The sequence below is a fragment of the Neovison vison genome, chromosome 7 (assembly GCF_020171115.1).
Source record: "Neovison vison isolate M4711 chromosome 7, ASM_NN_V1, whole genome shotgun sequence".
NCBI lineage: Eukaryota > Metazoa > Chordata > Mammalia > Carnivora > Mustelidae > Neogale > Neogale vison.
The window spans coordinates 3022483-3087450 of NC_058097.1; the positions used below are offsets into that span (position 1 = coordinate 3022483).

Genomic DNA, 64968 nt, shown 5'->3' on the forward strand with positions numbered 1-64968 from the left:
CCATGAGGTCATGGGAATAGGGTGGGCCCCGCAGCCGACGCCTGGTGCCCTGTGATGGCAGCAAAATTCGGACACAGACCGAGGGGAGACCGAGAGATGGGCCCACCAGCCAAGAAGCAGCCGGCACCGCGGCAGCCACCAGAAGGTGCCAGCCAGGCCAGTGAGGGTCCTTCCTGGGAGCCTCGGGAGCCGTGGGGACGTGCGCCTCCTGCTCCCAGCCACGCGTCTGCAGCCCCCAGCGGGCGCAGCCACAACGGACACCCACGCCAACCTCGAGGAGCGGAGGTCGGAGCGGGATCCGTCCCGCACCGTGAGACGCTCTAGCGAAGCCGCAGGTACCCCAGGGAGAGTCACATGACACGTTTTTACCCCGGGCCAAGGGGAATCGATGGACGTGTCATGTGAGTAGCTCGAGTCAGGATTTCAAAATCGATCATGCGGACGGCTGATCTATCAATCAGTCACTTCTGCTCTGGAGAGGCAGAACCCCTGACCCCGAGCTTCGCAAAGTTAGCTGACACCGACCAAGTCCGCGGCAGCGCGCGAAGGGACAGCCCTCCCTGGCAGCGGGCCCGGCTCTCGGTCATCGGAGGCCGGGGTAGGGCCGAGACTACAAACACCCGGGCTCTGCCGTCGGGTGGGCTTAACCACGTGGCGGGAAGCTTGGCAAAGGGCTGCGCTCGCGTGGGGAAGGGCTCCTACGTGCTGCATATTTGAACGGAAAGAAGAAAGTCTTCACTCCCAAACCACTTGTCCAGAGTGACCAAAATTCTAAAGATAGACTTGGGAATCTCAAGACCACAGGGTAGATTTTCATCACACACATGCCCAAAAAGCACAGGACAGCGCCCCTGGTCCCCGGACAAGCTGGGGATGCGGACAGGGGATGGAGGGCCACGGCCGCTAAGTGAGCAAAGCCAAAGACGCCACGGTGTGAGAAATGCTAAGTCTAAGTCCATGTCTAAGTCTCCGGAAGCAGCTTAGAGTCCCGGTTCCCACACTCGAAGGACTGGGAGATTCTGTACCCCAGGAGGTGGACTCACTCTCCCAACCAGACCCAGGAGAGGGCTAGCTCGGCTAGCTCGGCTAGCTCGGCTCTCTGCGGCAGATGAGAAAATGGGGCTCAAACCGGCCAAATGCCCTCCACGGGGTCCCCCGCCAGCCAGTGGGGAGGTGGGGATGAGAGCCCGGCTCAGCCCTCCTTCCCTGGCACAGCCCTGCCTCCTGAAATCTGGGGAGAAGGATTTGCTCCGGCCAGACCAGGGGGAGAGGCTTTCCTTGAGCTTGGGAGGGTAGGGTGACCAGGTTGAGGGGCGGAGGGCAACTCCCTGGGTGAGAAGAGGGAAGGAAAAGGGATGGTCTCACAAACCAGACCTAGAACCAAGCTGTCCCCAGCTTGCTGCTGCAGCAAAATCAGCGTGCAGGTTTGGGGGCCTGCGTGATGGCCATTCAGACCAGAGGCTCGGCCCTAGCTGTCGTCAGGGCGAACACTGAGAACCTGGAGGCTGTGGGGGGACACCTGAGTCGGGCCGACTTCCAGACAGTGGCTCCTGACGATCCCATAGGCCAAGGGTGCTTCTGGGTCCTGACCTAGGTCCTGGGCTTTATCTGACCCTCTGTGAGGACTCAGGGAGCACCACTGACCACCGAGGGTCCCTGAAGATGCTCGCTCCGAGACAGCAGAGTGGCGCTGCCCACCCTTGCACGGGGAAAGCCAGCCTGCCCTCTCTCCTGGGGGTCCTGCGGGACTGAGCCCGAACTGCGCCCCTGGTTCTGCCTTGACCTGCTTGCGAACATGGGAGGTCATGTCCCCCTTTGTGCCCCCTCTGCGCACATGGGATTGGGCTCACTGTCTCTGTGGTCCATGCTACGAGATGGCGGGGCAGGTGTTCCCGCCCAGGCTGGGAACATCTAGAAATAGCTTTAGACACAGAATATCCCAGGGAGAGTGGCAAGTCAGTCTTGTCCCTGAGACTTAGGACTAGTTCTTGCTTCTAAATTGTCAGCAAAAAAGAATCATCCTGAGACACACTTACAGGGGGCTTTTGGCCTTGACCTCCCTCCAATTCGGCCACCCCTGTGGTCACCCCAGGGTCTGGGAGTGCGCAGTGTGTCTGCAGGTGGCCCCGTGAGATGGCACCGAAGGACTCCTGTGGGACGCACCTCCGCGTTGCCCCACACGGCCACGTCCCTGGCTGGGGCTCCACATCCAATCCTTTGGTTCAGCAAACCCGAGTGCTCCCTCCGAACCAGATGGGGGCCCGGTCAGGGGCCTGGGAGTGCCCGTGAGGAAAGCTGGAGAGGCATCTCCCAGGAACCCCTCCCTGGGGCCCCGTTTCTGTGGCGGCAGAGTCTGGGGGACCAGCCCAGTGTCCTCCCCGTGGGAGCTGAGGAATGCGGAAGGGAAGGAAGGGGGCAGAGTCGGGAAGGGGAGAAGGTGCACGAAGCTCGTTCAAAGAGAAGGTGGAAGCAGGTCGGTATCTGGGCACACGTGGTGTGAGGATTGACGTATTTTGTCCCTTTCCAGCCTTCCTACGATCTCATCGCCGACATCACCGTGGGGGCTCAGAGGGGGTCAGGGGAGGCTCAGGCAGCCCTGGGACCCCCGCCTCACCCTGCCCCACAAAGCCCCCTGAGAGCCCACACGTGCAGGCCAGACGGGCCCGCGCCCATGTCTCCAGCCCGGTGGGGACCGGCGCTGGCACGCAGAGCCCCACTCCCAGCTGCCGAGCCGGCCGCAGGAGAAGGACCGCAGGCCCTGTGGCCGGGCTTCCAGCTGGGGTGGGCAGCAGCGGCCCTGGGAACGCAGGGCCGATGGGGAACTGAAAGATCGCGGGCCGGGCCAGCTGGAGCGGGGGAGCCCGGTTCTCAGGGACTCTGCCTGGGGACGAGGTCAACACCACAGCCAGAGCCCGGCTGGGACCCACACACAGGTCAGGTCAGCTGATCTCCTGCCCCTCCTCCACACCCTCTGAGGCTCACACAAACGCCCCAAGCACAGACGCCGGGACCCCACCGCGGGAGACCCCCCATTCCACTGCCACCTGCGCCACCCCGTGCACAGGCCCGGCCTTGCCGGCCTTGTACTTTGAGGGCTCCCCCCACTGCACCTTAGATGTCCGTTGCCCCCCTCTTGTGAGCACCCGCCCCTCCCCAACGCATGAACCCCTCCCACTCGGTTCTCAGTGGGACACTCGACACCGCGCGGCTGCTTTCTCACAGCTCCGATGTGTTTCTGGACCCGCCCAGCCGCGACATTTCTTACTGGAAAGGGGGGGTGGGAAAGGGTCCTCCTGGTCTGGAACAGAGTTTATGGGCCACGCGTGAGCTCCACGGTCTTCCGAGCTGCCCCCACCGGGTGACCTTAAATTTAATTGTTCCCAAACTCTGTTCACTGGGGAGTCATTCCAGTTTCCGGAAGCCACATGTGAACAGCGCTCAGCGGCCCGAGAGCCTGCCGCTGGCCTCTGGGAGAGAACCCCGGACCCCGGTGTCCAGCCTGATTCATTCGCTGTCACCAGGGCAGGTCGCCCCTGTGGCTCTCTCCCGAGACCAAGCCAGGAGCTGGGGGCCAAGGCCGCACCACTGAGGAGGGCAGGGACTGGACTTGAGGTGTCCGGGGTCCCTGAGTGCTAGGGGTCGCCGTCCCAAGGTGCCTCACCGCTGAGGGCCCTCTCCATTTCCAGTCGCAGAGCCTGCTCAGACCCAAAGCGCTTCGGCCACAGATTCGAGCGCCTTCCCCACCGGTGCCGGAGATGAGGACAGATCCACCAACTCGAGGACATGCCCGGGACGCGGATGCTCCTGCGGGAGTTTCCAACACCCAACGTCAAGAGCTTTCTTCTTGTTTTCCTTTCTCCAAAAGACGGAATTTTTAACAATTCCTTCATTCGAAATTTTACTTCCTTACAAATTCTCAGAACAGCACCGGCCCCTGCTTTCCCGAGTAGCTGGGCTCCAAAGTCAGAGCCAGAAACACTTCGGACGTTGTCACTCCTTGATTCTCAATCGACTTGGAACTCACCTGGTCCCGGGACCAGGAGCCTGTTTTGTGAGCCGCTGGTGCCCCGTGAGCCTCCCCACCTCCTACGACGGCGACCTTGGAAGGAACCTCCAGAGCTGAGAGCGCTATGGGCCTTCGACTCCGCAGAGGCTCCGATGAGGGGATGGGGGAGCCGACGATCCCCGAGTGTCAGAGGGGCCGCTGCGGCCTGGGACGCCGCCTTCCTAACCCTGCCCGGCCCTACAGCACGACAGCTGGGGCTGCCTCCCACAACACGGGGCCGTCCTGGTGTAGCTTCCGAGCTCCGCGCTGCCGTGCCCGGTCTCCCAGGCGCCACGTGTCCGCATCTTTTGTCAAGAGACGCGTCTGAAACTCCCTACAGGACCCTTTGCTGGTGGCTTCCCTGGGATACGGAGTAATTTCTCCCCCACTCGCCCCCTAGGCTCGTGCACAGTGAGGGAGGAAGTGGCCCTCGCCAATCAGGGGTCTCTAGACACAAGTCTCAGCCCTGGAAGGTCGGGGGCACAGGGTGGGCATGTGCTTGTCCACGGTACCTGCAATCTCCCCTTCTAGGTAGGTCTGCACAGGAAGCCGAGGCGTAAACAGTGTCCGGGAAGGCTCAGAGCCAGACAGCCCCCGCTGAGACATCTGAGCCTCCCCTCCTGTCACTCCGGTGGGGGGCCTGCAGCAGCACCGTGGGCGGAACTGACCCCCACGGCCCTGGGCTCCTCCCGAAGAGAACGGCTCGCCTTCCTCCCAGCTCCGCAGAGGCTGAGTCCCTTCCCTGCCCTCTGGAAGCCTGTCCTTCCTCGCTCCGCCAAGGCCCTCAGGACAGCCCGCCGAGCCAGGTCGGTGTGGAAAGCACATCGGACCTTTTGCCTGCGTGTCTCTAGGCCTGCCCAGTCGGCCAGATGGCCAGGCCAGGCCCTGGCAGGACCGCCCAGGTTCCCATCCTGGCCTTGCCTCCTGCCGGCTATGGGCATGGGTCGGCAGGCCGCTGCCCACCTCTGCGTGCTCAGCTTCGGGGTACGGAGGCTTGGAGGGCTGCGCGAGAGGACACCGGGGGGGGGGGACTCTTGGGACAGCACCTGGAGCAGTGACCACACGCAACCCAGGCATGAATGACTGCCACGTGTGGCATTCAGGGCTTGGCCCTGCAGGCAGATTTCTTTTCCCTCCCCCTTCCAAGTGTGCAAGGAATCCCACAGTGCCCCAGAAGACCTTGAGCTCCCGTCCACGGAAATATGCTGAGGCCCGGGAGGTTGACCTCCATCCCAAATGCCTGGGAAAACCCACTGCACTGCTTCACCGAAAACTTATGTTGTCAGAGTGCTTTACCACATGGGGCTGAAATCTGCCCAGAGGTCCATTTGGGGCCCACGGCCAGCCTGGTTCCTAGCTCCTTTCCCATACAGAAGCCTCAGTAGGTTGTAGGTCTCCCTGCAGAGAATGCCTCCTGTTCTCCTGGCCTGGTACAGCCCCTGTTCCTCATGAGCCTGGACTCCAGCGGCGCCCTCGTGGGTCCGCCTCCTGGCAAGGATGGGGCTTATCTCCCGGCAAAAATCAGGAGCACCGCCAGTCTCAATCCCCGAGGCAGCGCAGCTAAACCCTGGCATGCATCCTTCCAGAAGCGTTTTTCAACACAAGAAGCTATTTTTTAAACAAATGAAATGTAAGCCGAAGTGGGCTTCATTCCTTCCTTGCATTCTTCTCAAGGCAAAAAGGGAGGGGCTCTGTCTCCCCCTTTCTTCTTCTTGCTGGCTGGAATGCGGACTTGATGGCTGGAACCGGAGCAGCCATCTTTGCCCTTGAGGGACTGTGCTAGGAATGACAGAACAGCACAGCGGGAGACACGTGAGGATGCCCGCAGCCATGCCAGCCGGGAGCTGCTGCCTCTGGAGTTTTCTTTGTTTACTGATCTGTCGAGTGAAAGAACTGTTTTTCTCATTTATCTCCCTGTTTTCCTTCTTTCTCTCCCTTCTTTCATGTTTTCCTTTCCCTTCCTCCTCTCCTCCTGCCTTCCTGCTTCCTTCCAGACAGCCAGACTTAATTCTAACTGGTCATCAGCCCAACACATTCTCCATTTGCCAGGGAGGCAGAGGCAGCAGGAGAATTAGTTGAGTGGGGTCTCCCACCGCCTGCTCTGTAGGAAAGCACTGTCCGTCCGTCAAGTCTGCTCCTTCCAGACAAGCCGGGTGCTGAAGAGGGGCAGAGACCAGCCCCTGGGGGTGGGGACATTCCCCAGCAGGTCTGGAGGTCAGCCTCTCTGAGCACCTGCGCAGCCCTGGGGCTGGGTGACGGGACCAGCCCGCACGCACTGAGCCCCGTGAGGCTGTGAGTGCACGTGGTTGGGGCCGGGGAGGACGGGGAGGGGAAAGGAGCTGAGACCCGTCTCCAGAGCCAGGTGTTAGACAGCCACCACCCCCAGTCCCGCCTCAGACCTCAGGCCATCCACGAAGCTTCTGTGCGGGAACCTTCCATCTGCCTCCCCAGACCCACCTTCCAACGTCTCCTTCCCACCTGCAGAAGGCCGGCCAGTGGCCCCGCAGGCCAACCTCCACCGCCTCAGGCGACAGCGAGAGGGGAGCCAAGTCAGGAGACTGGAGAGGGGGAGGGCAGGGCCGGGGCCTCTCTCCGCTACCCCTCCCTGTGCAACTGGCTGCCTCCCTTCCCCAAGGATCACCGCTCCTCTAGGGGAGGGAGACCTGACGGAGACAACGCCATCCTTCCTGTCTGGAAATTTCTCCCTTCCCTTCCCCTGCACCTGTGCTCCCACCCCAGGCTCCTGAGCTCCTCTCCGAGGCTCTGTCTCCCACACCGTCCCCCACCCCCCGAATCCTTTGAAATGAGTTTCTGACCAAGGGCCCGGCACACTGGCCTAACTTGAGGCTGCTCCCCGCCGAGGACCACTGGCGTAGGCCCACAGAGGCTCACGTCCTCGTCTGCAAGCGTGGCTGAAATACCTGCCCCCGCATGGGGGTGAGAGCAAAGCTGGGGACGGACACAAAAGGGCCTCATCAGCGCCCGCCTGTCTGCACAGCAGACACAAGGGCTAGGGCCTGAGGACAGGGCTCCTGCTCACTTCCACTCAGCCGGCTCAGCAGCGGGTGTGGCTGCCAAAAGCAGGGCAGGAGGGCCTGGGCCCCGGACAGAAGGGCCTGCAGGTCCCCTCCAGTCAGGCCACCGGACATCAGGCCCACAGACCAGGCTATGACCAGAGCGGCTGGCGAGGCACCGGAGGCCAGGGATGGAGGGCGGCTGGAGGACGCCGGGAGTCGCTCGGAGAAAGGAGGCTGTGGACCCAAGGCATCTTCACCCAGGCTGTGACCTGCAGGGGGACGAGCTTCAGATCTGACCTCCGAGCGCCATGGCTCCTTCAAGCAGGACCGAGACGCCGGGCAGGGGGATGGGGAAGGGCAGCGTAAGCACAAGAAGGTACATTTGGGTTCAAAAGAAGGAAGAAAGTTCTGCCAGGTGAGCTTTCTAGGATACGACGCTTCCCACGAGGGAACGGGGTCCCCACACAAAGGACATCCCTGCAGTGTTGTTGGGGGACTCGGAGGCGGGGGAAGGGACCAACCGCAGAACTGTCACAGAGAGCAAGGAGCGAGGCGTGCGTGGTGGCCGCGCGTGGACAGGCTCCGCCGCAGCACGCTGGGGGACGAGAGCAGCTCACGCAGACGTAGCCGAGGATGAAGACAGCGACAGTCACAGAGTTCGGCGGGCACCGGGGTGGCTCAGTACGGTAAGCGTCTGCCGTCTGCTCAGGTCACGACCTCGGGGTCCTGGGATCCTGGGATCGAGCCCTGCGCTGGGCTCCGTGCTCGGCGAGGAGTCTGCTTCCCCCTCTGCCCCACTCCCCGCCCCCCTCATGCTCCTTCTCTCTTGCTCTGACTCCCGAAGGAAAGAAAGAAAGAAGAAAGGAGGAAGGAAGGCAGGAAAAGGAACCCACAGATCCGACTGGAGTAAGTGAGTGAGTGTAAGAGAAGAGGAGACTGTTCCTAACAGGAGAAGCCAACAGCCGTGCCGGACACTGGAATTAAAAAATCACCATTTGGGGACGCCTGGGTGGCTCAGTGGGTTAGGCCGCTGCCTTCGGCTCAGGTCATGATCTCAGGGTCCTGGGATCGAGTCCCACGTCGAGCTCTCTGCTCAGCAGGGAGCCTGCTTCCCTCTTTCTCTCTCTCTGCCTGCCTCTCTGCCTACTTGTGATCTCTCTCTGTCAAATAAATAAATAAAATATTTAAAAAAAATAATAATAATCACCATTTGGCAATCCTAACAGCAATGATTAACGAAAACAAGAACTGCTCAAGGACACTAAGACTGTGAAAGCGGGGCACGGAGCTGGATTTTACCCAGTCTCAAAGTATTTCTCCCCAAAAGACTTACCAAACACAAACGTGGGGGAGTGCCGTCACAACAGCAAGACCTAGCAGACACCGTCACAATCCCGGGCTCAACGCCAATGCCACCGGCCTGGACAGACTGCCACGCGTGCCCCCACCCAGCGGGCGGCAAGAGCAGTCTGGGATCTTCCAGAATGCATAGCTTTCATCCGCTCGTGAGGAAACGTCAGAAAAATCCAAACTGAGAGCACTTGACAAAAAGCTAGCCTGGAGCACCAAACGTGTCGAGGCTGCGAATGCCAAGGAAAAGCCCGAGAATATCCATGTTGAAGACCGATCAGCGAGCGGCCCTTGCCTGGGCTCGCCGGCAGGAGGACAGGACTGGAACAAGGGGTCCCACCGACTAGGAAACGTGAATGGGGTTTCTGGGTGCGCACGAGTTCACTGAAATACTCTGAAATACTCTCTGTAAGCTTGGAATGGTTTGGAGAACCACAGTAACAAGCAGCACGGAGGAGAAACCATGGGAGCCAAAGGAGGTTCGGCTCGGCGGGGCGGACCGGAACGCCCAGGGCCCCACGCGGAGGGAGGGACGCGGTCCGCTCGGGAGCGCTCCTGCCTGACCCTGAGTCAGGTGCGGCCCCGGGGGGCAGAGGGACACGCGCCATCCAACTCGAGCCCGTGAGACACTCCGTGGGGCGGCAACCCCGTGTCTTTCACAAATAAACGGCAACAGCTCTAGGAAGACGCTCGCGAGATTATCAGCTGTCTGAGCGCGGCCTGGATATTAGGTGACCTCCGGGACCTGTTGTCAGCCGGACAACGGCACTGCCGGGGACTCTCAAAGTCCGCGTCTCTGAGCGCTTAGACACGTTTGTGGACGGAACAAGCTGGTGTCTGGATTTGCTTGAAAATGCCAGGGTCAGAGAACACAAAGGGACACGATGGACGGATGGACACACCAAACGCGGACGAGTGGACACACATGGAGCATCGCTCGCCGCGGCAAAGAACCCGTGACTCTCGCGAAATCTCCTCGAAAACATCGTGAGGGAAAGAAGCCGCTCACGAAAGGTCAATTATTCTCATCCCCCTTATACGAGGCACCGAGTTCCTCACGCTCCTCAGGGCAGGAAGTGGGACGGGGGCTCCCAGGGGCTGGGGGAGGGGGGCGCTGGGGAGCTCCTCTGTCACGGCACCGAGTCTCTGTTTGGGGAGACGGAAACTTCTAGAGCCGGCGGTGGCGATGTTTGCACAACACGGTGAGCGCACTTAACGCCACACACCTGTACACTTACAACTGGTTCAAACCTAACTTGCATCTTTTATCTATTGCACCACAATAAGAAAAAAACATCCGCGTGGTTGAACCACAGGCTGAGAATCTTAGAAGCCGCTCGAGGGGCATCGAGATTTCTCTTGGGCCTCACCCTGCTTTTCTGTGCGCGTTTGGAAGTTTTCCACACGAAGACGCTTTTGTGGAATTATTCCACCCAATTATCCAATTATTAATCCAATTATTACCAATGGGGCGCCCGGGACACTCAGTCGTTGGGCGTCTGCCTTCAGCTCAGGTCGTGGTCCTGGGGTCCTGGGATCGAGCCCCACTTTGGGCTCCTGCTCTGCGGGAAGCCTGCTTCTCCCTCTCCCACTCCCCTTGCTTGTGTTCCCTCTCTCGCTGTCTCTCTCTGTCAAATAAATGAATAAAATCTTAAAAAGAAAAAAAAACAAAACAACAACTTACCAATAAAACAACAGTCCGAGTACCCAGGGCTGAGGAGGCTGGGGATGAGAAGCCCTTGGACAAATGCCCGTGAGATTACGGATGCCTGTATGGTGTTTAAACCATATGCAAGAACATGCATTAGAGAAAAAGTCTGGAAGGAAATTCACGGCAATTACATGAGCGAAGGTGCTCGGGTGGTGGGAAAATGGGTGAATTCTTCCCTTTCTCAACCGTCCTGGGTAGAGCTACCTGCTCAGTGTTTGGAACTGGTCTGCATATATCCAAAGGCAGTCACAGGGGAGAGGGTATTAAAAAGCGGGATGTAAGGAGGGGGTCGGTGATGGGGTGATAAACTTCCCAAAAGTCCCGGGAGGGCTTCTTGGAAGAGGCAGGCTGAGCTGTGGGCTGAGGGCACCCAGGGGGACCCCCCAATCTGTCTAACCCTCTGGCTTAGAGATCGGCGCCCAGCGAGCATGGACCACAGCCCCTGGCCCACGAGCCGGACCCTTGAAGCAGCATGTGGGACCCCAAGGTGCCCTCCGTGCCCAGAGGGGCCTGCCCGCCCCGGGCTGGGGGCGCTTCCTGTGCCAACGCCAGGCAGCTGCGGCGTCCTCGGGCTGTGGTTGCCCGGCCCCAATCTGGGCTCCGGGTTGCTCAACCCGCCACGCTCTTCCTGTTCCCCTTTTCCCCAGCAGGCGCAGTTTCTGCAGCGTGGGCCCAGGCGGCTCTGCGGGCTCGCCGCAGGGAAGCGCCGGCTCCGTGCTCGCCGGACCCCCCCAGAGCTGTTTCCACGTCTCTGATTGTTTTTTCCCTCCCTGAGTTGCTAAACAGCTTGTGAAGAAACCCCTTTCTTTTGCTTTTTTATTTTGGGGAAGGAGTCTAGTGCTGTCTGTTCGCGAAGACGGCTCTGACGGTCCCGCCAAGGGGGTGGGACAAGCCCCGTGTGCCCCAAGGACAAGGTGGGAGCAGTTCCCCTCCTCTGTCTCCCTGAGGAAGAGTGCCCCAGTGTGCACCATAGTAACAAACCCCGGTATTTACTGCTGCTGGGGGGGTGGGGGGAGCTGGACCGTGCCATCCTCCTGGCCGCCCTCGGAATGGGCCAGCTGCGACCCCGGGTGTCTGGATGAGGGAGCAGCCGTCGGCTCAGGGAGGGGACAGAGTTGACCCGGGTCAGGCAGGCGGGAGAGCAACCAGAACCAGGACCCCTCACCCGCGAGGGTCCATCCTGCCTGGCCCCCTGGGGCCCAGGCGCCTCCAAGACTACACAGGAGAAGTCTCCAGGCCGAAGGACTGGTCCTTTGGGAAAGGAAAGAATCTTTCCTGAGTCACCCCTTCTGGAAGGAAATTGCAAGGGGATAGTGCGCACAGGGAAAAACACACGTGTGAAGAGAGTGTCACTTCCAGCGGACAGAGCTGGTGGCCAGGAAGGGGACCAGGTAATGTTTCATTTCTTATGCCAGAGGATAGGTTCCCCGGGTTCGCTGTCTTATCCCTTACAGCGTTTTGTAGGTCTGAAACATTTGATCGTTTTAAGCAAAACAAACAGAACACCCACCTGCGTAGACCTTTTCTCCTCCCACACCAAGTCCATACCCGGAAGATTGCTCGCCCGGCGGCGGGTGCCCTTTGCTTCTGAGACCCCAAGCCCCACTTCTTATACCAAGACACAGCCTCGGGACGTAAGTGCCCTCCAGCCAACGAAAACAAAGCAAGCCCCTTCCCGACCATGGGGTCAGAGCCGTGCAGAAGGCCACACCGCAGTCCCTCAGGCTGCGCTGGGCCCTGCAGACAGGCCATCCCAGGCTGCCCCCCAAACACGCCTGGCCCACCCCGAGGGAGACCACCGACCGTGCTCGTCCAGCGTGGGGGAGGGAGGAGGCCGATGTGTTTTCCAAGCCCGAGGAAAGAATACTTCAGCCTGCCCAGACATCTGAAGCATCCGATTCTGAGACCCACGGGCATCTCAACCGGGTAAATATCTGAAAAATCGTTCTCTGCAAATGGACCAGACACAGAAGTCACTCGCAACGTAACAGCTTGGCCTCCGAGTGCCGCAGTCCCTACTTATACGTTATTATTTCAAAAACCCCATAGAGTGTTTCGTGGCCAGGGACCAACGCTCTGTTTCCACGAGCACAGCCACACTCTGACAGGCGGAGGGCTGTCGTCTACACCTGCACAGCCCACCTCGTGAAACCTGGGCCTTTCATCCACCAGCCAGGGAGGGTAGACGGACCCGCGGCTGGAACACTCCCCTAGGTACAAGGTCCCCGAGTCGACGCCATGCAGGGTCCTAACACCAGGGTCTTTGGCCGCAAGGAACAGTGCCCAGCCCCCGACTAAGCAGAGGAAAAGCAAATGTGGAAACACAGAACCAGGAAACCCCGAGCTGGATCCACGGTGAAGGGGTTGGGAGACTTACATAAAGCTGTCGGTATTCAGTGTGTGTGTGTGTGTGTGTGTGTGTGCGCGCGCGCGCGCACGTGTGCATGCATTGTACGTGTGTATGCAGTGTTTGTGCGTGTACATATCCCTCTATCCTGTGTGTACACGTGTGTGCACGTGCATGTGTGTGCACTCGTGTGTGCCTTGTGTTGTGTGTGCATGCGTGTGCTTCAGCGTGTGTACACACTGTGTGCGTACAAGGGTGCGCGTGAAGCCCGCAGCCTGCGAGGGCCTCGGAGCCCAGGCTTCACGGAGAATCCGTGGTGACACGCCAAGCGGACCCCGGGGGAGGCCTTCCTGGGTCTGCGTCAGACTCCGGACAGAACTCCGCACGGAGGGAGCACAGCCCTTCGTCCTGCAGCCCTCCCCTGGGGCAGCCCCGTCCTGCGGCCGTCCACGCCTACACGCCCGTGTCATGCCCTTCCCACAGGTGGAGGCACCACGAGGACGGTGTGACTGCCTTGTCCAGCACCTGTGCATCGGGGAGAAGGACCTCAGCACCTTGCTCCCGGTCCCTGCGCCGTGGGGCTCCGAGACCTTCCCTGCTGGCACTTGGGGACCGGCGGCTTCCACACCAGCTGCAGGATGGGCCACATGCATTTCTCCCCTCTTGATACACATGGGCTGGCTCCCCGTCTCTTTCTCTTTCTTAAACAATGCCGCGGTGCGCTACTTCGGAAGCTGGGCAGGTCTCCGTGCCCAGCCCCCGTGCCCAACTCTCCCACTATGGCCGAGGACCCCACCGTGAGGCCATGCCCATCTCCCCCCACTGCCGGGAGGCAGGTGGGGAACCCCAAGGTGGCTCCAGGCAGGGCCAGGGAGGACCCAGGCCACACAGGAGAGGAAGGTGCAGGCAGCCCACGCGGCCCCGGGCTTCCATCCGTCTGGGAGGCAGACAGACCCCTCCACAGGGCGCTGTCTCCTCTGATCTCAGAACCAGGAAGGACTCCAGCGTGGCATCCGAGAACGTTCTAGCATTTTTGGCAGATCAGTTTCAGCTTGAGATTCCCAGTATTTCAGTCCATGAAAGAGACCCGTGGAGCCTACAAGGGTGATCGCATGCCCCACTCTGTGTGCTCGTCCCTGCTTCTGGGGAAAGGAGTCTTAGATTTTGTTGGATTCTCCAACAAGGTGCTGACTCCAAGTCTTTGAACCTGTGTGTTTCAGTTTCATTCTTTCTGTTAGGAACGACCAAAAAAAAAAAAGAGTCCAACTTAATCTGGCTGGAGCAAATAAAGGGGGAGAAAGGAATTTATTGGAAAAAGCAAAAACAAAAAAAGGGATTTATTGGCTCATGCAACCAAAAGGTCCACAAGCAGCTGGGCTCAGGTGAGGCTGAATCCAGGGCTCAGGCCAGGCCTGAAGGCCCGACTCTCTCTCCGTCTCAGGCTCACTGTCCTCTGCGGGCTCTGTCGGGCTCTGTCGTCAGGTGGGCTCACTCTGCCCAGCTCCCCCCGCCCCCACCGTGGGTCCAGAGTCACACCCTTGCTGCTCCACAGGCAGCAGAAAGACACACTTCCTCCCGGCTCTCCGGCAGGAGTGCTAGAAACCAAGGCAGGTCACGTGCCCACCCTCGGATGGATCCCTCTGGCAGAGGACACGGATGCTTCGAGGGACTCAGGCCAGGCCCCACACCCAGCGCCAGCTCAAGGGGTGATGAGTCACCAGCAGAAATCCAAGTGGTGCCATGAGGAAGGGGTCATGGCACAGGGCAGAGGCAATAAACGTCCGCACCCTGCACTCTGAAACAGGCTAACTCCTTAGGTTAGCTCAGGTTCAAGTGCTCCAGTAGTGGGCGAGAGCTGGCAAGTCCGCTGCCGTCTGCAGGGATAGCCTGTTGTGGGGTTGGACTGTGTTCCCCAGAGAGGTATACTGAGGCTGTTGGCAGTCCTGACCCTGGGACCTGTGCACGTGACCTCATTTGGAAATATGGTCCTTGGAAATGTCGCACTGGACTGGGTGGGCCAGAAACCCAATGCCAGGGGTTCTTACAAGAGAAAGGAGAAGGAAATGGCACAGACACAGGTCATGTGATGATGGGGTGTGAGATCGGAGTGCCGCAGCCACAAACCCAAGAAGGCCAGGAGCCGCCAGGAGCAGCCAGAGGCAGGCAGGGTCCTCCCCTACATCCTCTGGAGGGAGCATGGCCCTGCCCACATCTTGATTCTGGACTTCTGCCCCCTGGAATGGGGAAATAGTAAATTCCTGTTGCTTTAAGCCCCAGCCTGGACTATTTTAACAGCCACAGGACACTTTTACTCTGTCTGATCCCAACATCAGGCTGTGACCCAACAGTGAATCCAGGATCCCGACACGGTCCTCAGTCCCCCTAGCCCATCTCCCCACAGCCCCAGAACAGTGGCTCTCCCAGACTTGGGAGGATCCCAACCTGGTGTTTTCCGATGGGGCTCTGGGAAGGTTTGAGGAAGTGGTGACCCTAATGGCTGGGAAAGTCCTCTAGGCAGCCTTGTGATTCTGCCTTACAGGTGATCCCAGCCAACTCCTGATCAAAGGGAAACCCCCACAAGACCCCTTCCAGCCCAGCAAGGCTACGCTGTGTCCAGTGTAGGAGCCAACACAGCTACTGGCCAAGAATCCCCAGATATGAAATTGTTGCCTAAATCCTGCTGTCACACCTTCTGGACACAGGTGGCCAACTCCAGCTGGAGCTCTCCCGTACTTGCACACTGGCTTGTCTCCCTGAGCAGTGGAGAAGCTCATTCAAAGGCATCCCTGACCAAGGCAGCCTCAGGGGCTCATGCCCCTCAGGTCCAATCTGATGCCTGTGCCGGGATCTTCAGGCCACCATGATTCAAGGTAGAACACTGAAGCACTACAGTCAGACGGACCTGGGCTTCGATACTGACTCTACCATCTACTTGGCATACAGCCTCTGGAAGTTGCCCAGCCTCTCTCCGTGTCCTCACTGGGGACAGATAAATGTACTTCCTAGCTTGTAGGACTGCAGTAAGCAGTAACTGAGCTCATACACAACACAGAAGCTATCTTGATTATATCATGCCCCAGCACCCATTTAGTAAATACTTACTGAATACCGAATGTGTGTCGGGTGATATCCTAGATCCTGGGGTTACAGGAGGAAACAAAATAGACAAGTGTTTGGGAGTTTATGAAGGTGAAGAAGAAGGTGATGACGGTGATCACGGTGTTGGTGATCATGATGGTGATGACGACGGTGATGTTTATGATGGTGGTGGTCGTGATGATGATGGTGATGATGGCGATGGTGGTGGTGGTGATGATGGTGATGACAATGATGGTGTTGGTGATGGTGACAATGATGGTGTTGGTGATGGTGACAATGATGGTGGTGGTGATGGTGACAATGATGGTGGTGGTGATGGTGACAATGATGGTGTTGGTGATGGTGACAATGATGGTGGTGGTGATGGTGACAATGATGGTGGTGGTGATGGTGACAATGATGGTGGTGGTGATGGTGACAATGATGGTGTTGGTGATGGTGACAATGATGGTGGTGGTGATGGTGACAATGATGGTGGTGGTGATGGTGACAATGATGGTGGTGGTGATGGTGACAATGATGGTGGTGGTGATGGTGACAATGATGGTGGTGGTGATGGTGACAATGATGGTGGTGGTGATGGTGACAATGATGGTGGTGGTGATGGTGACAATGATGGTGTTGGTGATGGTGACAATGATGGTGGTGGTGATGGTGACAATGATGGTGGTGGTGATGGTGACAATGATGGTGGTGGTGATGGTGACAATGATGGTGGTGGTGATGGTGACAACGATGGTGGTGGTGATGGTGACAATGATGGTGGTGGTGATGGTGACAATGATGGTGGTAGTGATGGTAAAGCTGAGATCCCCTCTAGACCGTGAGACCGTCACCAGCTAGAGCAGTATCTCCCATTTCCTGGCTCCCTCAGGGCCTAGCACAGTATCTGGCCCCCACTATGTACTTCAGAGATGTCTATTGTTCGTGGACTTATTCTTCAAGTTGCTTTAAGCAGAGGAAAGAGCCCCTCCAAGGGTAGTTCAAACCCGGCCCCATGCAAATCTCTTTGAAGTTATATGTTTTATCTTTAAAATTCACTTAAGCTTTTCATTCCATGCTATGGTCTATCCTTGTTTGTTTTACTTATAAACAAGAACTTATTTCCAAAACTTTGAGCGAAAATGATGCCCCAAGCAAACCTACCTTGTTTATTCCTGTGGCTTTTGAGATACTAACCACACACACACCCCAGCCCCCTCAGGCCACCCCACATACATCCGGAGGTCCAGAGCCCAGGGCCAGCAGCATAGACCCAAGCAGTCAGACACTCCGGAGGAAATGCCTCTTTCTCCTGGTGTTGCTGGAGTCTGGGGAGCCAGAAAGGCAAGGCCCTTCAAGGCAGCTTGCACCCTGCTCCGTGCCCTAACTCAGCGACTTTATGCAGAGAGCCAAAAGATGTCACAGTAAGAAGGTCCCGACAAGGTCTCTGGAAACTTCACTTCCCCAGTAAAACCCCAGTGTTCCCAGCACACGGGCCACACCAACACCCTCGGTAGACTCTGGGCCAGGAAGCAGCCGTGTCCGTCCCAGGGGCCCCTGCGGATGCCGTCAGCTTGTATTTAGAGAGCTGCCACGCGTGGCCAGAGTCTGCAGATTGGCTCCGGAACCCTCCCCGCCGCCCAGGGGCCGCTGTCCTCCTGCTACTCCCCCTCCAGAGGGTGACAACAAGCAGGAAGAAGCAGGGCGCCCACGCCCAGGCCGCCAGGCCAACCAGAACTTGACTTGGAGCCTGGCTCCCCAATTCGCACGGCCCGGCTCCCTGAGTTTCTGTTTCCCCATTTCTAAAGTGTGTCTTTGACGTGATGTTTTCCAGCTCTGTTACATAACAGACACCCGCAGAGCGTGGAAAGAGAAAGCGGTTCGAGGATAATTCAGTAACGACACGCGTTCAGAAGCAAACTGGAATTCACCGCGCAGGTGGAAATGGGCTGACCTGAGCCCCGAGAACAGGGCCCCATCCCCCCACCACAGGAGTTTGGCATCAATAAGAAAAGAACCAAGGGTGCAGGGGGGCGGGGGGCACCTGGGTGGCTCAGTGGGTTAAAGCCTCTGCCTTCGGCTCAGGTCACGGTCCAAGGGTCCTGGGATCAAGCCCCGCATCGGGCTCCCTGCTCGGGTGGGGAGTCTGCTTCTCCCTCTCTCTCCCCATTGTCCCCCCTCCTAGTGCTCTCTCGATTTATTTATCTGTCAGATAAATAGATAAAATCTTTAAAAAAAAAAAAAAAAAAACATCAAGCTCGTGTCCCCCCTGCCCAGGGCCGCAGGTAGATCCGCTGCTCCTCAAGCCGAGGCAGGTGCGTTCCCCTGGAGAGGGCGACACTGAGGAGCCTGCAAAAGCCAGTCACTGACCCCTGGGGGGTCAGCGTCACTCACGATTTGTGGAAATACTTATTTCCATTTTCAAACAAACACAGCGGGGGAGCAAGCTACAAACTGCACGAATGTTCACCAGACACAAGGCTTTTAAGGGAACATCGCGCCCCGCAGGACCGTTCGGGCCACTGTCCAATAACTCGGATTGCACAAACTCGCCTCCAGCTTCTCCAGAGACCAGCGAGAGGAGGGGAGGACGGTTGCTGGAAACGCAGAGCCAGACTCGGGGGCTCCGGGAAAAGCACGGGGCTTGGCTGCCACCTGGTGTTCACATGGGGTATAACAGCCAGCTCTGAGCCACGCCAGAGGGTGTGTGGTTGGGGGTCTCCTGCCCTTTATCTACGCGGACACCTGGCACTGAAGACCACCCTCCCGTTTCAGCACCTGGGCTCCCCCCTAGTTAACAGGCTCGTTTGGGTGAGGTGGTGCAGCGAGAGCGCCTGTGGGCTTGTTTCCCCTGGAGATCCTGGTTTAGGAACGCTGGGCTGGGGCAGCGGTCTGTGGGTCCAGCCCGTTTCCCAAGCCGCCTGGGAATGAGTGCAGGGGTTTAAACCTGCACCTGGGGCCGATTACAGAAACCCCGAGGGCGAGGCCCACGCCTCAGGGCCTTCAAATGGTTGCCAGGTGACCCTACCCTGCAGCCCTGCAGCTTAATGAACTTCATACAGTTCAGCGTCCTTGGGAGGGAAGCCTGTTCTCAACACGACTGCGGCCGGCCAGCCCTCCGAGTCCTCGGGGTCCTCCAGGCACCCAGGATGTGCAGGACGCCTGCAAGGACATTTCCTCTGCCTCTGACGGGGCTTTGTCTGGACACCCCACGTGTCCTACCACATACTGTCATTGACAGCCCTAGGGACGTAGAGCTTTTGAGCGAAAACTGCAACGGTCCCGGGCCAACCGGGACAAGGGGGTCCCCGCATCCTCACCTGCCTCGGACTGGCAACGACTGGGCCTGGACCTCGATGTATGCATTTTCAAGAGCAGCAGCTGGGGCGTCGGTCGGATTCTTACAGGGGCCTGTGCTCCCCCAAGGAAGATCGTGCCGCCTTCCGCCCACCCTCCTCTGCGGGGCGTGCCCTCCCGGGGCTCCGGATGAAAGCCGGCAGTGCCCCACACAGCTGCCCCTACGGAGGGCGGCGGCCCGGCTGCTGTGACGTCACTGGGCAGTTGGAGAACACGTGGCCCACCTGAGTGCTGACTCTGGTTGGTCTGGGGGCAGGAAGTGGTGGCCTGCTACAGGAACACGAGGAAATCATTTGAAAAGATCCTTCGAGGCGGTCTCGTCCTCGGACTTGGACATGTTTACCCAGGGAGCACTAATGGGCACCTACCGCACGCCGCGGGCTGTGTAGGGCGCTCAAGCAGAGACAACACGGCTGGCACAGGTTGGACGCTGGCACAGCCCCGCCGGGGCTTGAATCCCAGCACGGCCTTCACGGGCTGTGCGACCTTGGCCAAGCCACCGAACCTCTCTGAGCCCCCTTCCTTGGTTTGTAGAACGGAGTAAATAGCTCCCAGCTGTTGTGAGGAAATGCTGCCTAGGGCCAGGCCGAGGTGGTGGCGGCACACTCAACCCCTCACCGGCCTTTGTGGGGTCCGGGGTTTCCGCCATTTGTGGCGTGACTCAGCACCTGAGTCTGAAGGCTGCAGGAAGGACTGGGTGTGCTGGGCGTACTGGGCAGTCACCTGGGGAGACCCGAAGCTCCGAAGGGAAGACAGACACAGTGATGCTGGCATCCCCTTCAGAAGCACCTCCGAGCACCCAGGAGACTCCACAGAAATTCCAGAGTTTCTAAGAGTCGCTATCGAAAAAGTGCTATGTACTTCCTCCTAACCTAGTATCTCTTTGCCTTCAAATACCAACATCAAAGACACATTGTAAGATACACATTCATCTTCATCAACTGCTCTTTCCAGAGGGGGAAAAATATGGACCCTACGTCCCCATGGTGACCCCCGCCCCGGGGACCCGGGATGCCTCAGGCTCCTCAAAGCCCCACACGACAGCCTCCGAGCAGACGGGAGGGCACACGGAAACCTCTCCACACCCCAGGCCTTGCAGCGTGCCGCTGTCCACCTGGACCAGGGCTTCTGGAAGAAATGCCGGGCTGATCTGCGGGCAAGGGAACGGCTCCGAACCCGACTCAGCGGCTGTGACAGAAGGAACAGAAGGAACCACCGAGGCTGGGTTCGAAGAGAAGCACGCTGGGTGACACACGAGACGTACAAAGAAGTCAGCTGCAAGCTGGCCGGAAGCAGACAGGAAACAGGAAACAAACAGGAAGCAGACAGGCGACAGGAGCAGACAGGAGAGAGGGAACAAGCAGCAGATGGGAAGCAGACGGGACAGGAACCGAAAGGACACAGGAAGCAGACAGGAAGCTGACAGCTGACAGGAACAGACAGAAAGCAGGTAGGACACAGGAAGTAGACAGGAAGCAGATAGGGCACGGGAAGCAGACAGGAAGTAGACAGGACACAGGAAGTAGACAGGACACAGGAAGTAGACAGGACACAGGAGGCAGACAGGAAGCTGACAGCTGACAGGAACAGACAGAAAGCAGGTAGGACACAAGAAGCAGACAGGAAGCAGACAGGACACAGGAAGTAGACAGGACACAGGAAGTAGACAGGAAGCAGACAGGACACAGGAAGCAGATAGGACACAGGAAGTAGACAGGAAGCAGACAGGACACAGGAAGCAGACAGGACACAGGAAGTAGACAGGAAGCAGATAGGGCACAAGAAGCAGGTAGGAAGCAGATAGGACACAGGAAGCAGACAGGACACAGGAAGCAGACAGGAAGCAGACAAGGGAGCAACAGGAAACAGGAAGCAGCACACAAGCAGACAGGAAGCAGACAGGACACCGGAAGCAGGTAGGAAGCAGATAGGACACAGGAAGTAGACGGGAAACAGGGCACAGGAAGCCGACAAGACACACGAAGTAGATAGGACACAGGAAGTAGACAGGAAGCAGACAGGACACAGGAAGCAGACAAGGAAGCAACAGGAAACAGGAAGCAGCACACAAGAAGCAGACAGGAAGCAGACAGGACACAGGAAGCAGGCGGGAGGCAGACCGCTCACAGAGCCACAGCCGATGCCCGTGACTTCCGCCTCCCACTTGCCACCACTGGGAAGGGGTAACTCCGTAGAAATACCTCCTCGTCTCATTTTTTGATACTGTCAGCGTGGTTTCTGGCTTTGCTCTCTAGTTACTGTTTTTATATGGGGATTCACAGAAATTCAAAAAATATGTTGCCATAGGCTTCATCTTCCTGGAACCCCTTCCCCTTGCTTCCAACCGCTTGTCCCCAGACTTGGTCGTCATGGTGGTCAGTCCCATTCGGCCGGCCAGTCTGGGCAGACTTGCCCTCACGGTTTCCGGTTCCTTTGCCCCTCCACCTTACAGCACACCCCTTCCTCTGGAGTTCAAGTCCCTTCCCGGACTACGCCCGTCAACACTTATCTCAACAAAGGCCAGTTAGCGATACGTGCCCGTAACCTTCGCCTGCGAAGATCCGTTTCCCTGCTCTTGTCATAGTTTCACGGACGACCTCATTCCAGGGGAAACTGTCATCCCACTGCCCTCTGGCTTCCAGAACTGTCTGACATGGCAGCTACTGGCTGTCCCTTTGCCAGGAACGAGTTCTGAATTGTGCCGGGTAAAAAGCTGCCAGTTAGTAACCAGGTGAGCACCGAGAGGCGAAGTCATAGTCAAAAGGGACGAGGTGTGTTTCCGATGGCAAGGAGCTCTCCCAGCGTGAGGTGAGCAGCAGTGAGGCAGGGACGCTGCAGGTGGCCCCGTATGAGACCCAGTGCCTAGGCCTGTCAGGAGCCCCAGGAAGCACGGGGACCCCTCTGGCCTCCAAGAAGCCAAGCTGGGTGCTGTTCCATGTCCTCCCAGACCCCAGCCCCAGCTTGCATCCCCTCCCCCGGGGCGCTCCGGCCCACTGTCGGACTTTCAGCGCCATCCTCCCCGGGCCTTCGTCTGCAGGTTCTGGAGTCTGGGACCGTCTCCATCTGCCACCAGCACCTCTGCTCGTTTTGGCCTCTCCTAGTCCCAGCTCACATGACATCCTCGGCGTACCCTGCCCCAACCAACCCCAACTTGTCCCCACCCCCTCCCCACCCCCCTCCATCAACCCCGAGGAGCTGTATCAAATCTTCCCATTCTGCCCATTGCTTTACTTGTCCTCAGTGTTTCTGCAAGGCCAGTAAGGGAAAGGGCTCCAAGGATCATGTCCTCTGTTACACCCCACAACACGGAGACGATCGGCCCATGGTCAAGGAGACCTCCGGCCTAACGATGGCAGGCTAATCTAGCATGAAGCCGGCCTCCTCCTGAATTCCCGCTACAGTGGCAGGAAGGAACGAGGACGCAGAGAACAGGTCTCCATAGTCACATCTGGGGACCCGACACTGTTCAAGAGAACAGGTTCCTCCATGGCGAGGGAAGGCCAGGGAGAGCATGGTACCCTACAGAAAGTCCCGATCTCAGGGAGACTCTGTTTGGAGCTATCCTAAGGTAGAAGAGTTTGGGGGTCAGAGGGATCTTCGAACACTGTCTCCAACATTCTCGTGTTCCCTCAGGCAGAGCCCAAGTCTAGCCCCATTTAGCTCCATCATCTAACCCAGGGTAAGGGGCCCTTTCTCTCAGGGTCGTCCTGAACTGCCTGGTCTAGGTAGGTGCCCATCAATAGTCAATTATGGTCAGAAGAGCCAGGTGATGGGTCAGCAGTGACCTTGGGCCAGGTCAGATAGCTCAGCTGCACATGAGCCCATCCTGGAAAGGAACTGGAAATGGTTACCACTTGGCAGGAGACCTGAACTTTGTAGCCGACGCCAGCGGCAGGACTCCCGCTGCTGGGAATGAGGCCCTGCTGGCCCCACACGCCAGTCCTCACAGCCAGACTCCTAGGCCCTGCAGACTCCAGCATCCTCTACCCTCAAGGAGGGGAGGGCCTCGCAGAGACGTCAGCAGGGCCCCGAGAGAGAGGGAGCAAGGCCCTGAAGCAGAGAGACACTGCCATCAGGGGCTTTACTTAAACCTGCCCTGAATTTTAAGTTGGTTCTTTCAAGCCTTCTTACTCCCTAAGGCCCTCTTCCTGTGACAGCTAACCTCTGGTCAAGCTCGAGAGGCCAACTTCCCCTCCCAGTGACAGCTGGACTGCTCCCAGGCCATCTCCGACCCGCGGCACACTCCGACTCGACGGCTGCTGGGAGAGCCCGCCGCCTGCCCTCTGCACAGCTCATCACACAGGCTGCTCGAGGGTTCCTCCTGCTGTTCCAGTCAGGGTCTCCAGGATCAGCGAGGGGACCTACCGTGCAGCGCAGGGGGGAGAGCAGCAGGGCCGTGGGATGTGAGCCCACCAGGAGCCTGCCGGGGCCAGAAGGACATTCCTTCCCCAGCACTGGCTTCACTGTTGCTTTCTAGACTAAAAGGCTGAAAGTGGCCAAGGAACCAAGTCCATCACTCAGACCTCAGGCCGGAGCTCAGGGCTCGGCTGACCTTCCCAGGCCTGCGGCCACCCACTTCCAACAATACTGACCATTTCAAAGAGGGGGAGGCCGGTCCCAGAAGAAAAGTAGCCACCAGGACTTCCAGGGATCCAGCCTCCGCAACGGGATATTACGCTCCTGAAGATCTCCTGAAGAACCAAGTACCTCCCATCACAGGACCCTACACTTTTAGTTTTTCTAGGTTTAAAACAACTTAAACAACTCCTCCCTTGCCACGCGTACCCAAAATATATCTACGTCAGGCACTCGGGAGAAACGGTTTCCGACAGGTACTGTCCCGCAGGCGTCAGAGAAGCGACCACACCGCTCGCGTAGACTGCTCGTTTATTAGCACTGGTGCTGCGGCGCGACGGCTCCCAGGGACGCTGCTGAGCCGTGCAGAGGTGGGACCGCGGTGAGGCTCGGAGCGGGGCGCAGACTCCTCTACTTCTTCCACTCGTTCTTGTCGTAATCCCACTTGGCCGAGAAGCCCTGAACGGGGCTGACCTTCATGTCGAGCATCCTCTTGGTCTGCTTGGCCACCCAGTCCTCCTCGAAGGTGTGCGGGACCGGGCCGTACACTAAAGCCCAAAACAACGTCATGAGACCACCGTGCCTGAGGAAGCGTCTCTAGCCCACAGCTCCTGCGGGTCGGGTCCTCCCCAACACACCCCACCGGCCGCCAGGCTTGCGGAGTCATCTCCCACGCACCACCCACACCCCCACACCCACAGGCTCTGGATTCTGGGCACGGACAACTGTCGGTATTACTCCTTTGAGGATAAAAGATGAGTAATCAAGTAAGAGCCAAGAGCACCCAGATTTCTCCGCAAGACGCAGCTCATGGGGCGCCCGGGCTAGCATAGAGCACAGACAGAGCCCCCACCGACTCGACTAGTGAGATCAAATCCACAGGCATGGGTAACCCATGTCCAGAGGAGCCCAGGACAGGACTCCCGCTGCTGGGAATGAGAAAAGCCCATTCTGCCTGGACACAAAGAACCGAGAGAGACCACACGGAATCAGCAGACAAGCCCGACACGGTCAAAGCAGAAACGGAGAGACCTGAGGACCCAGGACTCCGCTTACTGAGATGTGCTCGTCCTGCAACGGAAACAGCCCTTCCGTGAGCATGCGCGCCCTCCCGCTCGATCAAACCCTCGCCACGGCACCACGGTAACCGTCTGGTGAGCCAACACGGCACCACGGAAGGTGGTTGCCAGACAAAGCGGGGAAGTCATTCGCTGCCGAGCACAGCCTGGGCGCGTCAGAGCCCGCTCACACCTGGCTCCCATCACGGAGGTGCTGCCCTGCGCACACGCCCTCAGTCCACCCCTGCGCACCGGACCCACTCCGGCCCCGTGCGGCTGTGACCCGAGAGGCCAGGCCTGCGCCGCTGCCCGCTCACCGTAGAACTTCTCCCAGATCAGGATGAGCGCGGTGAAGCCGACGAAGAACAAGGCGGCGCCCACGACCGTCTTCCACTCGTTTGTGCTGCGGTTCATCTCCGCAAAGCTCTCGTTGAACTTCATGCGGTACACTGCGGAGAGAGTACACGCACGCGTGGGAGCGAGCACGGCCGCGCCCTCTCCGCAGGGCTCTCCCTTTCTCCCCGCCGAGCCGGGGGACCAAGCGCGCAGGCCTGTGCTCATACATGCCTACACGGCACGACGGAGGGGAGAAAATGCACAGAGTCTGCTTTCGGCAAAAAACCCACAGTGAATTCCTTCTACGCATTCCGACGCACAGGATCCACGTAATCCCAGAACTTCCACTCCCCTTCACCAACTGACAGCATGTTGCTGGGCTCATGTCCCATCAGTAAGCTTCAGAAGTCCCGGTCCTGCTCGGCAAGGCGGCAAGAAGCCACAGCCACTGGACTCCCACCTGCCCGCCCCGCCCCGGGGACCAGAGCCCCGAGAGCACAGAGGGGCCTGGGAAGAGGCGCAGCCCGCCCACAGAGCCAGGGCCCCGTGGGACACAGCACGGCGGGCCCCCGAGCACGGGCCCCCGAGCACGTGCCCCCGAGCACGCTGGTCTCCGGGCAGCACCCCAGCTCGCAGCCCAGAAACCAGTCCAAATGCTCTCCCGCGCTCGGCCGGCACTCCCGCTTCAATACCCACATTCGACTTTCTCATCCATGGAGAGGCTGCTCCAGGAAGCCTTCTCCTTCTCTTTCAAGGCCTTCTGGCCAGCAGAGAGGGTCCTCACATGGGCCACATCGGGCAGGGGGTAGTCACGCCGGTCGACATAACTCGGGAGAGCGTAGTCTTCACTCTTCACGACGCCTCCTACCAAACGCAGCGGACGAACGTGTGAATGTTCACATAGGTTCAGAGTTACAAAGCAAGGCACATACGCCCTGAAAACCTCATTACCCTGGCGACCTGCAGCCTGTTTCAAGCGGCTCAGGGACCGTCGTGTGAAGGAGGGAGTGAGCAGGCCCATCCCGTGTGGCCCAGACGGCAGAACAAGGGGTAACAGCAGCCCTTCGTACAGCCGACATGCACCTGCTGGGGCAGCTGTCCACGGGGGAAGCAGAGCCCACGTGTGATGGGGCCACAGAGAGGGCACCCAAGGGCTCCCAGGACACCCTATTGGACTTGAGGAAGGCCCTTCTTTTTTTTTTTTTTTAAAGATTTATTTGATAGAGAGATCACAAGTAGGCAGAGAGGCAGGCAGAGAGGGGGAAGCAGGCTCCCTGCTAAGCAGAGACCCCGACTCGGGGCTCAATCACAGGACCCTGAGATCATGACCTGAGCCAAAGGCAGAAGCATAACCCACTGAACCACCCAGGTGCCCCGAGGAAGGCCCTTCTCTTGGAGACTCCAACGAAGGAGGAAGCACAAAACCAACAGAAAACCCATAAAAGAAACATGTGTTCAAAGGTCAGAAACCGAAACATGTAACAAAACATGCGACCCGTGTCCACTAGAGGCTGCAAGCAAAGGGCTCCACAGGGCATCAGGGAGCCACTGACTCCCGGGTTCGGGTTTACCGGGCACCTGGTCGTCTGAGACCAGGGAACGAAGGTGGCTGGAGCACACGCGCCAGAAGCGGGACGCGATGGAGACGGACACGTCATCAGGGGTTAGGAAGCGAGGGCTCAGGAAAAAGGCAAGGCGCAGCGGAGAAAGGGAATCGGGGGCGGGTGCGCATACAGTGGCAAACAAGACCCGACACTCAGGAGAGGGAGACCCCTGTGCTCGACGTGCACAGTCGTGTACCCGGCGAGTCACAGAATACGGATCTGCTCTTTTTCTAAGACTACACCGAGTGTACATACAAAACTCCTGGCAGGATAAACCCCACTGGCTGTCAGTGGGCAGAGGACAAAATGGGGTTTCTGATCACAGACAGAAACTTCAGTGCCTTTAGACAAGCACATATTTGGGTCGTACTCAAGGAAAGAGGAAAACAGTTCAGAAAGCAGGAAAGAAAGGATAACTTTACTTTTATTTAGAGGTTTCCCTACATAAAGCTGCTGAAATCTGCTTTTTCAGTTCTACCCTACACCTGCCAAGAAAACGCTGTGATCCAAACTGGCCTGGAAATATGAAGTCCTGCAAAAACACTCATTTCCATCAGCTTGTACCAATGACTACATTCTCCCAAGTCACATTAACAACAATTAAAAAACATCATTTCACCTCAAAGTAGAATTTCTCTGAGGCTGATCTTTGCCATGCAAACGGCCAGCATGCTTAGACATACCTGAGCTTATCCCCCAAAAATTTAACGTGGAAATGACTAGAACTACTTTCCAACTTTAAAATTCTAAGTTCGCTTAAAACGAGTGCACTAGAAAGAACGGCTGTACACCAGCGCTCAGCTCGCACGTTAACCACTACAAACAGAGGTGGACTGGGGTGATGAGAACATTCTAAACCTCACTGTGGTGGTCAGGACACACCTCGGGGACTGTGATGAAAACCACTCGAGGGCACACTTTCAACGGGCAGATGTCTGCTGTGTGAATTACATCTCAATAAATTCTCGTAACCGTGGAGCACCCTGAGCATAAAATCGCATTTTCTAGAACGAGGACAGGAATCTGTGATCTCACGGCTGCCGGGGTTCCTCAGCATTTTGGGCTCAGTCCCCCACACCCCGCGAAGACAAGCCTTCTTAGAGAGAGAGAGAGAGAAGAGACTTCTGCATTCGAGAGAGCATCTCGCCGTCTGTCCTCAGCTGGGGTTTTCACTGAGGCTCTGCTGAGGAAGCCCAGGGTATGGGAGCTGCCCCCCCCAGCCAGACAGGTCACCGCACCAGCACCCGAGTGCGTGGTGGCCGCCGGCAGTGCGTCACCATGTTACTATCCTGTGCAGAACCGGTCTGTGTCCTCAGGTACGACCTGCATGACTAACAGTTAAAAACAAAAGGACAAGCCTCGCCTGAGACCGCGGTGCCGTCTGCCCACCGCACGGACACGCGACAGTGAAGAGTCGGCAGGTCCTCAGCCGCACAGGGCTGGCACACCAGAAGCAGAGACAGACAAAACACACAAACCTCAGTGTGTCACTCCCTTGAGTAAAGACAAAACAGGGCAATGTAGGACAGGCGGCATCTTCACAGTGGCTGGCGAGGGACAGCTCTTCTAAAATAACCTTTGCATTGAGGCTGACGAACAGAGAAAAGCTCCCACCCACAGCTCTGGAGCTGCGGCAGGAGCAGCAGCCCACTGCCTGCGAGGACCGTACCACGAGGGGCTGGACACTGAGCAATCCTGGAAGGCTCGTGTGGGTATGCTGTTCGCTTCTTTCAACAGTGTGACATCAGAAAGCCTAGATGCAGATCATAACTGAAGCACAAGAAGCCACTCAAGGATTTCAAAAAGAAACTCTTTTAGGGGGCGCCTGGGTGGCTCAGTGGGTTAAGCCGCTGCCTTCGGCTCAGGTCATGATCTCAGGGTCCTGGGATCGAGGCCCGCATCGGGCTCTCTGCTCAGCAGGGAGCCTGCTTCCTCCTCTCTCTCTCTGCCTGCCTCTCTGCCTGCTTGTGATCTCTGTCAAATAAATAAATAAAATCTTTAAAAAAAGAAAAAAGAAACTCTTTTAGGGGCGCCTGGGTGGCTCAGTCATTAAACATCTGCTCAGGTCATGACCCCAAGGTCCTGGGATCGAGCCCCGTATCAGGCTCCCTGCTCAGTGGGAAGACTGCTTCCTCCTCTCTCTGCCTACTTGTGATCTCTGTCTGTCCAATAAATAAATAAATAATCTTTTTTTTTTTTTTCAAAAAAAAAAAAAAAAAAAAGAAGAAACTTGATTTAAAAAAAATAAATAAAATTGGGGCGCCTGGGTGGCTCAGTGGGCTAAAGCCTCTGCCTTCAGCTCAGGTCATGATCCCAGGGTCCTGGGATCGAGCCCCACATCGGGCTCTCTGCTCGGCAGGGAGCCTGCTTCCCCCTCTCTCTCTGCTGCCTCTCTGCCTGCTTGTGATCTCTGTCGAATAAATAAATAAAATCTTTTTAAAAATTAAAATAAAATAAGGAAAATCCTAAGAAACAAAATAATTAAAATTATGTGTCCACAGCATTATCCTAGGCAATTTAAGGAACAGAGGAAGATGTAAGACAACAGTATTAGCAATTCAAGGACACAATTTCAGGGAAAATTTCACACATAAAGCAGTTACTGATTATTGACCGCAAGACACATAAACCTTGCTCTCCAAATTATCACTATTTAAGCCTTGCACCTGACCCCTCACTAACACATCCTTCCCCGTGAATTTGCATTTTTCCTTTTGTTTGCTCTCCCTCTCTCTGGAATGCTGTAGCTATGGGAATATGAACTTAAACCTATGGAGGTTAGGGGCATCTGGGGGGCTCAGTCAGTGGAGCACCTGCCTTCAGCTCAGGTCATGATTGGGATTGAGACCCTTGAGACCCATGTCAGCTCCATGCTCAGCAGGGAGTCTGCTCCTCCCTCTGCCTCTTGGCCCATTTGTGCATACCCTCCCTCTTGCAAATAAATAAATAAAATCTTAAAAACAAAAACCGAGGAGATTAAAACTAATCCTTGAGCACACTGAAGCTTCCCCTCAAGAAAAAACATTCCTGAACCCCAGGCCAGGCTAAATGGTTCTCCTCAAGGGCTGTCACTTAATCAAACACCGCCTTCACGTATCTGTCCCTCTCCCGACTGCGAACACCCTGTGCAATGATTCCTCTCGTGTTCTTTTTGTTCTCAATGCCTAACAACATCTGGTACGAAGATGCTCGGTAAACACAAAACTAAACTTGCTACGTGCCAGGCTCCAAGCTAAGCTCTTTACTAATATTCCAGGTGAGAAAAGAGATCCCTGCACATAAGTTGCTCGTCCAAGACAGAAATGAGATTAAACTCTGCTCAGGCTAGGATGTCCAGGGTCTGTCCCTTCCACGCCCCAATAATGTATACGGTACTGAAGAAAACTGGTTGCAATTTGTTTGGGGGGGAGGATCATTAAAATCAAGTATGGTGCATGGCGCCAGGGTGGCTCAGCGGGTTAAAGCCTCTGCCTTCAGCTCAGGTCATGATCCCAGGGTCCTGGGATTGAGCCCCACGTTGGGGGCTCTGCTCAGCAGGGAGCCTGCTTCCTCCTCTCTCTGCCTGCCTCTCTGCCTACTTGTAATCTCTGTCTGTCAAATAAATAAATAAATTAAAAAAAAAAAATCAAGTATGGTGGACATCTCTTGAAAGGGTGGAACTTGAACCTGAAAAAAAGGGAAAAGGAAGGGAAAGACGGGAAAGAAATAGCAACATAAACAAAGATCGAGACTAGTACTCAGTAAGATTCATAAATATTCTGTAATCTATAAATGTGCCCTGTTAAAATATTTTTACCTCCCCCTGAAGTCCCACAGCAGCGGAATCAGGACCTCAGACACCTTGGGTCACCTGTGTTTGAAACTCCAGCACGAGGGCTTACACACAGTGGGAGCAAAATGGAATGAGCTCAGCCCGTTTAGAAGAAAAATTACACTTACCATGTGCTCGGACACACACAGAGGTGGAAATCGCCCGCTTGCCGATTAGGCTAAACACTCTGGTAGCCAACATTCTGCAAGATAAAAACGTGCACCTTCTCCATGAACGAGGGCAAACACCTATTAGGGATTCCAGGGCATTTCGTTTTTGCCTTCTTCCCCACAGCACAGACGACCCATTCTTCCTTAATGACCTTAATGAACCCAGAAATAACCGAACATGAGGTTTTTCTTAGCAGTCAACCCGCTTTTACGGGGCTGCCTTACAAACCAGACGCCCTAACAAGCACACGCTCCGGGAAATTAGTAGAAAACCGGCTTGCTTGAAAGACATGGAGGAGTGTTTTCGTAAGACTGAAAAGGTAGGAACTCGCCAGCGCTGGGTGACCCAAATGGGGTCCACTGTCCAGCAGAGAAGAAGAAACAGCTGGAAGGGACCGGCACGCAAGGCCCGCGCTGAGGGGTCGCTGAAAACCCGGAACGCGCGCAGCACAGAAAGGGACACCGCGCAGGCCGGCGGCAAACACGGCCTGGTCCGCTTCCAGCCCCTGCGGACAACGGATGACCCGGATGACCCACCTCTCCCCTGGGTCCTCCGAGCTTCGGGCCCTGCTCCGCTCTCCCCCTCGCTCCCCCTGCTTGAACACGGACTCGCTGACGACACGAAAGGGGCTCCGGGCGCCTCTGGAGAGCGGCCCCTCGGAGGCAGAATACACTGAAGCGTGACGTCAGGCCCGGGCTCGCTCGCACCCTCGTCTTCTCTCCCCGGCCCGGCCCGCGTGTGGGCGGACGCTGGGCGGCTGCGGGGCTGCGAGGCGGAGCGCCCCTCCCGCAGGCCCGTTAAACCCGGGCGGTGGCGCAGCCGTCGCCGGAGGGCTGCTGGCCCAGGCGGCAGCACGGACCCCGCGCCCCGCCCTCGGTCCGCGGGCGCCCCAAGGTCAGAGCCCGAACGCAGCCCGCGGCCGTGGCGGCGCAAACGCGGCCGGGCCAGATGCTGCGGGGCGCCACACAGGCCGCGAAGCGGCGGCCCCCTGAGCCCCGAGCCCCAGCCCGGCGGCCTCAATGTCACCGGACTGCGAGGCCCAACCCCGCTCCCGCCTGGCGCCCGGACGCCGAGCCGCCGCCGGCACACTCGCCCGCTGGCTCCGGGCCCCTGGCGCTCCCCGACCCCGCGGCGAGGGCCGCCTGCAGCCCGCCGCCGCTCACCTGCCGCTGCCCGCCGCGACCGCCGCGACCGCCCTCTGTGCCCCCGCTGCCAGCGACCGGAAGAGAGCGAGGGCGCGCGCAGAGCACCACGGGATCGAGGAGGACTCTGCCGCGCCGGAGGTCACCGGAACGGAAGCGGAGAGGCGCTCGAGCGTCGTAAAAGGCCGGGCCGAGCCGCTTTACGGCGGCGCCGAGAGACGGCTTTACGGCGGCGCCCGGCCAGAAGCGCGAGCGGCGGGTGAGGCGGACGCGTCGGCTTCTCTCGGCCGGGAGTCGGTGTGTGAGGAGCCCGGCCGGCAACCGGGCCCGGCCTGTGTGCGCCTCCGCCGGCCGCGGGGCCGCGCCGGGCAGCCGCCGCCTCGTCCTACTTCTCCGCTGAGGCGCCGCGCGGCCGGGCAGGGATCCAGGCCTCCGCCGGCTCCGGGGCCTCCGGGGCCCGGCCGGGCTCAGCATGCCCGGGGTGAAGCTGACCACCCAGGCTTACTGCAAGATGGTGCTGCACGGCGCCAAGTACCCGCACTGCGCCGTCAACGGACTGCTGGTGGCCGAGAAGCAGAAGCCGCGCAAGGAGCACCTGCCGCTGAGCGGCCCGGGCGCCCACCACACCCTCTTCGTGGACTGTATCCCCCTCTTCCACGGCACCTTGGCCCTCGCCCCCATGCTGGAGGTGGCCCTGACCCTGGTAAGCGCGGGGCGGGCGGCCTCCCCTCCGCTCGGGGTCTGCGGCTGAAGAGCGCGGCTTCCCGGCTGCGCCGCGGGACGCGCCCCTCCTGCGGTCGCGGGGCGAGGGTCGGGGTGCGGCGCGGGCGTGCGGGGAGGGCTCGGCGCGGGGCCGCTGCTGGAGCAGGAGCCGTGGCGGGTGCTCTTTGGGGCGCGTCAGGGCGCGGGTCGTGGTCACTTCTTCGAGCCCGTGGCCTGTTGAGAAACAAGCCGCCGCCCACGGGGGCCGCGGCCCCGCAGCGTTGCTGTCTGGACGTAGACGCTGGAGCCTGGTTCCCGCGCTCCGCCCCGGAACACGTGCCTTGTCTGCCGCGGGTGTACACGCCGTGGTTCTGGGGACCTCAGTACACCGCACCCCCAGACGCGAGACACGTCCCTAGACGAGGGTAGCCTTGGTGGGGCGGGTGCTCGTCCTCCGCTTACGGAGAACGTCCCGGTCCCCGCTGGTGCCTTAGCCACGCTGCGCCCTTGGGTTCAGTTTGCTTGCTTTAAGCTAGCTCTGCCCCCAGCGCGGGGCTTGAACTCAGCACCTTGGGGTCGGGAGCCGGGCGCCCTCTGGAAGCCACCCGGGGTTTCAAAGGCCAAGGGCTCTTTGTGACATTAGAAAGACCTTTCTGGCCAGCGCTCTGGGGTGTCTGCTCCAAGGACGGCCTTACTGCGGTGCGGATCGGGGAGCTCGAGCGTGCAGATCGGCCGGCTGGTAGCGGGGTTGTAGGCTCCTGGGGGCTGATGAGCGGCGGAGGAACGACCACTTGCGAGTTCCCCCCAGTTGTCACACCCTCCGGTGTTAAAACCTCCCGTAACCTCAGAGCTGCCTCAGTACCTGAGTTGATACTGTTTACCTTCCGCTTAAAAGTAAGCTACGACCCTAAAAAAAGTTAGCTCATAGAGGAAGTAGTACATTTGAGGTGTAGGCAGAGCTCCTTTGTCTGTACTTAGCACCAAGCGAAATGAAACCGTCTCATGATTCCCTGAGTTATGACACCCATGGAAGCAGGAAGTACCCGGGGCCAACAGTCCCACCCCGAGGTTACCGGGCACATCTTTGAGTGCCTGTTAAACGGAGCCGTGGTGTGAATTTCCTCATAGGATCTCCGGAGAGGACATGGGTAAGACGTAGGTATTTAGCCCTTGAAGAAACGCGCTGTCAGTACAGATCATGGCTGAGGTGTGTGTGGGTGTAACACACGTCTTTTCACCCAGCTGCCTCCATTACTCTGTTCTCGGGACGCGCAGGGTGGCTGGATGTGTGAGGTGCGGTCACTTGCAGGGAGCTGGACTTACCAGGAGCATGAATGCGGGATTGTTCCGTTTTCCAGCCGCGTGCCAGGCCTGTGCTGGGCTGTGGGTCACAAAACCTGCCAAGCACTCGAGCTCGCAGGAAGCAGAGAGTACATACCGAGAGTAAGTGGTGTGTGGGTTCAAGCAGAAAGTCGTGAGAGGTCCCCCGCTAACCCGGGAAGGCAGCTAGGCTGCCGGAGAAATGGACAAGCAAGGAGTGACACAGTGGGCCAGCCATGGTAATGGCAGGGGCAGGGGGGGTGGGTGCGTGGGTAGAGGGAGGTGAAGAGAGAGCATTCAAGGCAGAGGGACCAGAGAAAGGGCAAAGACCAGAGAAAATGGGGTGGGGAGGGGCACTGGATTGTAAAGGGACCAGGGGCAGAAAGCGGTGAGCAGCAGACAGATTGCATTGTACAGCAGCTTGCAGATCACACAGAGAAGCTGGGGCGCCATCATGAGGACCGGGAAGCCACTGGAGGAGAGTGGCACAGCTGGATTTGTGTCCCGAAGTGATGGCTGCAGCCAGGAGACCAGAGGCAGTGGCCGCCCACACTGAGTGCAGTGTGCCTGCAGACGAGACATCCGAGAGACCAGGAGGGAGAATCCACAGGACTCGGTGACTAATCATGTGTGAACAGAGGGAGAAGGAAATAAGGGAGACACGTTGGTGTCTGATTTACGCATTAGAAGACAGTGGTGCCATTTATTGAGGGATAGTGAAGATGATCCAGTGTTGAACGTTGAAAATGGGTCTGGAGTTCAGAAGGTGAGGGGCTGGAGGCGTAGATTGAGAATCGGTAGCTTCTCGGTGACCTTTGAAGCTGGGAGAGCAGGCTGTACAGGGCAGCGTGTGGAACGAGGAGGGAGCTGTGCGCAGAAGCATGGGGAGCTGTTGCTTCTGCGGGGTGGACGGAAGAAGAGTTGGCCAGCTGGCCCAGGCGTAGCCAGAGGGGCGAGGTGTATTGCCTTAAGTCCATTTAAAATCCTATCGGAAATACCTAAGCATCTTAAAGACAAACTTGAGCCTCAGGTGGGATCGTGAAAGTATTACTAGTGCTTTTCATCCTTAAGCAAACTTCACGGGGTGAAAGCGTTATGTTACTGTTAGAAGATGTAAACGCAACACTGGAGGGAATTAGACGCACAAACTATAAGCAACTGCCTTGGAGTCGCTTTATGTGAATTTTCCCCGAGGAGCAGAGCTGCCTCCCAAACCACTTACCCAGGGAGGGAAGATGCCCAGAGGAGACCTCGACTCTTAAAATAGCCCGCTGCCGTCAGGCTGTTAAGAGGGAGAGGGGCACCGCATGCGGCCCTGTTTCGGCCTTGCTCCCGTGTCACTCCACTCCGCCCTGACCCTCAGCTTGCAGCACTTCCCCCAGACATGCCCATCAGAGTTTAAGGCTCCCGTCCGGCAAAGTTAAGTCTAAACTAGATTCTCTGCAACAGCATTTTTTTTTTAAAAGATTTTATTTATTTATTTGACAGAGATCACAAGTAGGCAGAGAAGCAGGCAGATAGATAGGAAGGGAAGCAGGCCCCCTGCTGAGCAGAGAGCCCGACGTGGGACCCGACCCCAGGACCCTGAGATCATGACCTGAGCCGAAGGCAGCAGCCTAACCCACTGAGCCACCCAGGCGCCCGCATTTTTTTTTTTTAAAGTGAAGCCCAACTCGGTGCGTGAATTCACAACCCTGAGATCAAGACCTGAGCTGAGACAAAGGGTCAGACACGTAACCAACTGAGCCACCCAGGCTCCCCCTCTGAAAAATTTTTACTGGGTGAAGGTATTTAGGTTTGTGCTGTTCAGCGTGTGACTTAGCAACGTTACAGCCTGAAGGCAATGAAAAATCTCGGCATGGGGAGCTGTTCTTGATCAGTGTGTCAGCCGCGGTAGATGTGATTTTACTAAGGTTCTAACTAAATCCATGAAACTATACAACTGAGACTTTATTCCCAGGCTTTTTTCTACTCAGGGAGTTTCATATCGTAGTTATTTTTAGTAAGGGGGAAAGACGCACTTGATGCGCGGCCGTCAAAGGGCGGCATCAGATTCCTTTGAAAAGCTTTGCATTATAATTTTCCACTTAAAATCCTTGCATTTCTGGGTGCTTTTCATTTTAAGTACTTACGCCTGTTATTTATCCTTATAACCCTTTGACGTAGGTAGTGATGGAATTATTTCTAATAGCAAAAATCCATAAAATGTTAGCGGGAAAATTAGCATAGATCTGCTGTTTCTGTAATCCCTTTTTGTCCTTTTCCCCTCGTTGATTTCCTAGTTCTGGGAGCTGCTTTTGATTACATTCTTCCAGGGTGACTTTCTGATTTGCCATTTGGTCTGATCACCTTGATTTCGGCCCAGAATTCTTTCTGCCGCCTCCTTGTGTGCCTTCTCTGTGCTCATTTGCGTGGGCTGCTGTCCTCCAGCTCTTCCCTAGCCCTGTTTTCTCTCCAGAACATTGACATTGACATGCTAGCCAGGGAGAGGGAGACGGCTGCTCGGGTCCTCTCTTCCGTTCTTCCCTCTGACTTCACCCTCTCCCCTTTGCCTTCAGAGCTCTTTCATGGCTTCTGCTCCTTCCCAGGCCATAGGAAAACCAGCCTCCCACTTGAAAAGGAGCTTTTCTTCTCCGTGAATCTAGCCAGCCCTCTCCTTGGGCTCCCAACACCTGCTTGTTGCTGCAGACAGTGAGGCTCACAGACACCCTCAGCTTTTAAGTGGCAAGTGTGGGAGTGGCGCCCTCCTCCGAGTGGCTCTTACCAGTTCTCTCTCACCTGCTTCGTGGCGATGGCATAGTCGTGTGAGGTAACGGTGCGGATTACAGTGTCACGCGTGCAAATACAGGCAGGTGTGCAGAGAGGAGCCGCTTTCCTTGTGCGGAGCTGAGCTGGGAATGAACGAGTAGGGTCCGGTGCCTTGCGCAGTTCTCCTGTGCACCCGAGATGGAACAAGCCAGAAAGGCACTGGGCAGAGGGTGGCAGCTTATGCACGGTAGAAGTGTCCTTCTCCCCCTCTGGAAGGTGAAAGAAACTACAGAGCCAGTGTGAAGTTAGTCCCTGTTGCAGTCAGTTGTAGTAAGTTGACATCAGGTTTCAGGGTGCCGTCCTGAACTGGGGTCTTCGTTTGGATTGTTCACACGATGTGTGGCAGGTGAGCAGGGAAAATGGAAAATGGATTCACAGAGAACAGAGGGACAGCTGCTCAGTTCCTTTGCCATGACCTGTCCCGCTTGGGCATGAACTGGCTTGACTGAGCCAGCTGCCTCTCAGATCCACTAAAGCTTTTCATTAATGAGCCATTTGGGCTTTCTCCAGGATTCCGGAGCCCCTCAAGCCCTGCCCACCCCATCCTTGCCTCCCCCTGCTCACTCTGCTCGCCTTCTGGCCACCGACTTGTACCACGCTCCAGGTCACTCTCACCCAATAAGGTCTGGCTCCATTTCTGAAAGCGCCAAAGAAAATGTTTCCATCTAATTAAAAACTTGTTCACGCAACCTCTCTGCAGGCTCTGGTACCTGATGGGAGCCCTCAGTTCTACATGCACCCTTTGGTGTTTTCCATTTTTCATTTGTGTGTCTGCCTGGACAGCTGTGGACAGGCCGTACATGCCCATCATAAGCATCCTCAGGGGCACCTGGGTGCCTCAGTCATTGAGCCTCTGACTCTTGGTTTGGACCCAGGTCATGATCTCATGGGTTAGGGGATCGAGCCCCACAGTTCCACATTCAGCGGGGAGTCTGCTTGGGGGGTCTCTCCCTCTGCCCCTCCCACTGGTCATGCGCGCTCCCTGTCTCAAATAAATAAGTCTTTAAAAAAAAAAAAAAAAAAACTAAAATAAGCACCTTTATAGTTAACTTGGTTGTCCTTGCTTGAATCATTCGAAAGTTTTAAAACCAAACCAGAGCTTCTATGACCTGGTTTGCTTTGGGGCAGTCTCTTCAGAGAGTTCTCCTGGAAGTTCAAGGTCATGACACCATTTTCCTGCTGGACTTGGTTAGGTCCTTATTGGTCACAAGAATCACCTTCACGTCAGGTACTTTGTGTGCTCCCTGAGGACAGATGCAGGGTGATACCGTGTGCCTCTGCTGGGGGACAAGTCCCCACTGTACCTCCCTTCCGGGAAGGGATCTAGGAGCAGCTTGGAGTGCTCACTAAAGACAGCTCCTGGAGTGGTCAGAACAGCCACAGCAGCGAGTAATAATCCGCAGAGTAAATGTAGCTGCAGTCCGCCAGAAGTGGTCCCCAACATGTCTGCATCCTAATGCTCGGAGCCTGTGACTCTCTGACCTTCCTTGGGAAAGGGACTTTGCAAATGAGTTTAAGATAAGGACCCTGAGGCAGGGAGATGGACCTGGTTTATATGCTGGGCCCCTTCCTTCTTAGAAGGAAATAGGAAAGGCAGGATCAGAGAAAGGAGATGTGACTAGGAAGCAAAGGTCAGAGTGATGTGGTCACCTGTCAAGGAATGTGAGTGACCTCTAGAGGGAGGACGAGGCAAGGAGTGGATTCTCCCCTATAGCTTCCAGAAGGAATCAGTCCTTCTGACTCATTTATTTATTTATTTTAAAGATTTTGTTTCTTTGAGAGAGGGAGAGAGCACAGAGGAAAAAGTAGACTCCCTGCTGAGCAGAGAGCCCTATGCTGGGCTTGATCCCAACACCCTGAGATCAGGAACTGAACCGAAGGCAGACACGCTTAACTGACTGAGCCACCCAGATGCCCGTATGCTGACCCATTTTAGACTTATCTTTAGTTCTGACTCTGGATAAAGGTACAGGCCTCACCAGAGAGCCAGGAGAGGGATGCCCGAGTGGTCAGCGAGGACACACTCAAGAGGCTGGTCTTTGAGTAGAAGCAAAGGCTGAGAGCGCTACACTGAAGGGGAGGCTCATCTTTGGGGGTTGAGGTCAGGGAATGCGGCAGATGCCGGATTTTAGAGCCAGGCTATGCCCTTCGGTGCTGCAAAGAGACAGGTTTAGAGGAAAAGGAAAGAAATTGCCACAGTAAGCAGCAAGAGAAAGTTTCTGGAACGCGCGTTCCTTTAAGAGGTGATGGAAGCAAAATGGAAGTGATTGGTAACAAAGTTACAGTTAAAGAGCCATTGTAAGTATTTTGGAGACATAACCCTGATCTTTTGGGTGGGTGACCAAAACACGTAATTGGTTCAGTGAGCCTTGGTTTTGACCCAATATGGTAATTTGTGAGCTCTTAGGAGGCCAAAATTATTATTCTAATCCTTGTGTGAGCCAGGGAACCTTGGACTCTAACCCTCTTGTGAAGTCTGCTTTTAGTCGTAGGGAACACTTTGCCCGAGCCCCAAACTAGAATCCAAGAAAAAAAGTAATACAGCCATGTTTTTTGAAAAAGAAGAGTATTTTTAACTAGTTAATTTGCTCTGAAAAACGATTAATTTTATTTTCTCTTCTGCAGACTGAGAATAGAATTTATCGCAGTATAGTATTAAAATTCCATTATGGCAAAAACAGGATGACATTTTGTTGTTTTTAGTAATGGCATTAGACCTGCAGGAAGTTAAATCTGATGCGGGAGGAGTGGCATTATAAGACAGACAAACGCTTTGACAGGGAGTTGAGTGGAAGAGAGTGTGTTTGTGCATGCCTGTGTACGCACCCATGTACCCGTTTACCCCATACACTAACATGAAGTGTTTCTGTGGTTTGTTGCTAGGAACACAGAGATTTAAATACAACATAAAAAGACTTAGCTTCAAGAGACCAAGGTCCCATTCTGGTCCTGCTCCGTGGCTGTGCAAACTTAGGGCACCTCTAGCTTTAGTTTGCTTATCTGTGGAGGCTTGACCCCAAGAGCACAAGGGCTGCTCAAGCCCCAGAATGCCTCCATTCTTGCTGTCTTAAGAGCAGGTGGGTAGAGAGGGCCCCACCTCCCCACGGTGCCACACCTGCACTGTGTGTGTGGGCATCGCATCCCCCCAGTGAGGATGAGGCCACACTCTCCTGTTTTCTGTGGCCTGCCACAGACCATAGACAACAAGCTGGTGTGACCTTTCTCCCGGGAAAGAGGACTCAGAGATTATACTGTCTCTTGTCCCAGCATTGGAGTTATGGGGGTGGGGCCAAGGTCTCCTGTGTTTATTAAGAGGTGACATTTAAGGGAAAGTCACTCATCTTTTCCTCCCAATTTCTTTTTCCCATTCAGATTGATTCATGGTGCAAAGATAATAGCTACGTGATTGCCGGTTATTATCAAGCTAACGAACGAGTCAAGGATGCCAGGTATGTCCGTGCAAAAACCTGTGATCTGAGGGAATGATCGTGGGACAGATAGTCTCTGATGTGCCTTTTGACCTTCTGTAGGCTCTGTGAGAACAAAACCCCTCCCCGCGTTCTGTGCTTGTTTCTAGTATTTGAGAGGAACTGTGATGTGGATAATTCCAAACAACAGAAATCCTAACAGTTACATTAATTTGGGATTGTGTTTGTATCTTCTTTATTTTTGCTTGGAGGGAGTTCATGCAATGAAAGCAACAGCCAGGGGCCTCTGATTTCTGTTCCAGCTAGGAATGGTGTAGGGCAGAACATTGGGAAAGAATACTGCTCTCCTTGGGGACAAAGAAGAACGTTTAGATTTGGTGCTCTTGGGATCTGGTACTGTGAGGAAGATGTAATGCTGGCAGCTTCCTTCACATGGGCCTCTGGTTCTCACTGAGCAAGGCTGAGGACTTGGTGTGCTGTATCACTGGAAAACCCGATGACACACTGGAGTTCGGATGATTTGGGAAGGGCTCATCATTGGTTGTAACCTAAGGTCTGGCCGTATGCGCACACGGAGGGTAGTGGTGTGACAGAAGGTGGTACCATCCCCGGGCCCGAAGGGACAGTCCACATCAAAGGAAGCAGTGCCTTTCGGTTTAGGGCCACGGCCAGCAGCCAGCCTGCTGTGTATGACCTGTTAGGGAAAGCCCCAGAAGAGTCACTACCCTGACCTCCCTGGGATTTCCACCAGCCGGAAGCCAGGAGCAGATAGGAGGTCCCCCGCATGGCGCTCTCCTGCTCTCCTCACGTTGTCAGATAGCGCCAGCTGACTCCCGAGTCCAGGCGTCCAGGGGCTGCAGTAGAGGGTCCCAGACCAAAGCCCCACCTGGAGTTCTGTGCAGCAGCTTAGCGCAGGCGAGAGGGCAGACTCGGCAGAGTGTTTGGAAATACACGGTGAGCTGGTGCCTAAGGGCTGGTGAGGATGAGGTGCCAGTGCCCCGGGCAGGACTTGCAGGGAGGCGGGGTAGCCAGCGAGGTGCTGGGCTCTACACAGCCCCGTTAAAGCCCCTGCTTGGACAACCACACACGGGGCCTCTGTGGTCCTGGGACCCACCGCTCCCACTAGGACCCCTTCTCCCATCTGCTGCCATCTGCCTCCCAGGCATGGACGACTCTGTCTCTGACCCGGAGCCTTGTCGGTACTGGTCTTTGTTACACGGAAGACGGACCCCAGGCCAGGCTCTGCAGGGCAAAAGCTAAACACAGTTGGCCTTTGCCCTCAGGTTGCTGGAGGGACCATGAGAGATGCTGCCGGCCCAGCGCTCTGCTGCCAGACGGGGCCACGAGCCCTGAGGCGGGTGCAGAGGCTGTGACAGCAGGCACAGTGAGGAAGTCCTCCCCTGGGACCACCAGAGAAGTCCTCGGGGAGGGCTGTCGTCTGAATGCCCGGGAGAGTCTTGTCGAGCGCCCGTGTGAGGAGCAGGAGGGAAGAGCGTCCGGAGAGGGCTGCGTGCGGTGGACACCGGGTGGACTTGGGAGCGCCACTTCTTAAGCAGTGGGGAGATGTCCTGGGAAGGAGGGTGCCCTGAACCGAGCGGTTCTTAGCCGCTCTTGCAGAAAGACGAGGGGACCAGGCAGGAGGTAATGGCACCAGTTTGTCAAGGGTGATGCCTCCCTTTCCACCCACTTCCCCACTTCTCCCCAAATCCCCACCTCACATGGTTGCCCCAGACAGATGTGCGTGGCTCTCACCTGGGTGCCTCATTTGGCTCACGCTACTCCCATCTTCCTGCCTCCCCTCAGACCTCATTCTAGCCCCTCCCGGAAGTCTGCTACCCAGACAGCATTTTCGTGCTGCTCGGAGCTTCTAGACTTTTCTGGTACCTTCAGCTGCTCTGCTTAGGAGCTTTTGCATTCCCCCATCACTATGTTTATCTACCTACTAACAGCCCATTGCCAGATCTGTAGGGGGATTAAACATGAGCCGGGGGACAAGAGTGCCCGATCACCCTTGAGTCCCTTCTGGTCAGTCCCTGCTGGATGTAGGGGTTCAGTCCTCAGGATGTGTGGGCCGGTGCTGTGTTAGGATTTACTGGCACTGTCCTGTCTAACCCTCCCAAGGACGCTCAGGTGAAGAAAGTAGCCAGAGATGGTCACTGCACAAAGGCCACACAGCTCGGAAGCTCAGGAGCTGAGATTACACGAATTTCCTCCGCTAGTACTATCTGCCTCTGCCTGGAAAACCTTCACTTCTCTCTTCAACCAGACTTGGCTAAAAATTTCCTCTTTTTTTAGAAATATCGGTTGATTGGGATGCCTGGGTGGCTCAGTCGGTTAAGTGTCTGCTTTCGGCTCAGGTCATGATCCCAGAGTTCTGGAATCAAGCCTCGCATTGGGCTCCCTGCTCAGCAGGGAACCTGCTTCTCCCTCTCCCCGCTACTCCCCCTGCTTGTGTGTGTGTGTGTGCACGCACTCTGTCAAATAAATAAAATCTTTAAATACATATACATATATCTTTACAAGTGAGACACACACACACATATATATATATGTAGATTAGCTAATTAACGGTGTCTCATAGCACGAGCCTTAAAACCAGGTAGACTTGGATTCAAATCATAGGTGACTTACTAGTTTACCTCTTGGGCCTCAGTGGTCCTATCTCTGAAATGGTAGTAAAAGCTCATGCCTCAGAAATTGGTCTTGAGGACGAAGTGAGGCAACATAAACCGTCTTTAGCTTCGTGCTTGGTTCAAAGTACAGGTTTGTACTATTACTAGTTCTGTGTATACTTTTTTCAAAAAAGGATCATTCAAACCAACTGTTGGGACTACACCAAAATAAAAAGGTTTTGCCTGGCAAAGGGAACCATCATCAGAACAAGAAGGCAGGCTAGTAAGTGGGAGAAGATTTTTTTTTTTTTTTTAAGATTTTTTATTTATTTATTTGTCAGAGACAGAGAGAGAGAGCACAGGCAGACAGAGAGGCAGGCAGAGGCAGAGGGAGAAGCAGGCTCCCCGCCGAGCAAGGAGCCCGATGTGAGACTCGATCCCAGGACCCTGGGATCATGACCTGAGCCGAAGGCAGCTGCTTAACCAACTGAGCCACCCAGGCGTCCCAAGTGGGAGAAGATTTATGGAAATGATATATCCCATAAGGGGTCAGTATCCAAAATATATAAACGACTTAAACAACACCCAAACAAACAAAAATGGACAGAGGATCTGAATAGATGTTTTTCCAAAGAAGACATGCAGATAGCACAAGAGACTCGAGAGAGAATGGTCAGCACCACGGATCATCAGGGAAGTACCTATCAAAACCACAACGAGATGTCACCTCCCACCCATCAGAATGGCTAGGAGCAAATGCACAAGAAATACCAAGCGTGGGTGAGGACATAGAGAAAAATCCTCTGCAGTGATGGTGGGAATGCAGCCTCTGTGGGAAACAGTGTGGAGGGTCCCAAAAAGTTAAAAATAGAAATACCCTATGATCCACTAATTCCACTAATAGATAATTAACCAAAGAAGATGAGAATGAAAACACTAATTAAGAAAAATATATACACCACCATGTTTGTCATAGCACTGTTTCTAACAGCCAAGGCATGGAAGCAGCTCCTGTGTCCGTCTGTGGATGAATGGACCTGGAATACACAGCGTGTATTTACGTAGACTAGGACTCAGTCGTGAAACTGTAGGAGATCCAGCTGTCGTTTTCCGAAACACGGATGGACTTACAGGGCATTAAGCTAAGTGAAATAAGTCAGACAAGAGAAAGACAATACCATGTGATTTCCCTTACATGTGGAATCTAAAAAACAGAACAGTTCTTGGAGTGCCTGGCCGGCTCAGTCGGTGGGACGCACAGTCTTGAGTTGGGCCCCATGTTGAGTATAGAGATTACTTTTTTTTTTTTTTAATTTTATTTATTTATTTGAGAGAGAGAGAGCACAAGTAGGCAGAGAGGCAGGCAGAGAGAGGGGGGGAAGCAGGCTCCTCGCCCAGCAGAGAGCCCCATGCGGGGCTCAATCCCAGGACCCTGAGATCATGACCTGGGCCGAAGTCAGAGGCTTAACCCACCGAGCCATCCAGGCGCCCGGAGTGTAGAGATTACTTAAAAATAAAAATCTCTGAGGGGCGCCTGGGTGGCTCGGTGGGTTAGAGCCTCTGCCTTCAGCTCGGGTCATGATCCCGGGGTCTTGGGATCGAGCCCTGCATGGAGCTCTCTGCTCAGCAGGGAGCCTTCCTCCTCTCTCTCTCTCTCTGCCTGCTTCTCTGCCTACTTGTGATCTCTGCCTGTCAAATAAATAAATAAATAAATCTTTAAAAAATAAATAAATAAAAACCTTTGAGGGGCGCCTGCATGGCTCAGTGGGTTAAGCCTCTGCCTTCAGCTCAGGTCATGATCCCAGGGTGCTGGGATTGAGCCCCACATAAGGCTCTCTGCTTGGCGGGGAGCCTGCTTCCCCTGCTCTCTTTGCCTGCCTGTCTGCCTACTTGTGATCTCCGCCTGTCAAATAAATAAGTAAATAAAATCTAATTAAAAAATAAAAATCTTTGAAATAGACATGAAAAATTAATTAAATTAAAAAGGCTCTTAATTGGGGCGCCTGGGTGGCTCAGTGGTTTAAGCCTCTGCCTTCAACTCAGGTCATGATCTCGGGGTCCTGGGATCAAGCCCCACATCGGGCTCTCTGCTCAGCGGGGAGCCTGCTTCCCCCTCTCTCTCTGCCTGCCTCTCTGCCTACTTGTGATCTCTCTCTATCAAATAAATAAATAAAAATCTTTAAAAAAAAAAAAGGCTCTTAATTGCAGAGAACAACCTAGTGGTCGCCAGAGGGGAGGTGAATGGGGGATTGGGGAAAATAGGTAAAGGGGATTAAGAGGTACAAACCCGCTACAGATGAGTCACAGACATGAAAAGTACAGCATAAGAAACATAGTTTGTTTGTTGTTGTTGTTGTTGTTTTTAAAAAGGTCAGTGAGCTTTTTATGTTATAAAAAGAAATGTAAGGTGCTTGTAACAGTTTCGCTTGATTACTAAACTCTAGGTCATTGTGTCGAGTTTTATTGTAGCACTTCCTAATTGCTGGGGTTTGCTTTGTGATTTACATATCATGTGGATAAATGTCAGTACCAGGCACAGCACACTGGTCTGAAATTAGATGCTCAATAAAAAGCTTTCAGGTCGGGATTGGTCAGGCAAATGCCTAGCTTCGTGCTAGTTGGGAGGGGGAAATGGACAAAGCAGTCTCTGCCTCCAGGTGCCCTTAGTTTTATTTGATGGCTGAGGCTTCCGAGGAGCAGAGTTGATACAGCCTAGTAAGCAAAGTAGTGACCTTACTGTCATAGTGTGACAGTCCTACATTAGCAATGCAGTTAGGATTGGGGGAGGTCAGTATTTGAGACAAAGTGCATTAATACCAAAAAATGTAGACAAAATTGGCAGTTCTTTCATATACTTCTTCAGTTTATTAACTATAATCTTATAAACTCTTTTCAAAAGAGTACATTTCAGGGGTGCCTGGGTGGCTTAGTTGGTTAAGCGTCTGCCTTCGGCTCAGTCATGATCCCAGGGTCCTGGGATAGAGCCCCAGTCAGGCTCCCTGCTCCACGGGAAGCCTGCTTCTCCCTCTCCCACACCCTCTGCCTATGTTCCCTCTCTCACTTTGTCTCTCTCTGTCAAATAAATAAATAAAATCTTTAAAAAGGAAAAAAAAAAAAAAAACAGAATACATCTTAGAGGTACCTGGGTGGCTCAGTCAGTTGAGCATCTATCTTCAGCTCAGGTCATGATCCCAGGGTCCTGGGATAGAGCCCCACATTGGGCTCCCTGCTCAGCAGGGATCCTGCTTCTCCCTCTCCTTCTGTCCCTCCCCACCCCTGCTCGTGTTCTCTTTTTCTCTCAAATAAATAAAATCTTTTTTAAAAATTTTAAATTTGAGTTCTTGGGCATCTGAAGTGGTAGTTCTTGTTTTTGGTGAATGCTTCTTGACACCTTTCCTAATAAAAGTCACTGGCTACCATGATCATCATAAGTGTTAGGATGATAGTTTTGTAAGTTTCTTTATGGCAGATGCTTTATGCAAATGCTGGCTTCTTTTCCCTTTGCACCTGAGGTGTGAACGAGCTAGGGACAGGAGTGTGTGTTGTCCACATTTTGTGGAAGAACAGGCGGGCCTCCGTGGCTCCAGTCCTGATTGTTGCCTTTGCCATCTGAGCCGCGGGAACTGTGCACCTCCTGGCTCCTGAGAAACACAGTGTAGCTCTGCTGTCCTTTGCACACCTTTCCATGGTGGCCTGGGGGACAGGAACCCCTGGGGCCCTTTCTCTTTGAAGCTGCCTTGTTGTTTCATTTTTCCTAATTCTGTAGACTTACAGTCAGCACATCACTACAGATTCTCAGTTTTGAACATGAAAATAGAATACTTAGATAAAATAATTCTTTTTCATAAAACACTATTAATCTGGGGCACCTGGGTGGCTCAGTGGGTTAAAGCCTCTGCCTTCAGCTCAGGTCATGATCCCAGGGTCCTGGGATCGAGCCCCACATCGGTCTCTCTGCCCAGCAGGGAGCCTGCTTCCCCCTCTCTCTGTTTCTTCCTGCCTCTCTGGCTACTTGTGATCTCTGTCTGTGAAATAAATAAATAAAATCTTTAAAAAAAAAAATAGACTATTAATCTGCCTTTTTTTTTTCCAGCTCAGTCACTACATAATTTTATAGTGTGTTTCCTTAAGTAAACCCGCAATTATCAGTGTGTTTTTATGGCCGTTAAAATATACTTGGCTCAGTCCTTGCTTCAAAAAGCAGAGGCTTTCATTGTGCTGGGAAGATAAGATGCACGAAAAGTCAACTGTGTGCTGAGGAGTAGGTGTTAAAGCACTTTAGAAATAAACAGGGTTTAGAGACAGGACAAACGGGCCCCCTTGGGGGCAGTGTGGCAAGAGCTCCCACAGAGGACCGTGTTTTCTGGACGTGAAAGATGGGAAGCAATGCAGTCAGCAGAGACCGATGTGCAAGGGCATCCCAGCAGGGAACAGTGGGAGTGAGGGGAGGGGCGTGTGAGGGAGACCGTCTGTAGACCGCTCCCCGGAAATTAAAGCCGCACAAGACTGCATCTGTGAGCAGGAGCGGCGGCTAGGTCCGCAGGGAGAAAGGCCTGGCTCTCCCAGGCTGAGGACCTCACAAGCAGTGGAGGCCAGCAGGGAACAGGATAGAAGTTTCACTTCAGGAAAATGGATCTAAAGAGAGTTTTCAGGGTACATGAACTAAGAAGAGCCTAGAACTTGAGACCAGTTAGGAAGCAATTTTGGAAACCCAGATATGGAGCGAACACCTCAACACAGCAGATGGCAGGGTGACCAGAGGAGGCGGAGGCGAGGAGCGGGTATGCAGCCCCGCCGGTGTACAGCCCTGGTGAGGGGCCAAAGACAAGTAGCAGATCCCAGAACCTAGAGCAGGCTGGCAGCCCAGACGCAGGGGACTCTAGCTGGGTGACCAGGGAGGGTGGGGGATGCTAGGCAGGCCTCCAGGGTACTGCCCCTCGAAGGTAAGGGGCAGGCGCCAGATTGCACAGTGCGGTGACCAAGTGGCACCAAGGGACAAGACTGTCAGTTCATTAAAGTATATCAATAAAATATATTAATAATATTAATATATTAAAGTTTAATCAGAAACATGGTTGAGGGGCACCTGGGTGGCTCAGTGGGTTAAAGCCTCTGCCTTTAGCTCAGGTCATGATCCCAGGGTCCTGGGATCAAGCCCCGCATCGGGCTCTCTGCTCAGCAGGGAGCCTGCTTCCTCCTCTCCTTCTGCCTGGCTCTCTGCCTGCTTGTGATCTCTGTCTGTTAAATAAATAAGTAAAATCTTTTTGAAAATTTTAAAAAATAAATAAACAAATAAAGATGCCTTTTCCGGAACGCACTGACGTGCTTTGCACCATGCTTCCCATCGCCCTTTCCTTGGCACAAGGTCACCTCTGACAGTCCTGAGGAGCGCACAGGTAAGGGGCACCGCCCTTAGTGGCCGTGCCTGTGAGCCCCGCCTTGGGGAGGCTGTGCAGGGTGGCGGAAGCTGGCGCGCAGTCGACTCACTGCTGCGTCTTTTGCAGTCCGAACCAGGTCGCAGAAAAGGTGGCCTCCAGAATCGCCGAGGGCTTCAGCGATACGGCTCTCATCATGGTGAGTCCCTCTTGGGTGCGGTGGTGTTCTCAGTTGCCAGGACGGCTGCTGAGCGTCCTCTCGCTAACATGGAGCTGGAGCCCTGAGCCGTCTTCTGTGCAGGCGCTCCGGCAGCCCAGTGCTGCCCTCTGTGGTCTCCTCCCGCTGCAGAGCCAGGCCTGCTGAATCCCACGCTCGCTCCATGTCTCCAGGCCTGGGCCGGGGGGAGGGTTGGGGGGGGCGGCATTCCTGCTCAGCGGCTCTCAAAGTGGGGTTCTGTGCCAGCCGCATCAGCGCCACTTGGGAACTTGTCAGAAGTGCAGATCCTCGGGTCCCGGGTGGCTGCTTCAATAAGCTTCCAGATGATTCTGACTCACGCTCAAGCGCGAGGGCCACTGAATTAGCCGACCGCCCACAGGGAAGGCAGAAGTCAGGTAGACAGTAGCGAACATCAAAAGCCTTGTTAAACGGGCTCCGTTCAGACAGGATTCGAGCAGGGAGAGAAGTAGTACTCAGACGCTCGCTGTCGTGGAGACCCTGTAGCCCTGCGTGTGTTCTGCATAGCGTGGTTAGCCTCGGGCCACGTGCGAGACGCAGCGGATTTGCAGTGTCTGCGCCGCGGGGTGCGAGCGGCCCTGCAGAGCCAGGCCACCGGCCCTTTGTTAGCCGTGTTCACGAGTGCGTCCTCTGTCTTGTGCACAGGTGGACAACACTAAGTTCACGATGGACTGCGTGGTGCCTACGATCCACGTGTACGAACACCACGAAAACAGATGGCGGTGCAGGGACCCACACTAGTGAGTGCCGCGTTCTCGCGATGACCTCTTCGTGGCGTGGGGCTGGGGGGCTGCTGTTCCCAGGTACCCGGTGCCCCCAGGAGGCTGGCCCTGGCCTTCTGCTTTTAAGTTGGCACATTCTCCAGGGCAGTGTACAAACAACAGAAATCCCGCATGCTCCCCGGCTCCCGAGAGAGCCTGAGTGTTCCTCCCGGGGCTTCTGCTCCCCGCCCAGGGGCGCCACTCTCGGCATTTGCTTTGGTCATTTATAATCACCACCGCCCTCCAGCATCTTCAGATTTTCCTCTGGAGGGGGTCTCTTTCATGTCATGACCGTGCTGCGTAGTCTGTATGCACATCTGTGTGTGTGAAACATGCGTGTTCGCTGCCATTCGCCATTGTTCTCCTTTATGCCACTGTGTGTGCCCCCGGTTTTCTGGTCCTCGGTTGGAAAGCCGCCTGTTTTTCACCGAGAGGCTGATCTCTCCGGTTTCACCTCGTAGTGATTACTGCGAAGACTGGCCAGAGGCGCAGAGGATCTCCGCGGCGCTCCTGGACAGCCGGTCCTACGAAGCTCTTGTGGATTTCGATAACCACCTGGACGACATTCGGAATGACTGGACCAACCCAGAGATCAATAAAGCTGTTCTGCATCTGTGCTAGGGAGGGGTTTGGTGACTGCTCTCTGCATTTCCACTACACTGGGGAAGAAAGCTATTTTTAAATGTAAATAAGATCTCTCCTAGCCTGTGTGGAAAGCTGACCATTTTCAGAGGTGGCACATGCCCGGACAGAGGCAGACTGTCATCAGCCGTCTTTTTAATGCAGAGTCTAGAGAGGGGCAGACTGTCCCATCTGACCGTCCCTGTGGAGTCCTTCCCACTTGTATGTTGCTCTGACCTCCAAATCAAAGCTGTTTCTGCTTGTCCGAGATTGTTCCTATTAAACAGTTTTAACTAACCTTTTACAATCTGGAGAGAATACTTTTTAAGGCTTATGAACTACCTTTTAAAGAAAAAAAGAAAAAAGCCCAGATCTTATACTTGTGTGAGTGTTTGTGAGTTTTCATCCCATCGGGTTTGTGTCGTCCGGACCCGGGCCTGGGTGCGCGGCTGTGAACAGAGCCGCTCCGAGCCGGTCGGGCTCATGGAGCTGTCACGACCACTCAGTGGGAATAATGCCACTGTTGCCCGAGAAACCTTCATCGTTAAGGGTAAAAACAGCGCCGCCGGTAACGGGAACGTGGATGGGAGCAGAGTGTAATGCTTCTCAGTCAGCCAGAAAGCTTGTAAACCTGTGGAATCAAAACAGGGAAAATGGAATTGTGTTAAGATGGTCTTTAAAGGGGCGCCTGGGTGGCTCAGTGGGTTAAAACCTCTGCCTTCGGCTCAGGTCATGATCTCCGGGTCCTGGGATCGAGCCCCACATCGGGCTCTCTGCTCAGCGGGGAGCCTGCTTCCCCCTCTCTCTCTGCCTGCCTCTCTGCCTACTTGTGATCTCTCTCTGTCAAATAAATAAATAAAATCTTTTTAAAAAAAAAAGGATGGTCTTCAAAAGGCAAAAATCAGTCCCAGCTCCTAACTCACTTCCATGCTTATATTAAGTGATTCTAATCTGTTCTCAGAGTAATTTTTTCTTCTGTATTTGAAGCAACAGAAGCCAAATAAAACTTAGACCCCCCCCCGAGTTTTGCAGAGCACTCTGTAGTTTGTATAGTCGGAACCCTGGGTGAGGCTTTTAAGCGCCCTCCTGGGAGATCATGGGGAGACTTGGTGGTTCTGCTGCATTTTTTCTTTCCTAGATGAGTCATTTCCTCCGCCCTTTCTTCAGATACATCCCCTTAATTTTTGAAGCTGGTGTTACTTTGTGTGCGGACACAGATGGAGGGGTGACGGGTGGGCACGCTCTCTCCCTCACTCCCCGCCTTGGATGCCTGTCCCGTTACAGACGGAGCGCGGTGAGCGGTCTCGCTCCCACTGGGCTTGTGTGTGTTTCCGAAAGGGAGAAGGATGGCCTCCAGCCTTTACCTGGATTAAATGCTCTTTTCCTGGGTTAAACAGAGTCTGTGCTCCCTGCAGCTCCAGGTCAAGGAACTGGCGGAGCCATCCCGAATGAAGGTGTGGCTAAGGCCCGTTTGCAGGCGTCGCGTTTTGAAGACCCACTCTTTTCCCTCATTGTCACCTCTCCCCGCAATGCTTGTACTTGCTTTTCCCACACACTTTCCGGGAGCGTTGTGCTGCCCTCCGGTTCGGATTTCGGCCTAGACCCAGGCCCCCCTTTCTGTGGCTGAGTCAGGCGTATGTTTTCAGAAGAATGTGTGTTACATATTCCAAAAGGAAGAATGTATCCTTAAAAAAAAACAACAACCAGATTTCCAAAGCGCGGATGCCACCTCCTAGATCCTTGTGAAAACAGAGGAAGCCAGCCTGGGCTCCCTCCCACTCACCTCCAGGGCCTTGCTCTGGGGTCTCGGGGCCCTCAGACTCCCTGGCCTTGAGAACCAGCTTCTTGTTTCCCTCCCAGGGATAAACGTGAGAATCTGCCAGGTAGCTGCACATTCATAGTCATCCTCTGCCTTTTGATAGAAAAGACTTCAAGAACTGGCACAAAGTATATTCCTAAGTAGTTCTTTCCCACTTGACTCGAAGGGATGGGGGTGGGGTGGGGGGTGTAGAACTGCCCCTCAGAGCTAGCCACATGCTTCACATCATTTAGGTGGCCCTTGTCTCTTCCACGACCCCCATCCAGTAAGAAATGAGAGGGACAGATGAATTATTAACGGATGTAAATGTCATTTCCATTTCTAATCACGGTGGCCTTTAAGAACTTCTGAAGGACACTGAAAGAGAAAGTCTAGGAGAACTTCCCACATGACAAAAGCAGCTTGCTTGCTGGGGGATGTCAGCCTGGCTCATTCCAATTAAATTAGGTTGATTTAGAATGGAAAACAACTTGAAGATCTTGAGCAATTTAAATTTCCAAGTCCGAATTCCGGGGATCTGGTATTTTCAAGCCACCTTGGTGTAGAAAGTTCTCGTGTAATTAGCCTTGGTTGAACAGCCTATTTCCCAGATATACCTGGAAAGCCCATTATTCCTGCATCTGGTGACTCCTAGGTACAAAAGAAAAATACTGGCTTCTAAAACTGCCCCTGCTCGGTGCTGTGTCCGTCTCCCCTCAGTTGCTCTTTCATAACATCGTGGTAGGTGAGACGCAAGAAAAGGCGTCCCCAGCATCAGTCTCTGTACCCTGTGGACGTTTTCGCCGTTTCAGTGAAGAGAGCTGAGGCTAAAGGTAGACTTGTGTTTTACTCATCTGGCATTCCTTGAGGCTTTCCATCAACTCCGTGCCTCTTAAACATAGGATTGTTTTCTCCCAATTCTGGAGAAGGCCTGGCAGAAAATGGCTGTGCCCCCTGCCGCCAGCTCTGAGATCGCGCAGTAATCTGACTTCACTTCCGTGTGCTTCAGAACCCAGGGGATAACGCGAGTATTTTTATCTTCATAATTCTGACTTGTTTCTTCTTAAAATGCGTAAGATCTTTTGAATGGGATGCAAAATGTGATCGGCTTTGCCATTTCTTAGAATAAATAGCTATCTTCCAAGGATGCTTTTTCTCCTTAAGGATGAACATCGTGGGGTCGACGTTTCCTTGCCGTGCGATCCGAGGATTCTTCCGTAGAATACAAGACCTCGTCAGCTTCAGAACGGTGCAGAATTGTGTGCTTGGTCTTCTGCTTTCAAAGCAGTGTCACAGGAGCCATCAGAGCATCCACTTGAATGGGACTGGAGGACACCTTTGGCCCGAACTTGTGTTGCCTTGCAAAGCAGAATACCGTCCTCTGCTCAGTGCTGTCCAAACAACGTTCCAGACACCACTAATAAGCCCATAAGTAGCGGCATTTCAGAATGATGGTGAAGTTCCGCGGCAAGGCTCCTGGCCTGGCCCGGCCCACAGTCGCCGGTGAGTCTGTCCCAAGGCAGGACACTGGCCAGTTTGCCAAGGGCCCTGGGTGCACCTGTGGCACTGGGGGTCCCGGGAAGCCCAAGGTGGACAGGATTCAGTACCCTCTCGGTCCCCCGCTCCATAGAGGCCTCATTCCTGAAGAAGAGTTGCCCATTTCTCAGCACTGGGTTTTCTCAAAAAGGGGATTCTTCTGTAGCCTCCAGCGGTGCCTGCTCCCTGCTTCTCCAGTAAATCCAAAATGATGGGAGGAGGTGTGCGGTGGGGAGGCGCCCCGGGGCCAGGTGTGAACCTGGCGTCACCGCCTCAGCTCTGCGGCCGAGAGTGCGCTGTCTCTCGTGTCTCGTCGGAAACCGGAGGCGATCGTGCTTGTCTGCAGGAGCGGCGTGAAGAGCCGAGGGGAGAACGCACGCCCTCGTGCTCGGGGCGGGAGGCGTCAGGGCTCCACTGGAGGGAGTTCTTCGCGGCTAATTTTGTAACCATTCCAGGCCAGACCGAGAAGGAAGGAAGTGCTCACTTCTAGTAGACATCCAGTGCACGGTCACTGAACGACGGAGTGAATGAATCAAAGCATCTCTTCTCAAAAGACAACCACAGCTTCCATCTCTGCAACCCAGAAGGGGAGGGGAGGCAAGGGCTTCAGCTGCGGCCGCTCCCCTGGGAGACCCCTTTCCCAATTCCCCTCGACTTCCTGCCCCAGCCCCGGGGTTGACATTTTCCTCCTTACTGTGATGTCAGCGTTTGCTCCCAGCAGAAAATCAGGAAGAAATGTAATCACTCCCTTCTACCATCCTCCTGCCCCCCTCCCCTCCGCAAAGGCTGGGTAGAAAACAGTCTGATCTGCAGAGATCACCTGGACATCTTTAATGTTCTGGATATTGAGATGAAAAGAATCTTAAAGGAGCTTTTAAGAGGTAGAATGTGTAAATACAAGTAAAATATTAGGAAATGTGTGTAGATCCCCGGCCCCAGGCCCCAAGCATTCTTTTTTTTTTTTTTTTTTTTTAGGATTTTATTTATTTGAGAGAGCATAAGCAGAGGGGAGGGGCAGAGGGAGAAGTAGACTCCCCGCTGAGCAGGGAGCCTGATGATGTGGGGTCCCCCGATCCCAGGACCCCAGGATCATGACCTGAGCTGAAGGCAGACACTTCACCCACTGAACCAGGCGCCCCAACCGCAAGCATCCTAATTCATTGCGATTCTGAGCCCAGAAGCTGACATTTTTAGCCAGTAGATTCAGGCCACGGTTTTAAAAACCCTAGTCTCTGACCAAAACATGTGCTTTATAGAGAAGAATTTCAGATCCCCAGGAATGCAGCGGTTCATGCATCGGTACCCAGACAGCCAGGGCCCGAGGCACGGGACCATGTGGCTGACCTCTGAAACTGCTAAATGGGGAGGGCAGCCGCTGAGAGCGTCACCGCTCCACGGGGCTCAGGCTGAGCGGGGCTCCTGAGTGAACTCCGTCGCAGCAGGAGGGGCTTTGATTTTTTTCTCTTTTAAAATGTGCTGCACACAGAATGCACAAAATGTGCGCGTCCCCTTTGAGCACTACAAAACAGATTGATGCCAGACTCCCAGCTTTTGAACAAGCTCAGAGCCTGAGACCCAGCATGGTAGAGCAAGGTCAATGTCTTCCACTTCTGCCCTCTGAGGTGTCTTACACGTATTTAGTTTTCCAAGTTTGGTCTTGAATCGGGCCTGCGCTTCCCGCTTCAGGAGGCAGCTGCATAGCCTGTGCCCCAGGAACCCTGTCCTGGTCCCCGCGGATCAGGACGCGCCCACCGAGACCTGCTGTACAACAACTCAAACAAAACAGGGACAAGGCGAGAAAGCAAACTCCTCTGAAGTCTCATCATTTTCTGAGTAGCCTTCTAATCACCTCCCCCTTGATGTCAGAGCTCTGTAGTTTGGAATTCTGAAGCCCTAGATATAAACTTATTGAGAAAGATATGCCGTGAAACACCTTCACAAGATTGTAATTCATACTTTCCAGACTACTTAAACACTTCCTTTCCAGAACCCATCCATTGCCCACTTACATTCGTGTGCTGAATTTCCTGTATCCCTACCTCAGACATCGCTGGCAAGAGTTTTTTGTTTCAACGTGACGTCGTCTATCGAAGTACAGTGTATACAGAAAAGAGTACAGCTCACAAATGTGAGGCTCAGCGTATTTGCACTAAGTGAAAGAAGTAGACAGGCTCCTGTAACCACCACCAAGCTCAAAACATAGCCTCTCTTTTTTTTTTCTTTTAAGATTTTTTTTTTTCATTTGACAGAGAGAAAGAGAGAGAGTGGGAAAAGCAGGCTCCCCACCGAGCAGGGAGACTGATGGGGGCCTCCATCCCAGGACCCTGGGATCAGGACCTGAGGCGAAAGCAGATGCTCAACCAACTGAGCCACCCAGGCGCCCTCAAAACATAGTCTCTTGGGGCAGCCATGGCTCAGTCAGTTGAGCATCTGACTCTTGATTTCAGATCAAGTCCAGTTCATGATCTCGGCGTGGTGGGTTTGAACCCCACATCGGGCTCTGCAGTCAACGCAGAGTCCGCTTGTCCCTCTCCCTCTGCTCCTTCCCCTGCTCACACCCTTTCTCAGATAAATAAAAGCTTAAAAAATATATATAGAGAGAGATCTATAGAGGATGCCTGGGGGCTCAGTCAGTTAAGTGCCTGCCTTCGGCTCAAGTCAGGTCAAGATCTCAGCATCATGGGATCGAGTCCTGCATCGCTCTGCCTGCTTGTGTCTCTGTCAAATAAATAAATAAAATCTTTAAATATATATATATAGATAGATAGATACAGAGAGAGAGAGACTCTTTAGAACCTTATGGACACCCAGGAGTCCGTCCCTCATGCCCGCGCCGGGGATGAGGACTGCCCGGTTTTTGAGCTTGGCAGAAATGCAAGTTGACTGCACATATTCTCATTCTGTCTGAGATCCGCTCACATCGTTGTGTGCGGCAGTTTTCACCCATTTCTGTGTAAATAACAGTATCAAGGAACCCCATTGTAGATGCATTTCCCTGTTGAGGGACATTTGGGTCCTTCCACACTTCCTGATACAGACATGGCTGCTGACACTCCCGTGTGGGCCTTTCGCACATGTGGGTGCACGTGTCTCTCGGATCACGCGTAGCGGCGAACCTGGCATCGGTGCGTGCCTGCTGCCTTCTAGAACGTTCCGCCTGTCAAGCAGCCTGTCCGCAGTGTGGGAGCAGTCCCGTTTCACCAACACGAGCTGTTGTCGGACTTCATTTTAGACATTTCCGTGGTGTAGACCGGTGTCTCCCAGATTATTGGTCTAAATATGAAAATCAAAATAATAGAGCTCCCAGGAGGTCACAGAAAAATAACTTCTGACCTGGGCTTGGCAAACCTGTTTAAACAGGACATATAAGTCAGTTGTGCTGCATTGAAGTCAAGAATTTCTGTTCCAAAATCATCATCAGGGCAGTGAAAAGGGAAGCCCCAGGAGAAGATATATATAATACAGTCGCCACACAAAAAAAGTTAATATATGCGTCCATATACAGTAAAAATTACAGATCAGTTTTTTAAAATAGTTTGACAACCCAGACTGATCAGGCATTTCCCAAAAGAAGATCCCGAGGGGGCCAGTAAGCCTGTGAAAATGTGCTCAACCAGTGTCACCAAGAAGCAAATTGAAAGCACGAGAGCCCGTCTCTTAATGGGAAGAAAATGTCAGGAAGCAGAACCCTCTAGCAGTGCGCAGGTCAGTTCCCCTGGCTGTCCCAGGACAAGCTAGAGGTCAGAAGCCCTCCAAGGACACAGCCACCTCCCGCTTCTTCGGTCCTGGGGTTACATACACTCACGACTCGGCTTTCATAAGTCACCCAGGCAAACGGGGAGCGGCAATGACAGAGTGCGGGCCTCGGCTGGGTTTCTCCTCCCGACATAGGACGTCTGGCTCTGCAGATCTTCAAGGAAGACTGCCTGTGCGGCCTCCCACCTCGTCCTGCCCCGCAGCTCCGAGCTGGTCTTTCCAGAGTGGGATTGTTCTTTTAATCGCCTATAATGCCTGGAATTTACCCAGCGCCTGCCTTCTGAGGAGCTCAAAGTCATTTGCAGATCCTGCTGGTAAAACGGCTGCCCCGTGGTCAGGCTCTCCGCTAAATTACCTCTGTGCTAAGAGGCAGTTTTCACTGCAGCTCCTCGACAGTCCCAGAGACCTGGGGCGCCTTTATGAGCAGGCTCTGTGCTGGCTGGAACCCCAGGAGGAAGGCACTGTTCGTCCACGCTCTGTGGGGTTATCCAGGAGGGATGGCAATCTCCACAATCACGGGAGCGTGGCGATCCAGGTGGGCTGCCGCACCTGCAGACCCAGCCCATGCATCTGCTCACTGCTCACGCCTGGGCAGGGGGAAACTGAGGCAGGGCTGGTCCCAGGCGAATTCAGGGAGGCTGGATACAGAGAAGAGGCGAGTGTGTTTCGGTTGGGGACCGGGAGAGTGAAGCAGATGGGGAGAAGCCCAGGACCCCAAAAGTAAGTTAGGACTCAGCTGCGTATTTTCTCCCTCTCAGCAAGAGATCCCATGGCTTCCCTGCCAATGCGTCTCCCAAGCAGCCCACCGTTCAGACAGGCCCCACGCAGGCAGGGCCTCGGGTTCCCTTCTCCGGACCCCTCCCTTCCAGAGCCAACCCTCTGGGGAAGGTGGAAGCCACGGGCAGAGAGACATGTCCCTGAGGGATGCCCCCCTGAGCAGGGAGCAGGGAGGGGGCAGCCCCAGGAGTTTGGGCCCAGAGAAGCAGGGCAGGCATTGGTGAGTCAGGAAAAGGAAGCATTCTTTTGTGCAGTTTCCCTCTGTGCTGGTGACCAAGAAGCTCCTTGTGGGGAGAGAAAATGTGGGATCTCTTCCTGCCCCCTCCCACCTGGCCTTTTATCTCCCAAGAAGCTGCCAGCAACCGCTCCAGCTTGCTGAACCCTGGGGCAGCCAGACCCCCCGAAATGCTGCAGGGAAGAAGCCTGGAAAAAATGCATCTCAGACAAGCACCCCCCACCCCCAGCAGAGCCTGGCTTTCTGTCTCAACGTCCTTGGGTTAATTTGGAGAGGAGAGGGAGGGGCACCAGCTAAGCCTGAGCTGAATCAGTCTTGTCATTTATTGTCCCCGATCCCCCAGAGCCGTCAGCTGGGGCAAGACCTCTGCAGCACCCCACACAGCTCAGCCCAACCTCTGGTTTGCTGAGTCAGCGGGGAAGGAGCACCCCAGGCTGACAGCCACATTGTGGCTCACCTCCACCACCACCCCCCCCACCCCGTGCCCTCCCAGGGCCAGGAGAACTGTTTGAGAGGTGGCACGCTTAGCTTTCTTTGGGCAGAAACTTCTAGTGCTGGGGCGCCTGGGTGGCTCAGTGGGTTAAAGCCTGTGCCTTTGGCTCAGGTCATGATCCCAGCGTCCTGGGATCGAGCCCTGCATTGGGCTCTCTGCTCAGCTGGGAGCCTGCTTCCCCCTCTCTCTCTGCCTGCCTCTCTGCCTGCTTGTGATCTCTGACTGTCAAATAAATAAATAAAATTTTTTAAAAATTAAAAAAAAAAGAATAAAAGAAAGAAAATTCCTGTGCCCCAGGGCAGGCAAAACCTCCCCGTCAGCTAAAAAGAGGAGGTGCAGCCACAGGGCCTTTCCTGGGGGCCTGGCCACCCAGCAACCCAGCTGCTGACAGGATACAAAAGCCCCAAACACAGGGCCTCCTGCCGGCCGCGCGTCCGCGCAGGAAGTACCCAGTGGCCCGTTAGCTAGCTGGGTCGTGGGCCGGGCCTCCGCTGCCGCCACCATCGGCAGCTCCTAGGACAGGGACTTCCACCCCCGCTGAGGTCACGCGGGCCGAGGAGGCCGAGGCTGGGTTGGATGACCCTCCAGGCCTGACCGAGTCTGGGCGGTAGCCACCTTCCCCTGCGTCCTGCCAGCCCCCAGCCGGTGCTGGCAGCGCCCTGGAGAAGACAGAATCCCGGGAGTCTGGACCAGTCTGGAGAACTGCCCCAAGGCCGTGCCCCTCCCGTTCCAGAGGCGCCTGGGGGCTGCCTCACTTACCCCCGAGGCCTTGGGTTCGACTTTGCGTCAGCTCCTGTCCCCCAGATCAGCTCTGTTATGCCTGATGTGGCCTGAAGCGTAGCGGAGAGCGCGGAGAAGGAGCAGAGCCCAAGCTCGGCCCTCGGCGGCGTCTCCACCCAATGAGGCCCAACCCAGCACACCGTATGCTGAAGCACCAGGACCGCAGGGCCCCCCACCACCCCGGGGCGCCTGAGGGGCTCCGTCAGCTAAGCGGCTCCCTTCGGCTCGGGTCCTGACCCCAGGGTCACTTTCTCTCATAAATACATACGTACATACATACATACGTAAAATCTTTTTTTAAGATTTTACTTATTTTTTTGACTGAGAGGGAGAGTACAGCGGGGACAGTGGCAGAGGGAGGGAGAAGCAGGCTCCCCGCTGAGCAGGGAGCTCCTTCCCGGGACCCCTGGATCATGACCTGAGCTGAAGGCAGTTGCTTAACCGAGTGAGCCACCCAGGCGCCCCATAAATAAAATCTTTAAAGAAAAAAAAAGGATTGCGGGGCCACTAAAGGAGCGCTAGGAAGGGAACGTCACTAAGGCGTCCACAGCCCCCTCGGGGCCTGCCCGGACTGAGTCACCGGTCCTCGAACACTGAGGCTTCCCATGGGGACCAGAAGACCCCCTGTCTGGCCCCTCTCCAGACCGATCTGCCTCTGTGTTTCTCAGCGTAGGGCTGGGGTCTGGGCCCTGGGCTGCCGAACGGGAGAACCCGGCCTCCCCGCAACAGCCCCCCCGCCCCGCCCGCCAGCCACTCCACTGCCTCCGGCTCCAGGGCTCATAGCATTCCAGGAACGCTCTCCTCCTAAGGGCTCAGAGCTTGTGGCGATGCCTCCATTCACACTCCAAACGGCTCAGCTAAGTGGCAGTCTGGGAAGCGCAATGGGAAAAGACACGACCACTCACTGCCTTCCCAGAACCGGCACGGCAGGTGGGTTCGGCGTCCCGCAGGCCTGAGCAAGCGACCGCGGCTTGTCCTTGGCCACGGCTTCCTGGACATCCCTGCTCTCAGCCAGGCTGGTCTTCACCGCCACTGGCCACAGCTGGGGGCCATGTGTGAAGTCCTTGGAGCTCTGTGTTTCCACGCACTCATCTGCTCTCTACCCTGGCCTGTTTCGAGTCAAAGCCCCCAGGCCAGAATCAGGTTGCTCTCTCGCCCTGGCACTGCCTGTCCGGCATCTCCGGTGGCCACCCTTGGAGCCCGCCACCATCTCCCACCCCACATCCAGGTCCCCCTCCCGCTGCCGGCTGTGTTCTGCGCTTCCTCCCTGAGCTCTGTGTGGCCCCTTTCCAAGTGCAGGCCCACAGGCAGCCTGCTCACGAGGAGAAACCCTCCCTTCTGGGCTGGCACATCATGGGGTCAACCTTCGTGAACCAGTGTGGTTGATATACCCAGACTCGGGCACTCACTGGGCCTTGAGGCAACTCACCCCACTTCTGATTGCCAGAAATTTCCCCCTCTGTTATACATAAACCAGTCCCCTTCTAACCCCAGTGTCAGCCCCCAGGGCCCCACAAGAGTCCCAAAACCACCTTCCCAGGAGAGCCTTTCAGAAATGGTGACATCCTCCACCTCCCCCCCCACCCTTCCCCCACCGTGGTTTTGATTCCCTTCGCCACATGGCTTCTATCTCCAGTCGGTCCATCCCTCTATCCTCAAAGCCAGGAACTGGGGATATGAGCCAGGGATTAATTGCACAGAGTAAGCTTCCGAAAGTCACGGGGGCCACTGGAAGGTCTGAGCTTAAAAATAATTTCCCTTCTCTGCAAAGTCCAGGCATTTAGTCCAAATGGGCAGAGTCGGGAGAGGGCCAGGCCAGCAGGGGACAGGGAGCAGCCACAGCCCAGATGGCCATCCCAGAAGAGCGAGCTGCTGTCCCCAGCCTGAGATGCAATACGGCCACTGATCTTTTCTCCTAGAGGTAAGGGGGGTGCTGCTGGGGGCCTTGCAAGGGGCCTGGAGGGAAACACAGCCTCGTCCCCTTGCCCCATCTCCAGACCTCTCCAGGTTTTGGAGAGGGCCCCTCTTTTTGTCCTCTACTCTGCAACTTCCCATCAGTATTTAACACCACCTTCTGGGTGCTGAGCCGTGTGCCAGGCACTTTCCTGGAGCTCTTCTCATGAATTTTTAAACCTGTGTTTTTATTTTCTCATAGCAGAAGCCATATATATACACCCCTGGGTTTTGGGTTTTGTTGGGTTTTTTTTAAAGAAAAGATTACAGAGAGTCGTGCCCGAGAAGGAAGCCAGTGTGCCTCTCCTCTCTCCCCAGCAATCTGCAGTTCAGTGGCAGGCAGAAAAGAAAGTTTATTTTCCTCTCTCTGTCGGCTAACTGTGCCCCAGAAGGAAGACAATGCTCACTGTTTGCACGGAGGCTTGGCTGGTAGAGGAGAGCCCGCTGCCCAGGAGGGACCTCCAAGCCTTCCAAGTTTCGTCTTAAGGCGGCAGGGAGGGGACACCGGGGTGGCTTAGTCGTTAAGTGTCTGCCTTCGGCTCAGGTCATGATTCCGGGGTCCTGGGTTGGAGCCCCACATCAGGCTCCCTGCTCAGCGGGAAGCCTGCTTCTCCCTCTCCCACTCTCCCTGCTGGTGTTCCCTCTCTCACTGTCTCTCTCTGTCAAATAAATAAAAATCTTTTAAAAAAAAAAAAAAAGGCTGCAGGGAACGGTGATTCCCTTCCCACCCCAGTGAAGACAGCCAGACCTTCCAAGGGCGTGAGCAGCTCTCCGGGGTCCCAGGGCACCTTGCAGGCGGACCCAGGACCTTCTGTGCGCACCCTCACCCCGCTGAGTATTCTTACGGCTGGGGACATACAGGTGGGGTTGCTGGTGGCCATGTCCTCAGCAGCGTTTAACTTGGTGTTCACTTGGTGCACACCTTTCAACTCGGGGTGCTTGGAGGGCCCCTAAAGTCCGTGGGTGGCTCTCCGGTCTCCAGGCGGGCTTGTCCGTTCCGGGGAGAGTCATCCGCAGCCAGAGCCGGCACCAGCTGCCGCTCCAGGGCTTAGCCAGGGACCCCAGCCTGGGGCACGACTGGGCACTCGCAAACTTGAAAAATGGTTTCAGTCTCTGGAAAAGGAAAGTAAATCAGTGCTGATGAGAGGCAGTATATGGGGGCGGGGGTGAAAAAGCCCAGCCTGAAAGTGGCAGGCTGAGCTCAAATCCCAGGTCCGCCGTGAACCAGCCGATACCGCTGGCCCACTTGGTGTCCTCATGCCAGGTCATTTTTTAAAAGATTTATTTATTTATTAGAGGGACAGTGTGCAGGTGAGCGAAGGCACGGGGAGGAGCAGAGGGAGAGAATCCTCAAGCACACAGCGCCGGCGCGGGGCCCGATGCCGGCACCCGAGATCGGGACCTGAGCCGAAACCAGGAGTCGGCCGCTCCCCCGACTTTACCACCCAGGGGGCCCTAGCCCAGTTCCTTAGCGCCAGGCACACAGCAAGCATTCGACGGACATCCACGGCCTGTTGATTCGCGTTCTGGTCGCGGAGACGTGGCCACGGGTTTATTCCACCTGAGCTCGGGGACACGGGGACTCACACCCTCTTGGAGGAGTGGAGACGAAAGCACAGGGAGGACGGGTGACCTTCGCAAGGCCGCCCTTCAATTCCCTCTCTTGTTAGAGGGCTTCGATTCTTTATTACGAAATACTGCGCTGCGGGGAACACTTTCTCGTGCATTCTTGTACTCAGCACATCGGAGCCTCTTGCCGTCTGTCGTTGCTGAATTTGTTAAAAGTTAAAATGTCGAGCTAAGTCCCCTCTGTCCTCCTCTCCCCTGTGGGACTCACCCACTCCTCTGAGGCTGGGGGCGTCCTTCCCCGGAGCCCGCTCGCGTCGCCGTGTGAGCTTGCCTTTCCAAAGTGGCCCGGTCAACACCCCACCACCCCAGCTGGTGTCTCCCCGCTCAGTAAGCCGTCGAGTATTTCCCGCGCGGACGCCCCCAGGTCTGGCCCTTTCCCCCAGCCGCCGTGCAGCCGCCCATCAGATGAACAGGTCGTTCGTGAACGACCATAACGTGCCGCAGACTGTCTATTCATTCTTCTGACACACAGCAACTCCAGGGTCACAGTTTCACCCGCGGTGCTAAGTGAACACCTTCACGCCTGCCCGCTCTCGCCAGCTCGTGTGGGTCTCCCAGGACACAGGCCCCCCAGGGCAGTGGCTGGGCGGCAGGGGACGAGCCCCCCAGATATGAGTAAGGAAGCGTTCTCAGCGCTCCAGCCAGAACCAGCTCTTCCCAGTCGTCTGCCGGGCGGGCACACGGTGGCGTGCTCCTGTGGTCCAGTGGTTAAATGCTGGCCAGCACCTGCAGCTTGCCAGGGGCCAGGCATCATTACCAATGGACAGAGCAAGGACCAGAAACCCTGTCTCCTGAGCCCACATAGGACACTCTGGACTGACCATCTCTACCCTGGCAACCTGCAGCACCTCCCAGTTCTGATCTACGTAATGGGCTCTTTACATCCCTCCGCCCACCCCCCCCGCCCCCGCCACATGCCGCTGGGCCGTGAGCCCCTCACAGGTGTCACTCTTTGCTGTGCTGTCTAGATCTGTGCTGTCCGACACAGCAACTGGCAGCCACGTGTGGCTCCTGAGGACTTAAAATGTGGCTGTTCTTTTTTTTTTTTTTTTTTTTTTAAGTAGGCTCCACGCTTGGCACGGACCCCAGCACGGGGCTTGAACTCATGGCCCCGAGATCAAGACCTGAGCTGAGATCAAGGGTCGGATGCTTAAGTGACTGAGCCACCCAGGCGTCCCCGAAATGTGACTGCTCTGAACGGAGACGCACTCCAAGCTTTAAACACATTCCAGCTTTGGAAGACCGAGTACAGAAAGAGAGTAAAGCCCCCGATTAGTAGTTTGTGGATCGCTGGCGCAGTGAGAGGGTCGTTTTCTGGTAAACCGGCTTAAGTGAAATGGGTCCTTCAGACAGATGTCCCCTGTGTCTCTTTTACTGCTCCTGAGAAGGCCTGTAGACGGCAGCTCTGCTGTAAATGAGCTGTCGGGGCGTCGGAGAGATGGGCCAGCCCTCCTCGCTGCCGCCCAGACCTCCTGCGGGGGCGCCCAGGCGAGGCTGAGGAATGAGTGCACCGAGTCAGATACTGTCTGTAGCCAAGCCCCCAGGTGCTCACACGGTGCAGAGCCTGGGTCCTTCCCTGAGAGCGCTCCCTTACCCCCGGCCCCTCCTGCCCCCAGGAAGAGCGGAGCGGGCCCCAGGAGACCCCATTGCCTGGGAGAGCAGCCTGGGCTCCGCTGGGCCAGTCTCCCCCAAGCGGCCGGGCCATGTGACAGCCCTACCCTGCTGGCACTGTTCCCAAGCCCACAGGAGGCCAGGACCACACGGTGGAGGGTTGCAAGCCAGCTGCTCTGCCTGCCCAAGACCTCACGGAAGAAGAATGCCCCTAGGCCCGGTGCCCAGGCCCTGCCCTCCATGGGGCCACTTTGATGCCCTGAGAAGGTTAACTTTGAAAGCTGCCGGTGGAGGGACAGAGCCAGGGGGTCTTGAACAAAGAGCCCTACGGCTTCCAGCTCTGGGCTCCCTGCAGTTACCCCCGAGCGACACGGGGCCTGCTCTGGATTGTCAGGGATTCCCCTCTCCTTCCAAAGATGTGCAGAAACCTCACCCATCTTGGAATCTTTGGGAAGAAATCGATGTCCCTTGAACTTTCAGGGGACTGCCTGTTACCCCGGTGGACACAGTGCTTACACATATTTTAAAGGTTTTACGTGGGAAATATGTACCCATGACATTGATCCTTTTCTCTATGACAAATGGTGACCATTAGGTCCAAGGCTGGACAGCTGCATGGCAACACCCTCAGGCCCCACGAGCGTGGACGTCTGTCCTTCTGCTGTACCCAGTGGCCACATTTTCTGGGCCCCAGTCTGCTTTCCGGAGTTCTCCACTCTCCTCCATCAGCTCCTGCTGTATCGGGCTGTCTGCCGGCCGCGTCCTTCCCTGATCTCACTCTGTCCCCCAGCCGGTCTAGATCCCCGTTGACGTGACCCTGACCCCGCTGAGCTGGAAAAGCCGAACTTACTCACGTGCATGTAAACTAGGGCGTGGACCTCACCTCTGGCCCCTGCGCAATCTTCGGCACAGGGCTTTGGGGTGCGGACGGGC

The 64968-nt window shown here is 55.5% G+C and overlaps 2 protein-coding genes across 2 annotated transcripts; one reads left to right on the forward strand and one right to left on the reverse strand.

Moving 5' to 3' along the window:
• Positions 1 to 23778: 23778 nt before the first annotated feature.
• On the reverse strand, positions 23779 to 31713 carry LOC122911162. Its single transcript, XM_044255609.1, has 5 exons — positions 31627 to 31713; positions 30421 to 30494; positions 25574 to 25741; positions 24859 to 24990; positions 23779 to 24031 (listed from the first exon to the last, which is right to left on the reverse strand). The coding sequence occupies exons 2-5, from the start codon at positions 30491 to 30493 to the stop codon at positions 23895 to 23897; spliced, it is 510 nt and encodes a 169-aa protein (XP_044111544.1). The 5' UTR covers position 30494; positions 31627 to 31713; the 3' UTR covers positions 23779 to 23894.
• Positions 31714 to 31882: 169 nt separating this feature from the next.
• EMC8 (ER membrane protein complex subunit 8) lies at positions 31883 to 49844 on the forward strand. The gene is made up of 5 exons (XM_044255610.1): positions 31883 to 32308; positions 39808 to 39884; positions 47980 to 48049; positions 48731 to 48825; positions 49308 to 49844. Exons 1-5 carry the CDS (start codon positions 32078 to 32080, stop codon positions 49465 to 49467), a joined length of 633 nt encoding a protein of 210 aa, XP_044111545.1. The 5' UTR covers positions 31883 to 32077; the 3' UTR covers positions 49468 to 49844.
• The last annotated feature ends 15124 nt before the right edge of the window (positions 49845 to 64968 follow it).

Coding starts and splice junctions, on each gene's coding strand:
- LOC122911162 (XM_044255609.1), bottom strand. CDS start 30,493: ATGTTGGCTACCAGAGTGTTTAGCCTAATCGGCAAGCGGGCGATTTCC. Junction 24,991..25,573: donor CATGGATGAGAAAGTCGAAT/GTGGGTATTGAA, acceptor CTCTCTCCGCAG/TGTACCGCATGAAGTTCAAC. Junction 24,032..24,858: donor GATCTGGGAGAAGTTCTACG/GTGAGCGGGCAG, acceptor TTTGGGCTTTAG/TGTACGGCCCGGTCCCGCAC.
- EMC8 (XM_044255610.1), top strand. CDS start 32,078: ATGCCCGGGGTGAAGCTGACCACCCAGGCTTACTGCAAGATGGTGCTG. Junction 32,309..39,807: donor TGGAGGTGGCCCTGACCCTG/GTAAGCGCGGGG, acceptor TTTCCCATTCAG/ATTGATTCATGGTGCAAAGA. Junction 48,826..49,307: donor CGGTGCAGGGACCCACACTA/GTGAGTGCCGCG, acceptor TTCACCTCGTAG/TGATTACTGCGAAGACTGGC.